Raw genomic sequence first — 71,087 nt, forward strand, 5'->3', positions numbered from 1 at the left:
TGTGTGTTTATCCCTGCACCAGTACCAAATAACCTCGATGACTCTAGCCTGAAATCAAATTGACCGATTGTTCTGACTTCTTATTTCTCCAAGATTTTAAAAATTATTCCAGTATCTCTCCCTGTTCATATAAATTTTAGAATAATCTTGCCTGTATTTGTTTTTTTAAATCCAGATGGATTTTAACAGGAGTTTCATAACATGTGTATATAAATTAATTTGGAGAGACTTGTCATGTTTACTGCTTTGAAACTTCCAGTTTGCAAACTCATGATGTCTCTTCATCTGTCTTAATTTCTTTCATCAGTGTTTTGTAGTTTTCAGCTTAAAAATTCCGCACATGTTTTCTGTACAAAAAAGACCACTCAGGGTCTTTTTTCAAGTCATTACAAATGGTATTATACTTTTAATTTTGAGGTCCACATGTCCATCGCTAATATGTAGAAATAAAATTGATTAGATACATTTATCTTATTTCCTATGGTGTTGCTGAACTCAATAGGTCTAGAGTTTTGGGGGGTATGTTCTTTGAGATTTTCTATATAGATAATCATATTGCCTGGCATTTTCACTTCCTTTCTGGTCCAAGACTGTCTTTACATCTGCTTTCTTTATTGCACTGGCTCTGGCCTTTAGCTCTGTGCTGAAGGTGAGGGATGAGTGGATGTGCTTGCCTTGTTCCCAGTCTTAGGGAAACATACACAGTCTTTTGTTAGTAAGCCTACTGCTAGCTATGGAGGAACTTCCTCACTATGCCTGTGTTTCTCAAAGTCTTCACTATAGTTGACTGTTGAATTTTGGCAAAAGTTTATTCTACATAGATTAATATGATGTAATTTTTCTTCTTTTATCCTGTTAATAGGGTGAATTTCATCAACTGATTTTCAATTTGAAGTAATTTGCATCCTTGAAAAAAATTCATTTGTGCTTGCTATATTACTCTGTTAATATAGATGAATTTTACTTGCTAGTATTTTTAAGAAACTTTATGTCTATATTCATTAAATATGTTTCTCTGCAGTTTTCTGTTATGATCTTTGTCTGATTTTAATTTCAGGGTAACACTAACTTCATAAAATGAGTGATAAATTCTTTTCTCCTTTTTTTTTTCTGGAAGAAATAGTGCATAATTCATGCTAATACTTCAAAAGATTGGTAGAATTATCTAGTAATACTGAGTCCAGGAATTTTTTTTTTTATTATTAAAAATTCAATTTCTTCATAGATATCGTGACTTCAGCTTTCTCTGGCCCCTGCCCTGAGGAGAGATGAGGAGCGACCCCTGGAGCCCACAGTGAGGTTTGGGGGCAGACAGCAGGTGCTTCCAGAGCGCTGTGCCCCGCACAGAAGTAGGTTCCTACATCTGAGAGCTGGGCAGCCGCGAGGTGCAGGGAGCCGTGCTTTCTGGTCTCTCCAAGCCGACCTGTCAGTCTCTGCTCCGTCTTCACTTCTCCATCCTTAGCTAATATCATCAAGAGGACAGGGCTTCCCCCAGGGCTCTGCTTATACCACTGTAACCTGTAAAAAGTGCTTGAGAAATTGCAGTACGTGGTGAAGTTCTCTCCTTCTTGTAGAGGCAAGAATTGAGGAATTTGACTTATCTGTTGTCCGTTCACTTCTGTTGAGAAAACAGTGAGAAGTATCAGAGAAAGTCTAATCAGATGTCTGTTCTCTCAGCTTCAACGGTCTCTCTTATTCTTCTTGATTATTTTTCTCCTTTCCATGTCTCCATGCCCAACTCCCTCCATCTTTCTACTTTTTAGTTTCTGAGTTTTTCTCAACATTCTGCTCTCTATCAGAAAATCTCATTCCTATAGTTTCCTGCAGATAATATTCCACTGTGCAGAATTTCCTGGAAGCAATCAGGAAAACCCCAAACTCACATGGTATTACCATCCATAAAATCAACACTGGTGCTATGAGCAGCATTTCCCTCTTCTCCCTCGTCAGGAAGAGTTGCTAAATCTGCCTGCTCCTAAAGGGTTTCCCTTGTACAAGCTTTTCCAGCCCCACACACGTTTCTGTGATCTACTCTACCTTTTGCAAAGAAGAAAAGAAAGGAGTGACTGCCATTTGAGACAGCCAGTCAGACTTACCCCTATTTTACGCACACATCTTAAAAAGCAGGGCGGGTTTGCGGATGCTGCCCCCCTGGGGCTAGATCTAAAATTGCTGACTTTATAACCAATTCTTCACAGAATGCTTTCTAGTTTAAGTGGTATGTATGTTTGTCAAAGCTTGAAAAGAAAGAGTTTACTCAAGCTGATATTGTTTGGGGAGGAACAATTTGCCTTTTAAAATGGGATTTTTTAAATTTAAAACTGGGGCATCAGAGGAAACAATGGAAACAGTGAGAGACTATTTTAGGGGGCTCCAAAATCACTGCAGATGGTGACTGCAGCCATGAAATTAAAAGACCTTTGCTCCTTGGAAGCAAAGCTATGACCAACCTAGACAGCATATTAAAAAGCAGAGACACTACTTAGCCAACAAAGGTCCATCTAGTCAAAGCTATGGTTTTTCCAGTAGTCATGTATGGATATGAGAGTTGAACTGTAAAGAAAGCTGAGTGCCAAAGAATTGATGCTTTTGAACTGTGGTGTTGGAGAAGACTCTTGAGCATCCCTTGGACTGCAAGGAGATCCAACCAGTCCATCCTAAAGGAAATCAGTCCTGAATAGTCATTGGAAGGCCTGATGCTGAAGCTGAAACTCCAATACTTTGGCCACCTGATGGGAAGAGCTAACTCATTGGAAAAGACCTTGATGCTGGGAAAGATTGAAGGTGGGAAGAGAAGGGGATGACAGAGGATGAGATGGTTGGATGGCATCACCAACTCGATGGACATGAGTTTGAGTAAGGTGTTGGTGATGGACAGGGAAGACTGGCGTGCTGCAGTCCATGGGGTCACAAAGAGTCGGACATGACTGAGCAACTGAACTGAACTGAACTGAACTGAGGGCATTAGGAGGAAATAAAATGTATCATTTCGCATTTCCAGTTTCATCAGAATCATACATGTGTTTCTCTGCATGTATTAATAGAATGTATTAGATCATAGACAGTTGAAGAGGTATACAAAAAACTCATAATTTATTGTTAGACAACCTAAGATCATTAAAGGGAAGATAATAAGTACCTATTTTTCTGTTGTCATACAGATTATTCTGGTTGTGAATTATACAACTTGGAGCTCATATTTATTGTCCCACTGTGTTATTGTACCACATACCAGTGATTTTTAAAAATCAGTATAATTTGACAGGAAGCCTTATCTATCAGATATGACTTTCTCTAAGACTTCCTTAAGCAAAACTCTCAGATAGAATACATTTGTATGGCTCCACAGAATTTGTCACTTATCACAGCACTTCCCAGCCCATAGTATCATCTGTTAAATGAGGGGACTGGCCTCATGATCTAGAGGGTGTGTACTGGATCACCTGCAAGAACTGAGCTGTCCTATACAGCAGCTACTAGCCACATGAGGCTACTTAAATTTAAATTAATTGAACTTAAATAATATTAAAATTGTAGTTCCTCAATCATACTGCCATATAACAAGGGCTAAGTACCCACACCTGACCAGAGGCTATCGAATAGTGCAGATATAGGGCGTTTCCACCATCTCATAAAGTTCCATTGAATGGTGATTCTCTACAATGTAGGGTCTATGAAAACAAGGAACTTTGCCTGTTTGGTGTCACATTTAAAGGCCTAGATATTTGGTATGCACTTAATAAGTGTTTGTATATTAACATCACCATGTTCCCAGAAACTACTTGAATACCTGATAAATAGTAGATATTCAAGTATTGTAGTATAACAAATAAATGGATGTGTCTGCATGTGTGAGAGCTTGAACTCAAAATATTCCAAAGATCAGTTTAAAAACACCCTTCCATGACTGTAATCTGGAGTTGCTTGTAGCTATTTAGAAATGTTGCTTTTGGAAAATTGTGGTAAAACTCCAGTCTGTCATAACAAGTTATCACAGATTTGATGGCTCTTAAAAAAAAAAAAAAAAAAAAAAGGGGGTTCCCTTACAATCTGGAAGGGCTTCGTTGGTAGCTCAGTTGGTAAAGAATCTGCCTGCAGTGCAGGAGGCCTGGGTTCAGTCTCTGGGTTGGGAAGATTCCCTGGATAAGGAAATGGCAACCCACTCAGTATTCTTGCCTGGAAAATCCCATGGACAGAGGAACCTGGTGGGCTACAGTCCATGGGGCTGCAAGAGTTTTAGCGACTAAACCAATCTGGAGGCCAGAAGTCTGAGACAAGGTGTCAACAGAAACATACTCCTTCCGAATGTTCTAGAAGGGAGTTCTTCATTGCCTCTTCTAGCTTTAGATGACTCCAAGTGTTCCTTCACTTGTGACTGTATACCTCCAACCTCCTCCTCCATCAAGAAGACCCTTGTGAGGGCTTTCTCACCAGTGTGTTTCTTAAAAGAAAAATTGTCACTGGATTTAGGCCCTACCTGAATAGTCCAGGATGACCTTATCTTTCTATCCTTAACTTTGTTTACTTTAACAAAGTCTCTTTGTCCAAATAAGTCACATTCACAGTTTCTGGGATTAGCATGTGGGCATATCATTTGGGAGCCCTCTCTCCATCCCACTATAGGGTTTTTAATGTCTCTGAAGAACTGTCATGAAAATATATGAATGACAGAAATCTCAACATTTCTTTCAGAGTCAAAAGTGAATCTGAATCTGAATTACTGTATAATATGGAAAGAGAGAGAGAAGCAAGTTTAGGATGGCTGGAAAATGAAAATACCATGAGATAACAAAGTTTTTTGAAATGCACACTGTTGGGACAACTTTTTCTTCTCAGGCATGTGGGATTTGGACACCAAAATGAAGACAAATCTAGCAATGCTATGTTAATGAAGGCTTCTGCCCCATCCTAAAAGAGCAAGGGGTCTGGAGAGCACTTGGGGTTGCTTTTAAAGTTCCCTGACCTTCATGCAGATCAGGAGCCCTGCTGCAGTTCACACAGAAGGATGCAAACCAAGACAGAATGGTCACCCACTGGAGAAGGTTGCCCTTTCCCAACTCACACCATTGTATTTACTGTATGTTATCTCTGGATCTTGGGGTGAGAAATAGAAATTTGCTAAATGAAGAGAAAGAGACCTAGCTTTGCTTTGGTCTACGGGCAAAAAGGGATCTCAACATGCTTAGTAGGAAATGACTCTGCAGAATACATGTATAAGATAGCCCTTATTCTCTAATATTCTTGTCAAAGCAATTTTAAAAGAGGACCAGATGGAAGAATATTTATAATAAACTGTTACAATTATTATCCTATGAGATTTTAGATAAGATACAAATAATGCTGCTGCCTGAACTGACCATGAATAATGAATACACATGTTCATTTTCACAATTACATGAAAAATTCATTCTAGCCAAAGAGGACAGAATCTGCAAAGGCTTTGATTTAGGAAAGAGTTTAATATGTCTATAAATGGTTAGAATTTTAAAGTGGTTGATGTACGTTAGGGAGTATGTGGTGGAAAAGGGGGAATGACAAAACTAGAAGTAATTTAGGGGAAACCTGTACATTGACTTTATTTCTTAATATAGAATTTTATCTTTATATCTTCTAATGGTTCCTCATTACACAAAGATGAACAGGAAGTGATAAGATTATATATAGATTTTATAATAACTCATGGTCATGTACAGTTCAGTTCAGTTTAGTCGCTCAGTCATGTCCAACTCTTTGCGACCCCATGAACCGCAGAAAGCCAGGCCTCTCTGTCCATCACCAACTCCCGGAATCCACCCAAACCCAAGTCCATCGAGTCGGTGATGCCATCCAACCATCTCATCCTCTGTCATCCCCTTCTCCTCCTGCCCGCAATCTTTCCCAGCATCAGGGTCTTTTCAAATGAGTCAGCTCTTCCCATCAGGTGGCCAAAGTATTGGAGCTTCAGATTCAGCATCAGTCCTTCCAATGAACACCCAGGTTTGATCTCCTTTAGGATGGACGGGTTGGATCTCCTTGCAGTCCAAGGGACTCTCAAGAGTCTTCTCCAACACCACAGTTCAAAAGCATCAATTCTTTGGTATCAGCTTTCTTCACAGTCCAACTCTCACATCCATACATGACCACTGGAAAAACCATGACCTTGACTAGACGAACCTTTGTTGGCAAATTAATGTCTCTGCTTTTTAATATGCTGTCTAGGTTGGTCATAACTTTCCTTCCAAGGAGTAAGCATCTTTTAATTTCATGGCTGCAATCACCATCTGCAGTGATTTTGGAGCCCCAAAAATTAAAGTCTGACACTGTTTCCACTGTTTCCCTATCTATTTCCCATGAAGTGATGGGACCGGATGCCATGATCTTAGTTTTCTGAACATTGAACTTTAAGCCAACTTTTTCACTCTCTACTTTCACTTTCATCAAGAGGCTCTTTAGTTCTTCTTCACTTTCTGCCATAAGCGTGGTGTCATCTGCATATCTGAGGTTATTGATATTTCTCCCAACAATCTTGATTCCAGCTTGTGCTTCTTCCAGCCCAGCATTTCTCATGATGTACTCTGCACAGAAGTTAAATAAGCAAGGTGACAATATACAGCCTTGATATACTCCTTTTCCTATTTGGAACCAGTCTGTTGTTCTATGTCCAGTTCTAACTGTTGCTTACTGAGCTGCATACAGGTTTCTCAAGAGGAAGATCAGGTGGTCTTGTATTCCCATCTCTTTCAGAATTCCCCACAGATTATTGTGATCCACACAGTCAAAGGCTTTGGCATAGTCAAAAAAGCAGAAATGGATGTTTTTCTGGAAATCTCTTGCTTTTTGATGATCCAGCAGATGTTGGCAATTTGATCTCTGGTTCCTCTGCCTTTTCTAAAACCAGCTTGAATATCTGGAAGTTCGTGGTTCATGTATTGCTGAAACCTGGCTTGGAGAATTTTAAGCATTACTTTACTAGCATGTGAGATGAGTGCAATTGTGCAGTAGTTTAAGCATTCTTTGGCATTGCCTTTCTTTGGGATTGGAATGAAAACTGACCTTTTCCATTCCTGTGGCCACTGCTGAGTTTTCCAAATTTGCTGACATATTGAGTGCAGCACTTTCCCAGCATCATCTTTCAGGATTTGAAATAGCTCAACTGGAATTCCATCACCTCCACTAGCTTTGTTCATAGTGATGCTTTCTAAGACCCACTTGACTTCATGTTCTGATGTCTGGCTCTAGATGAGTAATCACACCATCAGGGTGGTGAAGATCTTTTTTGTACAGTTCTTATGTGTATTCTTACCACTTCTTAATATCTTCTGCTTCTATTAGGTCCTTACCATTTCTGTCCTTTATTGTGCCCATCTTTGCATGAAATGTTCCCTTGGTATCTCTAGTTTTCTTGAAGAGATCTCTAGTCTTTCCCATTCTATTGTTTTCCTCTATTTCTTTGCATTGATTGCTGAGGAAGGCTTTCTTATCTCTCCTTGTTATTCTTTGGAACTCTGCATTCAAATGGGTATATCTTTCCTTTTCTCCTCTGCTTTTTGCTTCTCTTCTTTTCACAGCTATTTGTAATGCCTCCTCAGACAGCCATTTTGCTTTTTTGCATTTCTTTTTCTTGGGGATGGTCTTGATTCCTGTCTCCTGTACAATGTCACGAACCTATATCCATAGTTCATCAGGCACTCTGTCTATCAGATCTAGTCCCTTAAATCTATTTCTTACTTCCACTGTATAGTCATAAGGGGTTCGATTTAGGTCGTACCTGAATGGTCTAGTAGTTTTCTCTACTTTCTTCAATTTCAGTCTGAATTTGGCAATAAGGAGTTCATGATCCGAGCTAATCAGCTCCTGATCTTGTTTTTGCTGTCTGTATAGAGCTTCTCCATCTTTGGCTGCAAATAATAAAGTCAATCGGATTTTGGTGTCGACCAGCTGGTGATATCCGTGTGTAGAGTCTTCTCTTGTGTTGTTGCAAGTGGGTTTTTGCTATGACCAGTATGTTCTCTTGGCAAAACTCTATTAGCCTTTGCCCTGCTTAATTCTGTACTCCAAGGCCAAATTTGCCTGTTACTCCAGGTCATGTATAAGTTAGATTCAAGGAGTTGAGAGTAAAGCCAGGAAGAAACCTAAGAGGTCCCTGCAGTTATACAAGAAAGATGTACCAAATGGCTGAATTAGAAGAGTAGCAAAGAGTTTAGAAATGAGAAAATGGATGTGGGTGCTATACAATAGATAAGCTGACATGACCATGGTGTTTATTGAGGGTGTATGTGCTTCATTACATTTTGGTACCCATCTGCCATAGACAGTATGTTTATTCTAACAGGGCTATTTAAAAGGGCATGACTGTATCTCTATTAATTATCAAAATTAAACAGACTGTTTAAATTTCAGATCCATTTGAGGATCTACATGCAGAACAAACTAGGTATATTTCCAACAGCCATGGCATTACTTCAGCTAATAAAATAGAATTCTGAAGCATAAAAATTATTAAGTCACTTTCCCAAGATCACTCAACTGATGAGTGGCAGATCTGGAAATACAGCCTAAGTTGTTGTGTTCTGCTAACACAGCACATAAGTATCTAATCTATCATGTTCTTATTGTTAACGGGAAGTTTGTTCATTAGAGTGCTATGTTAAGAGATTGGGTTTATTACTAATATTATAATATTAAATAAATATGCAAAGTCATGTTTGCTATGATTGTTTGTTTTTTTCCCATTATTGAGTCCTGCTCCCACTTCTCATCATATTTCTATTCTACAAGAAAGACAGAGCAGTACACAAAATTCACTTTCCAGAGGAAAAACCTCCCACCTTGTGCAACAATTACAAACTTTCTGTCCAAGGTAGCTTATTACTCTCCAGGTTCAATGTATAAAGTCTATCAAGTTCACATCTGGCAGGCAAAAAATTAAAAAGCAGCCAGTTCTCCTGAATCCCCTCACTCCTGATTTCTGCATTGCGAAGTTTACTAACTGCTTCAGCAATGGCAGCTCCTATGGTGACTGGGCTTCCGCACAGTTTGACCCACTATCATTGCGGGGAGCAAGGAGGCTGGTGTAGGCCCCACAAAATGTTTGAGTGGGACACCAGGTGGCAGTGCTTCAGCTTTCATGCTTGCTGCATCCACTGTGCTGGAACCAGATTCTCTAGGAGGGAAAATAGAAACATTTAGATAAAGCTTTCACCAAGGGGTGACATTCTGGTAAAGATGTAAGGGAAGTTCAGAGATAGACCATGTAGGTGTTTTGGGTAATAGCATTGCAGTAGAGAGGGCAAAGTCAAGGGACACAGGTCTTGATATAGAAACATGTTTAGAGTGTTTAAGTAATAATATCTCTTCTTTCTCTGAGCCACTTATTCTTCCTAGGACACTATTGCATAAGAAACTTGCTAAAGCATTCAGCTGAATATTCATTGGAAGGACTGATTCTGAAGCTGAAGCTCCAGTACTTTGGCCACCTGATGCAAAGAGACAACTCATTGAAAAAGACTCTGATGCTGGGAAAGATTGAAGGCAGGAGGAGAAGAGGACAACAGAAGACGAGATGGTTGGATGGCATCACCGACTCAATGGACATGAGTTTGAGTAAGCTCTGGGAAACAGTGCAAGACAGTGAAGCCTGGCATTCTGCAGTCCATGGGGTCGCAGTGTCGGGCACGACTGAGCGACTGGACAAGAACAAAGCATTCAGCACTGTTAACTGGTTAGTGGATGATTTGCTCATATACTGATCCTGGGCCACTTGTATCTATGGTTTGGCTTCTTCTTTCCTGGTTCCCTTTAACTTCCAGTTTTAACCAGTAATGTCACCACCATTAAGACATCCAGCCACCCTGGGGTCAAGTGATTCTCCATAGTCCAAGTCTTTCTCTTTAGGAGCCCTCTAAGATGTTACATGCTGCCTGGCAATAAAAATTAGAGATGCTTATCACATTTAGAAAAGTTACGTTCCATTTCTCACATATTAAAAACTTGGGAACAATAAAATCAGAGTTTTGATATTTAAATTAGATAATGAACCTGAAATGCATCCTACATTGCCTGAAATAGAGTAAGCACAATAAATATCAACTTTCTTTTTTCTACTAAAACCTACCTTTCCTTCAATGTCCAGCTCTGTAACCTTCTACTACTATTTTTCTCCTCCATATCAGGTCAGTGATGGGAGTTTCTAGAAAGATACTTAATCACTTATTTTCCTGGAGACTCATTACTCTTCTCGATACTTTTAGGGTTATATCTACTAGCTACACTGATGCACTGATACTCTCAGGGTGCAGAAAAGACATGAAAGGAACACCCAGAGGAGGTAGGTATTATTTTTATTTCCATAATGAATAATAAAATCAAGGTCATTTTTGTATGTTTACTGGCTATTGGATATCAGATCAGAGCAGTCGCTCAGTCGTGTCCGACTCTTTGCGACCCCATGAATCGCAGCACGCCAGGCCTCCCTGTCCATCACCAACTCCCAGAGTTCACTCAGACTCACATCCATCGAGTCAGCGATGCCATCCAGCCATCTCATCCTCTGTTGTCCCCTTCTCCTCCTGCCCCCAATCCCTCCCAGCATCAGAGTCTTTTCCAATGAGTCAACTCTTCGCATGAGGTGGCCAAAGTACTGGAGTTTCAGCTTTAGCATCATTCCTTCCAAAGAAATCCCAAGGCTGATCTCCTTCAGAATGGACTGGTTGGATCTCCTTGCAGTCCAAGGGACTCTCAAGAGTCTTCTCCAACACCACAGTTCAAAAGAATCAATTCTTCGGCACTCAGCCTTCTTCACAGTCCAACTCTCACATCCATACATGACTACTGGAAAAACCATAGCCTTGACTAGATAAACCTTTGTTGGCAAAGTAATGTCTCTGCTTTTGAATATGCTATCTAGGTTGGTCATAATTTTCCTTCCAAGGAGTAAGCGTCTTTTAATTTCATGGCTGCAGTCACCATCTGTAGTGATTTTGGAGCCCAGAAAAATAAAGTCTGAAACTGTTTCCACTGTTTCCCCATCTATTTCCCGTGAAGTGATGGGACCGGATGCCATGATCTTCGTTTTCTGAATGTTGAGCTTTAAGCCAACTTTTTCACTCTCCTCTTTCACTCTCATCAAGAGGCTTTTGAGTTCCTCTTCACTTTCTGCCACAAGGGTGGTGTCATCTGCATATCTGAGGTTATTGATATTTCTCCCAGCAATCTTGATTCCAGCTTGTGCTTCTTCCAGTCCAGCGTTTCTCATGATATACTCTGCATATAAGTTAAATAAACAGGGTGACAATATACAGCCTTGAAGTACTCCTTTTCCTATTTGGAACCAGTCTGTTGTTCCATGTCCAGTTCTAACTGTTGCTTCCTGACGGCCAGGAGGAGATATCCCATGCCCCAAGCCCGAGGCCAGGGGCGGCAGGCCAGAGGAGATACCCCATGCCCCTATGCCCGAGGCCACGGGTGATGGGTGGGAGGCTATTGGATATAATATTTCTAAATTGGATCTCTAAGATTTTTCCATTCTGTTTAACTATTTTCTTTTCTTTTTGATTTATAAGCTTTTCAAATATCCTGCACTTGAGTTCTTTTTTAGAAATATCCATTGCAAATATGATCTACCAGTCTGGAATTGACTTTCTACCCTCTTGGCAGTTTTTTTTTTTTTTTTTTTTAATAAAGACTGTTTAAAAATACACTTTCATGTTCATAAGAAGCTAGCTTGAAACTTTTGTTTGTTTTCTTTAAGAACTGAAGAACTGCTTTCTTTTGGTGACTGCGATTGCTTCTGATAAGAAAACAGGTATCATTGAAATGATGTTTACCAAAATACAATATATCAATCTTCCTTGAGTATTGGCAAGATTATTTCCACCTAAATAGACCCTGAGATTTTTCTTCGATGTCTTGCAAACTTCTGCCAAAACCATGATGGCCCTCTTGCAGAATTCCTTATTCATCTTTATGGCATTTCACATAACATTGCTCCTGAATAAGGTGCTTGTTGTAGAGCAATTCAATACAGCAGTGAGTGGAGGTGCTTCCTATATATAAGGAAATAGGTTATGGAATGGTTAACGGAAGTAGTTATAAATACCAGCTACAATTATGTGGTCATTTGCAGTAACAAAAAAATGTTATTAATGTTTTTCATTTTGATATGAATATATTCATGTATACATTCAGTTCAGTTCAGTTCAGTCGCTCAGTCGTGTCTGACTCCTTGCAACCCCATGAATCGCAGCACACCAGGCCTCCCTGTCCATCACCAACTCCCGGAGTTCACTCAGACTCATGTCCATCAAGTCAGTGATGCCATCCAGCCATCTCATCCTCTGTCATCCCCTTCTCCTCCTGCCCCCAATCCCTCCCATCATCAGAGTGTTTTTCCAATGAGTCAACTCTTCGCATGAGATGGCCAAAGTACTGGAGTTTCAGCTTTAGCATCATTCCTTCCAAAGAAATTCCAGGGCTGATCTCCTTCAGAATGGACTGGTTGGATCTCCTTGCAGTCCAAGGGACTCTCAAGAGTCTTCTGCAACATCACAGTTCAAAAGCATCAATTCTTCGGCGCTCAGCTTTCTTCACAGTCCAACTCTCACATCCATACATGACTACTGGAAAAACTATAGCCTTGACTAGATGAACCTTTGTTGGCAAAGTAATGTCTCTGCTTTTGAATATGCTATCTAAGTTGGTCATAACTTTCCTTCCAAGGAGTAAGTATCTTTTAATTTCATGGCTGCAGTCACTATCTGCAGTGATTTTGTATCCCCCAAAAATAAAGTCTGACACTGTTTCCACTGTTTCCCCATCTATTTCTCATGAAGTGATGGGACCGGATGCCATGATCTTCGTTTTCTGAATGTTAAGCTTTAAGCCAACTTTTTCACTCTCCTCTTTCACCTTCATCAAGAGGCTTTTTAGTTGCTCTTCACTTTCTGCCATAAGAGTGGTGTCATCTGCATATCTGAGGTTATTGATATGTATACATTAATTATTTTTAAATCCCCTGTCTCATTTGCTTGCCTGTAGTAACATAAAATGTGCTGCTGCTGCTGCTGCTAAATCACTTCAGTCGTGTCTGACTCTGTGCGACCCCATAGATGGCAGCCCACCAGGCTCCCCTGTCCCTGGGATTCCCCAGGCAAGAACACTGAGTGGGTTGCCATGTCCTTCTCCAATGCATGAAAATGAAAAGTGAAAGTGAAGTCGCTCAGTTGAAAGTCGATCAGTCTTATTGATGACCCCATGGACTGCAGACTGCTAGGTACCTCATTCCATGGGATTTTCCAGGCAAGAGTACTGGAGTAGGGTGCCATTGCCTTCTCCAATAAAATGTGCTAATTTAAGTTAATCTTATATCTCATTGTATCTCAGTTATTAATATTCAGGATTCAATGCAAGAGTGTGATTCAGCTAGAAGAGGAAAGAACATCACTCAAAAAATGGATAAATGAACTTGGTATAATCTTTGCAGGAGGGAGTTAACTTATATTGGTTGAATGAGGAATTATTGCATCATATCAGCAGGAAGAATAGTTTTCCTGTTGACTTTATGACAAAGTTGTGTTGTTAAAAGAGGTACTGATGGATGCCTAGTTAACAAATCAATTAAATAGTTAAGCTATTGCTGTAACTTTGTACTGCCCCAACCTAACTATCTAGAAATCAATTTGGAAGGTACTTGTCATGAGGTAGCCATATTTTTATATTCTGCTGGTTGGTGCAGGGCTCCAGGCACTGTGGCAACTCACACATGTTGCTGCTGATCAACTACATCATCTTATTGATGACACACAACTCTTCCACTTCCCACCAGATCTCCAGATCTTCTGTTTGTCCTGGGCCAAGTATGCATGTAACAGCAGGTGACACTCTTCTCAAGGTCACTCGTTCTTGTGAGATACTAAAGGAGGTAAGATAAAAGTTTTAGTGTGTTATGCAGGTTCTATTATCTTCATGGTTCTAGTATGTCCTTATGAGTCACAGTTCGTCCATGCTTTTGTCTGCACCCAACTTTCCTCAAATGTTACTCTTGCTGGCTACCAGAGAATTCAGTCTCAACACCAGATACAAAGATAACAGCTTTGTATAGACTCCTCCAGCTCTAGCAATTGCCTGAATTCTAATCTCAATAACTGATCTCCTATACAACACCATTAGTGGTTCTGCTTTTCTGATTGTAACTTCAGTGACACAAAGTCTAAGAGGAAAGGACTAAGGAAATGATTTTCATGATGATTCCAGATAACTATAACTAGACGCATGTTTGTCATGTGAGGGTCTTTAGGTGAAGCTGCCAGTTTGATGTATTATGGGGCAAGTATTCAACTTTAGACAACGCATGTTCCATATGATTGTTTGAAAGTCAAAAATTCAAGACCGAGAATGTATTAGTAGAAAGTTACTCTGGACACCTGTTTCCAAATGGCATGGAAGGAGTTTTTGTTTATAATTAAATCCTCTGATCCAGACCACAGATGAAGCAACCACAGGACTACCATTTCTTGTCTGAGGTCTGCAGGTGTGCATTTCAGCTGGGGTCTTGTAGCAGGGGGGCTCTCTCTTATTACACTCTGGGGTTTTTGTACAGCTTTTCCTATTACTTCAAGCACTGTGAGTTCCCAGACTGCACAAAAGTACTTTGCAGAGTCTTCCACCTGTAAGGCTGAAATGGTGAGGCTGATGGAGTTCTGTGCTTTCTGAAGGTTTACAGAGTAGCGGCCATTCCTTGCATTCCGGCCAAAAGATTCCTGACGAATAAGGAAAGTCATCTCTCCACTGGGAAGCTGCTTGTACCAAAAAAAGTAGTGCGTGTACCCACTCTGACTTAATTCATACCGACATTTTAGAATGACAGATTGCCCTATTTGACTGGTTATGTATGGCTGGTCTTGAATAACTTTCTGGGCCACACCAGATCCTGTGGAAAAAAACAGAAAACCGAGCTGAAGTAGTGAACAAAATAATGTAGGAATTAGGCTAATTTGGCACCCAAAGAAAACCCAAATTGAAATCATAATAAATATGCTTTTCCCCAACCCTCCTTTCCTCCCCAAGTCCCTGTGAAGCTCCACGTGTCTGTGTGCAGGCCTTTCACCCCAACACTCGCACCCAGGCTTGGAAGCATCCCTACCAAAGAAGGTGATGGCCAGGAACACCCAGAGCAGACTGGAGAGCGGCATGAGGCATGGACTCCTCTGCACAAATGTGCTCAGTTCTGCCTCAAGCTGAGAGTTCAATGTCTTTGAATGCCTGACAGCACATATACATAGTACCCAGTACCTGTGTGACTCCCCCCAACAGGAAGTAGGAGTTGTCATGTTTATAAACCACATGGTCTGTGCACAGATGAGAAAAAGTCTGACTCACCACAAAGCTTTATTTTGTCTACTTGTCTTTCTCTGGTCATGAATTACATGGTCACTAATGACCTATGCATATCTGAAAGGGACCTGAAAAAAGCAATCCTCATGAAAGGTTTGAGTTGAGGAGAACTGAAGAATAAACAAGTTGACATACATTGGTAATTATTCAGCAGAATAATTTTACCAGCCCATTTAAAACATAATTTAGTATATGCCATGAACCCTTATAATCTATTTACAGTCATCATTTAGCCTATGCCTCCTTTCCTCCATCCAGAGTCTAATGACTCTTTTAAGAAGCTCATATACCTTCAGCTTTCTTAATGAAAGGCAGTCTTATCCAAATAGTTAATATATCTCTTGTTTACTGGCGTCTAGGACTCTAGTTAGGTTTTCCTGTACATACATTACTTTAAGATCAACAATAACATATCAGTCCCTCTGACTTTCAGAATCTATTCCATTATCTATGTTTTTATGAAATTATAACAGGAATAAAATATTTTTTGTACAGCTTTTCCCATTATTTCAAGTACTGTGAGTTCCCAGACTGCACAAAAGTACTTTGCAGAGTCTTCCAGCTGTAAGGCTGACATTGAGTCTTACTTATTAGACTCTGAGAAGGATCAGGGTATTCAGACCTGCTGCCTCCCAAACTAGAATCATACTTCTTAGATCATGTGTCCTAGAGTTGTCTTCACGTCACGTTTTCCATGTCATTGGCCCAAAGAGTTCAGTCTCACTTGTTAGTGGCTCATTATTTTTCTCTTTGTGAAATAAAGTCAGTAGAAGCAGGCCAGATCTTTCTGTGACACAATGCTATAATGCACTCATGCCAAACTTGGTATCTACAGGCTGCAGACACTTAGTACCTGTCAATACCACAGAAGCTGGTGACTGAAGTTCTGTATACTGTTACAAGATCATGTAGAATGTAACTGTCAATCTTCCATCTGGTTTCTTTGTTTTAATGGAAGAATTAACATAAAATAGTCAAAAGCAAATAGACAAGTAGAAAGGAAAGTACAGACAAGTTCTCTAAAACAGTGCCAGTCCTTTAATTTTAGGACAAGATAACTAGTGATACAGGAACAAAAGTGTATATTTAGTTGAGATGTCTACTCCTCTGTCTCATTTCACCTTGGAGTGCTGACAGGCAGCTGATGCCCTGGTTAGCAATTATTTATAAGAGACCATGGATGCCCACAGCAGCCTAGGCAGTAGCATAATAAAGTGAAATATATATATTAACAGCATATTACAGATATAAATATAAAGAAATTGATATTGATAAATTTTTATCAAAACACAGAACTTGCTCTGATTTTACAGGTGCTTTTTTTGATGCATAACTCTATGAAATTTTATCACATGTGTGGGTTCTTGTAACTGTCACAGAAATCACAATACAGAACTTCCATCACTCTAAAAATTGTCTCTTTGCACACGTTCTCACCCCTGCAATACCTGATCACCCCTGGCAACTACTGATCTCCTTTTCATTTCTATATTTTTCCTTTTAAGAATGTCATGTAAGCAGAATTATACCTTATGTATGGAATCATTATGGATCATAACCATAGTATCCAATGTGTTATACATCAAGCAGCCTTCTGAGATAGACTTTTTTCCACTCAGCATAACACTCTTGAGATCAGTCTAGCTTATTGCATGTCTCAGTAGTCTGTTCCTTTTAATTACTACAGACTTTTCTCAAATAAGGATGGTTTGACTTGTGCTTATTGACTTTATGGTGGTGAGAAAGCCATATGCATTTGGTTGAGAGCATACTTTGAATTTTGATATTTTCCTGGGCTAGCACCATGCAGCATGATATTCTCAGGTGATGCTGGGAGTGAGCTGAGCTTCTAGTCAGCCCCAGAATCAGGAGATAAACAACCTTTCTGTACCCATACAACCTTTCTGTTTTTCACTCTCAGCTCAGCAGTCAACAAATTACTTGAGATTTTTCTATACTTTACTATAAAATAAACTTTGTGTTAGATGATTTTTCCCAACGGTAAATTACTGTAACTGTTGAGCATAATAAAGCTAAAATAAAATGTTCGGAGGGTTAGATGTAGTAAATGCTTTTTTTTCCTTAATACAATATTTTCAACTTGCAAAGGTTTATTAGAATGTAACTCCATCATAAGTTGAGGAAGATCTATAAATAATATGTCTGTTTATTCATCAGTTTACCCATTGAAGATGTTTCCAGTTTGGGGCCATCACCAATAGAGCTACCATGAACATTCATCTACAGATTTTTGTATGAACATAAGTTTCTTATTTCTCAAGCATTAATACCACAAGTGTGATTGCTGAGTTGTAAGGAAAGTGGATATTTAAGTTTATATGAAACTGATGTCCCGTCTTCTAGAATGACTGTACCATTTACCCACCAGCAATGCATGAGTGATCCAATTTCTCTGCATCATTGCCAGAACTTGGTATTGTCAGTACTTTTAGTTTTAGCCTTTATGACAGTTGTGGAGTGCTATCTCATTGTGTCTCTAATTTACATTTCCCTAACTGCTATTGATGTTGTTCTGAATACCACTCTTTTGATGGAAATATAGTCTGCAAACATTTCCTGCCATTCAGTGGTTTGTCTTTTTCATTCTCTTAATAGTAACTTTCACAGAGCAATCGTTTTTCATTTTAATGAAATCTAAGTTTTTTTATGGATTGTGCTTTTGGTGTCCTGTCAAAAATTTTTTTGCCTAAACCTACTTTATAAAGATTTTCTCTTATGGTTTCTTCTAAAATATTTATAGTTTTACATTTGAATGTATGATCCGTTTTGAGACTGAATTCAATGTTTTATATAAGGTGAGAGATTTAGGTCAGGTTCCAATTATTTTCGTATAAATATCCAATTGTTTCAGTATCATTTCCTGATAAAACTGTCCTCTGTTCAATGTCTTTTCACCTTTGTCAAAAAAAATCAATTTTCCCCACTTGTATGGGTTGACTTCTATATTCTTAGTGACATGAACTTGCCAATGGTTTTCTAATTATCCTTTTAGCATCTGTAGCATGGTTTACTTTTTCATTCCTTATATTCATAATTTATGCTTTTGCTTTTTTATCCCTTGATACTTCTACCTAGAAACAGATCAATTTTATTAATCAGCTTTCTCCCTGTGTGAATCTACTTCTATAGTGTTACCCAGTGGCATAAATTTATTAATAATATTGCTTTATTACCATTTTCACACTGCAGAATCTGCATATGATTTTCTCATGTGTATAATTCGTGTTTTCTTTTATTATATTGATTATTCCCTTGATGATTTGAGCTAGGAATAGATCAATGTTATTAATCATATTAAGAAAATTAACTATATTTAATGATTATTTCTATTGTTTGCTTTAGAGTTCACCAATCTGAATTTTTAATTTTATCCTTTTAGGTTATATTGGGTTTTATTTGTTCTTTTTCTATCTTCTTTTGTTGAAAGGTTAGATAATTTTTTTTTCAACCTTTTTTCTTTGGTAATCAGTCCAGTTCAGTTCAATACAGTCACTCAGTCGTGTCCAACTCCTTGTGAACCCATGAACCGCAGCACACCAGGCCTCCCTGTCCATCACCAACTCCCAGAGTCCACCCAAATCCATGTCCATCGAGTCGGTGATGCCATCCAACCGTCTCATCCTCTGTTATCCCTTTCTCCTCCCGCCCTCAATCCTTCCCAGCATCAGGGTCTTCCCAAATGGGTTAGCTCTTCGCATCAGGTGGCCAAAGTATTGGAGCTACAGCTTCAACATCAGTCCTTCCAATGAACACCCACGACTGATCTCCTTTAAGATAGACTGGTTGGACCTCCTTGCAGTCCAAGGGACTCTCAAGAGTCTTCTCCAACACCACAGTTCAAAAGCATCAATTCTTCAGTGCTTAGCTTTCTTTGTAGTCCAACTCTCACATCCATACTTGATCACTGGAAAAACCATAGCCTTGACTAGACAGATCTTTGTTGACAAAGTAATGTTTCTGTTTTTGAATATGTCATCTAGGTTGGTCATAACTTTCCTTCCAAGGAATAAGCATCTTTTAATTTCATAGCTACAATCACCATCTGCAGTGATTTTTGGAGCTCAGAAAAATAAAGTCAGCACTGTTTCCACTGTTTCCCCATCTATTTGCTATGAAATGATGGGACCGGATGCCATGATCTTAGTTTTCTGAATATTGAGCATTAAGCCAACTTTTTCACTCTCCTCTTTCACTTTCATCAAGAGGCTCTTTAGTTCTTCTTCACTTTTTGCCATAAGGGTGGTGTCATCTGCATATCTGAGGTTATTGATATTTCTCCTGGCAATCTTGATTCCAGCTTGTGCTTCTTCCAGCCCAGCATTTCTCATGATGTTCTCTGCATATAAGTTAAATAAGCAGGGTGACAATATACAGCCTTGAAGTACTCCTTTTCCTATTTGGAACCAGTCTGTTGTTCCATGTCCAGTTCTAACTGTTGCTTCCTGACCTGCATATAGGTTTCTCAAGAGGCAGGTCAGGTGGTCTGGTATTCCCATCTCTTTCAGAATTTTCCACAGTTTATTATGATCCACACAGTCAAAAGCTATGGCATAGTCAATAAAGCAGAAATAGATGTTTTTCTGGAACTCTCTTGCTTTTTCGATGATCCAGCGGATGTTGGCAATTTGATTTCTGGTTCCTCTGTCTTTTCTAAAACCAGGTTGAACATCCAGAAGTTCACATTTCATGTATTTGCTAAAGCCTGGCTTGGAGAATTTTAAGCTTTACTTTACTAGTATGCAATTGTGTGGTAGTTTGAGCATTCTTTGGAATTGCCTTTCTTTAGGATTGGAATAAAAACTGACCTTTTCCAGTTCTGTGGCCACTGCTGAGTTTTCCAGATTTGCTGACATATTGAGTGCAGCACTTTACAAAGTACTTAAAAAAGATAAATTTCCTCCTATGTATTATTTTAGCTGTGCCTCATACATATGTATATATTTGTGTTCTCTTTATATTTTCTTTCAAATACTTTTTAATAGTCATTGTAATTGCTTCTTAAGCATACATATGAGTTGTTTTAAATTTAGTGCCAAAATTCCAAATGTTTGGGAGTTTTTAGAGATATCTTTTCACAATTGATTTTCTTTATCAACTCCATTTTGGTGAAAGAATAAATTATGTATAATTTCAATTTTCTTATATTAAGACTTTTTATGCACAAACAAACTGGGTGTGTCTGTGTGTATATTTCATCTGCACTTCAGAATGTGTCTGGAGCCTCGGCTGCAGGTTTGGGTACAGGCTGCAGGTGTCTGGGGAGCACTGTGCACTTGCTGCACAGAAGTAGGTGGCTGAGTCTCCAGGCTGGGAAGCTGTGATGTGCAATGAGAGCTGTTTGCCACTCTTACTGAGGAAAACTGTGAGTCTCCCGTCTTTCATTTCACTCACAACTGAACGTATGGCTATCAAGAATACAGGGCCTTTACCAGGATATTGCCGGTACCATGGGAAGTAGTCAAATGCACTCTTCTCATAACTACAGTTCAGAATGGAAATCTCTCCTTCCTGGACTGTCAAAGGTTGAGGGCTCTGTTTCACCTGCTCTTGGTCACTTTTTTCCTTCTGTTGTCCACTCACCCCTGCTTAAAGAGATAAAAAGGCATTAGGTCCACAAACTGGTATTTCCTTTTTAAAGTTTTTATCTGCATGAATTTGTCCATACTCCAATTTTCTCATTCCCCCAAATTATGAGATATCCTAGGGTTTCTCCATCATAACTCACAGTCTACTTGAAGACACAGAATTAAGAATGATGCTTCCAATATCTTGTCCATTGTTCCTGGCACCAAAGTTCAATGACAGCTCAGGTTCTTCTTCTGGTCTCCTCAGCCAGCTAGAACTCTGACTTAAGATTCACATGAACTTTAATTCCTTCAAGAGGCCCCACCTTCTCACAAGTGCTTTCAACTAAAGCTATTTTTTTCAAGGCAAGCACTTCTCAATTTTCTCTATCTTAGACTTGCTCAAAATTACTTTCATTGAAAAGCAGAAATCCCCTCCTTACACACAGAATATGATTAGTTTAGAATTTCTCTCCTCTATTCCTCATCTTCTTTTCCTTCACATTTCCAAGAAGGGTAAAAATCATGTAGCAGGACAACTTGATATCTTAACAGGGATTGCATTATTTTAAAATGGAGAAGAGAGGGACTCCCATGAAATCAGAAGATGAGCATTTCTCTTTTTTTTAATTACAAATACAAATTAAAGTCTATTGAAGATATCAGTTCAGTCACTCAGTCATGTCCAACTCATTGCGACCCCATGGACTGCAGCACACCAGGCCTCCCTGTCCATCACCAGCTTCTGGAATTCACTCAAACTCATGTCCATTGAGTCGGTGATACCATCCAACCACCTCATCCTCTGTTGTCTCCTCCTTCTGCCTTCGATCTTTCCCAGCATCAGGGTCTTTTCAAATGAGTCAGTTCTTTGCATCAGGTGGCCAAAGTATTGGAGTTTCAGCTTCAACATCAGTCCTTCCAGCGAATATTCAGGACTGATTTCCTTTAGAATGGACTGGTTGGATCTCCTTGAAGTCCAAGGGACTCTCAAGAGTCTTCACCAACACCACAGTTCAAAAGCATCAATTCTCGGGCGCTCAGCTTTCTTTATGGTCCAACTCTCACATCCATACATAACTACTGGGAAAACCATAGCCTTGACAAGACGGACCTTTGGTGGCAAAGTAATGTCTCTGATTTTTAAAATTCTGTCTAGGTTGGTCATAACTTTTCTTCCAAGGAGTGAGCATCTTTTAATTTCATGGCTGCAGTCACCATCTGCAGTGATTTTGGAGCCCCCAAAAATAAAGTCTGCCACTGTTTCCACTGTTTCCCCATCTATTTGGAAAGTTAAAATAAATAAGGAGTACATGTTTTTGAAGCCCAGAATTTTGTCTCTGTATTTGATGTCATCTCAAATTCAATCAAAGAAAGCATCATTACTGTCCAACAGGAGAAATAATAAAAGTTCTCATTCCTCAGTCTAATCTCATCTACCCCATCATTCTAAGGGGAACTTTTATTGTTTGTTGGACTTCTGATATGTTTTCTTTTTCATTTATTCATTCATGAATTCATCTCAATATATATTTAATGAGTGCTGCTAAGTGACTCGGAGAAGGCAATGGCACCCCACTCCAGTACCCTTGCCAGGAAAATCCCATGGGTGGAGGAACCTGGAGGCTGCTGTCCATGGGGTCGCGAAGAGTTGGACAACTGAGCGACTTCACTTTCCCTTTTCACTTTCATGCATTGGAGAAGGAAATGACAACCCACTCCACTGGTCTTGCCTGGAGAATCCCAGGGATGAGGGAGCCTGGTGGGCTGCCGTCTATGGGGTTGCACAGAGTCGGACATGACTGAAGTGACTTAGCAGCAGCAGCATCTAAGTGACTACTTAATATTCAATACTTGGATCTCAAGAAGGAAAGAGACAGTTCCCATCTTCAGTCAACTGAGGCCCAATACTCAAGTACAATCAGATAAAAGCTACTAAGGAGAAATGTGTATCTCTAAGATATGACAAAGAAAAAAAATAATAAACTCTGCTTCTCAACTCACTCAGATAACAGTTTTAATGGAGGCGATACTTGAACTGGAACTTAGACCACTACTACATTTCCCATAAAGATGGAGGACATGAACTCTAGGCACAGATTAACTAAGTGTGGTATATACTTATATTAGAGAAGCTAAATGTGGCCATATCCTTGAGGACAACATGTATCATTAAGAGAAGTGTTGATTTTCAAACCCATATTTTCAAAGTATTAGACTACAATATACATAGATACTACCTAGGTAGAGGGATGAATAGATAGAAACATACATACATTCATACATGATTGATAGATGTAAACGGAACCATAATAGGAGATAATAATTTAGTAGATTTTTAAGGGATCCTTTATGGCTACTTGAAGAATATGTGTTTGTGAGACAAGCATTACAGTAATCTCCCAAGCAGCATTGCCCCTTTGTGGCCATAGAAAGAAGTTACCCAGAAAAAATGTATATAGCTTCTTAGAAATTCATGTTCATCACCTATGAACATCAATCAGAGCACTGAAATAAGTAACCAAGTCTTCATCTTGAACCAGTGATTTCTTGAGACAGAAGGAGATTTTGCCTTGCTGAAATATTGACCCTCAGACTGAGTCAGTGTAAGGAGCTGTCTTTCTTCCCGTAATAGCAATATCAAATCAAGAAGAGCCCTTTATACTGAAGAGATCATGTCTTTAAATAGATTCTAAATTAATACTGCTTAATGCTGCTTGCTGCTACTGCCAAGTCACTTCAGTCATGTCCGACTCTGTGCGACCCCAGAGACGGCAGCCCACCAGGCTCCACTGTCCCTTGGATTCTCCAGGAAAGAACACTGGAGTGGGTTGCCATTTCCTTCTCCAATGCAGGAAAGTGAAAAGGGAAAGTGAAGTCGCTCAGTCCTGCCCAACTCTTAGCAACCCCATGGACTGCAGCCTACCAGGCTCCTCTGTCCATGGGATTTTCCAGGCAGGGGTACTGGAGTGGGTTGCCATTGCCTTCTCCTAATGCTGCTTAATACACACTTAATACTGCTGTCTTTTAATTTTTTATTTGCACACTGATGACATGAGTTTAGCTTGTTTTTGTTTTTGTATTATTTATTGACTCTATTATTGAGACAGCAACTGTACAGAAATATTTGACCCCAACAGAATGAAACAATAAGCAAGTGAAACTAGAACTATTCTAAAAAGACCCTTTGTAATCATACATCATGATCATCTAGGATTTATTCCAGGCATGCAAAGATGATTCAGTATCCTCAGATCAATTGATGTGATACACCACCACAACAGAATGAAAGATAAAAACCACATAATTACTTCAGGAGATGCAGAAAAAGCATTTGACAAAATTCAATATTGATTCATGATAAAAGCTCTCAGTAAACTTGATATGGGGAAAATGTACTTCAAAATAATGAAGGTTATTTATGACAAACCAACAGCTAACATCACAATCAATTGTTTTAAAAAATGAAAGCTTTTTCTCTAAGACCTTAAACAAGACAAGTCTGCAAATCTCACCACTTCTATTTAAATAGTACTGGAAGTCCTAGCCATAGCAATCAGATATGAAAAAGAAAGAAAAGGCATCCAAAGTTGAAGAAAGAAACTGCCACTATTTGCAAATGACATGATGTTGTGTATAGAAAATTGTAAGGTACCATCAAAAAGCTATTAGGATAAATAAATGAAAGTAAAGCTCAGTAAAGTTGCAGAGTATGAAATTAATATATAGAAATCTTTTGCATTTCTATATACTAATAATGAATTATAAGAAAAAGAATTTAAGAAAACATCCAATTTACAATTGAATCTAAGAAAATAAAATAAACAGTGCTGCGATGAACATTGGGGTACTCGTGTCTCTTTCCCTTCTGGTTTTTTCAGTGTGTATGCCCAGCAGTGGGATTGCTGGATCATAAGGCATGTCTATTTCCAGTTTTTTAAGGAATCTCCACACTGTTCTCCATAGTGGCTGTACTAGTTTGCATTCCCACCAACAGTGCAAGAGGGTTCCCTTTTCTCCACACCCTCTCCAGCAAAAGAGACACTGATGTATAGAACAGTCTTATGGACTCTGTGGGAGAGGGAGAGGGTGGGAAGATTTGGGAGAATGGCATTGATACATGTAAAATATCATGTATGAAATGAGTTGCCAGTCCAGGTTCGACGCACGATACTGGATGCTTGGGGCTGGTGCACTGGGACGACCCAGAGGGATGGAATGGGGAGGGAGGATGGAGGAGGGTTCAGGATGGGGAACACGTGTATACCTGTGGCGGATTCATTTTGATATTTGGCAAAACTAATACAGTTATGTAAAGTTTAAAAATAAAATTAAATTAAAAAAAAAGAAAATAAAATAATTAGCAACAATTTCAACAAAGAAATTGAAAGACCTGTACTTTGAGAACTGTAAGAATTGATAAAAATGATTTAAGACAATACAAATAAATAGAAAGATATCTCTTGTTGATGGACTGGAAGAGAGTTAATATTGCCAAAATATCCATACACCCAAAGCAATCTACAGATTCAATTCAATCCTCTTCAGATTACCCATGGCATTTTTCATAGAACTAGAAAAAATAATCCTAAAATTTGTATGGAACCACAGAAGACCTCAACAGCCAAAGCAATTTTGAGAAAAAAGAGAAAAGTTGAAAATACTACACTCTCTGATATGAAGATATGCTACACAGTCATAGTAATCCAAAATTGTATGGTACTGGTACAAAAACAGACATAGATAAATGGGACAAAATAAAACCAAAATAAACCCATGCACCTATGATCGATCAATCTATGACAAAAGAGGCAATAATATACAATGGGGGCAAAGACAGATTCTTCAATAAGTAAGTTTTGAGCAAACTGAACAGCTACATGTAAAAGAATGAAACTAAAATTTTTTCTCACAACATGAATAAAAATAACTCAAAATGTTTTAAAAACTAAAATGTAAGAGCTGAAATCATAAAATTCCTAAAAGAAAATATAGACAGTATGCTTTGTGACATTCATCTTTATAATATTTTTTCTAATCAAACTAAACTCTTGCACAGAGAAGAAAACCATTAACACAAAGAAAAGGAAATCTGAAAGGGAAAAGATATTTGCAAACAACATGTTAACAAGGATTTAATATCCAAAATATATAAAGAACTTGTACATTTAATATCAAATACATAATCTTATTTTAAATTAGGCAGAAGACCTGTATAGGCATTTTACCAAAAAAGGTATACAGATGGCCAACAAGCACATGAAAAGATGCTCAATATCTTTAGTCATCAGTAAAGTGCAAATCAGAACAACAAATGAGCAAATCACCTTACTAGCTGCTGCTGCTACTGCTGCTAAGTCGCTTCAGTCGTGTCCGACTCTGTGCGACCCCATAGACAGCAGCCCACCAGGCTTCCCCGTCCCTGGGATTCTCCAGGCAAGAACACTAGGGCTGTCATCAAAAAGGCAAGAAATAACAAGGGTTGGTGAGGATGTGGAGAACAGGGAATCTTTGTGCACTGCTGGTAGTAATATAAGTTGGTGAAGCCTCTGTGGAAAGCAGTATGGAGATTCTCCCTCTCTGCCCTCCCCAGATTAAAATGGAATGATGCCTGCGACCTGGAGTCTTATCCTTCCTCAGGTGCTCAGAAAGGAGGCAGCACCTCTGGGGGGAGAGATAGCCACTGGGATCCTATGTGGTTTTGGTGGCTGTGGTGGGAAAGATAACAGCAAACTGACTGACAACTTTTTTACAAAAATTAAAACTAGAACTACTACATGATCCAGAACTTCCACTCCTGGGCATTTATCCAAAGAGAACAGAAGAGCTAGTTCAAAAATAGACAGGAACCCCCATGCTCACAGAAACATTATTTACAATAGTCAAGATCTTGAAGACATCTCAGTGTTCATTTGTATCACAGATGAACGGATAAAGAAGATCTAGATGATAGATAGATCAATATAGATATAAATAGTGAAATATCACCATAAAAAAGTAAAATCTTGCCATTTGGAACAACATGGATAGACCCAGGGGGTATTATACTTATTGAAATAAGTCAGAGTGAGACAAATAAACTGTATGTTTTAATACATATATGTGGAATCTGAAACAAACAAACAAATATAACAAAACAGAAACAGACTCACAGACATAATGAAACAACTAGTGGTCACTGGATGGGAAAGGAGTGTAGGTGTGAACCAGGTGAAAGGAATCAAGAGGCATACACTCTCAGTTATAAAATAAGCAAATTGTAAGTTTGTACTGTACACCAAAGGAAATATGATCAAATTTTATAATAATTTTGTATGGTATGTCATTTATCAAAAATATCAAATGACTATGCTGTACATCTGAAACTAATATAGTATTGTAAGTCAACTATGTTTCAATTTTAAAAGTTTTAATTAGATTAAAATGTGGCAAAGTAGACTTTGGGTGTGGGATTAGTTGAAGGATCTTGATATGAATTATTCTGGATTATCTGGGTAGGTCCTATACATAACCATGCATCCTTTGCTGACATGGAAAAAATAAAAGACTATCAGATATTTCTCTAGAAAGATGAGTTTATTTGGGATCAGCAAAGAATTGTAATTTGGGGTTAGCAACCATGGCAAGCCTCATGCAAGTCCCCACAGGACAAGAGAAAAGAAAAGGAAGTTGGGAGGGCTACTGTAAACAGACGTTTACATTTATTTACACTGGGGTGTCCCTGGTGGTCCAGGGCTTAAGAATCTGCCTTCCAATGCAGGGGATGTGGTTCAATCCCTGGTAGGGACCTAAGATCCCACAGGCCACCAGGCAACTAAGCCCATGTGCCATAACTAGAGAGCCCATGCATTCTAGAGACAATGCTCCACAACAAGAGAAGCCCCTGTGCATACACACACACACACACACACACACACACACATAAAGTGAACAGAGTCCATGGTTTTTCACTGGCCCAGTGTTTGCCTGGAAAAGAAGAGGCGTCTTTCTTCTGCCCTTTAATCCTGTTATCTTCACAGAGTATGAGAGCTCCCCCTGTCCCCCAATTCTATTTAAATGAGTTTCTGTTTATTTACTAATTTCCTACACCTTGGAAGCAGAAGAGTATTTGACTCCAGAAAAGAAAGGAGCTGAGGTGGTAGAAGTAAGAGGTTGCAGTGATTCAAGGAAGGGCTATGACCCAAGGAATCCAAGTGACCCCAGAAGCTAGAAAAACGCAAGGAAATGGATTCTTCCTTAAAGCCTCTAGAAGGAACCCACCAGCCAAGATCATGACTGTAACCAGAAAAATTGATTTCATACTTCTTCAACCCAGAGTTATAAGAGAATTCATTTGTTTTAACTTATCAAGTTCATATTAAACATTGAGAAAACATTTTTTGTTTGCTTTCCACAGTAGTAGGATGGCATGCAAATATCTGCAGTTGTCTGTTGGAACACTTGATGGTGAGGCAGACTTGAACACTCTGGAGAAGGCAACTAAGCTGGATAATATCTTTATTGGAGTGATTTCATTTAATTCCTTTCACTTTTTAACATTTCTGAGTTCAGCAAGCATGCTCTGTCACTCAGTCATGTCCAACTCTTTGAGACCCCATGGACTGTTAGCCTGCCAGGCTCTTCTGTCCATGAGATTTCCCAGTATTTCCCAAGAATACTGGAATGGGTTAACATTTCCTCCTCCAGAGGATCTTCCTCACCCAGGGATCAAACCCATGTCTCCTGCATCTCCTGCATCGATAAGCAGATTCTTTACCACTGAGCCACCTGGGAAGCTGTGGTTAAATATTTATTTTAATTCTATCCTCTTATCAACTACTCTGCTGGTTCCCAGTTAGAAGTTTCTAGTGCAGAAGGAGACACAGATTGAGAAGGGAAGATAAAGACCAAAGTCCATAATCTGTAGGGCCAAAAAGCATCTGTGGTTAAAACTGTACTGATGTAGGTGAGTAACATTAAGCACTGCAGATGCCCTGTGGTGGCCTCACGGTGTGACTGTGGCTGGAGGAGGGGCTGAGCCCGCGGAAGGTTTGTGTAGAGGCTGCAGGTGCCTGGGGAGCACTGTGCTGCACAGCACAGAAGTAAGTGCCTGAGTCTGTGGTCTGCAAAGAGGAAATGTGCAGTGAGCTGCGGCGTTCTGCAGGGACTGTCGTGGCATTTAATATTCCATCTCGCTTTGTCCCTGAAGTAACGCAAAACAGGTGGATGAGGTGGCCCCCGGGGTTCTGAAGATACCACTGCACATTGTCTGTGAAGTTGGAGAAATTACACTGCAGAGTAGAGCTGGCTCCCTCCTGGAGACTCAGGGCTGGGGGACTTTGTGCCACATCCATCCCTCTCACACCTGATGAGGAGAGAAACAGCCACAGGTGAGGGTCACAGAGCTCCTGCAAAACCCAGAATGTACACCCACAACCCCATAAATGATAAGATAGAAAGTCTGCAGGACTTGTCAGCTCCTCTCCCTCCTTCAACAAAAGAAAAGCTGCTCATTCCTTCAGTTTCCCCTGTGGGGCAGCCCCAACTCACAGCAAACCTGGGCAAAGAAAAGCCCCAGTACAGTGTCCACTAGCCTTTTCATGACTCTTTGCCTTGTTGCTGGAAAATATTCACAAGATACATAGCAAACCCTGGGTGGTGAGTGTCATGACTTGTCTGGATGTTTCAGCTCCTGCAACCAATCAGCTCAGCCAACAAAACCTGCTCAGCTCACACTCTGCAACAAGAAGCCCCAGCCTTTGGTCTCAACTGAACTAAAAACATGTTAAAGAGGGGTGAGAGTGGAGGAAAAAGGTAACATTCAATGTTTTATACATAATTTTGAACTTGTAAAATGGACGTTCATATTTTCTCCTGATATATATTAATAAATAAATATTAGGCAATAAAAGTGGAAAAAGTCAGAAAAAGCTGGTATCTATACTTCAAAATTTTCCATCTAACCTTTTGTTTATGACTCCCTGTTTGATCCAGGGGACTTTCCTGAGAGCTATGGATGAAGATAAAGACATAGATAAAGATAATAACAATTAATACAAATATAGATATTTTGCATTGTGGTCATAAATGTCTAGTGCTTGAATCAGGAATAAGGCAGAGAACAGTATGAAAAGGCAAAATGATAGGATACTGAAAGAGGAACTCCCCAGGTCAGTAGGTGCCCAATATGCTACTGGAGATCAGTGGAGAAATAACTCCAGAAAGAATGAAGGGATGGAGCCAAAGCAAAAACAATACCCAGCTGTGGATGTGACTGATAATAGAAGCAAGGTCCAATGCCGTAAAGAGCAATATTGCATAGGAACCTAGAATGTCAGGTCTATGAATCAAGGCAAATTGGAAGTGGTCAAACAAGAGATGGCTAGAGTGAATGTCGACATTCTAGGAATCAGCGAACTAAAATGGACTGGAATGGGTGAATTTAACTCAGATAACCATTATATCTACTACTGCAGGCAGGAATCCCTCAGAAGAAATGGAGTAGCCATCATGGTCAACAAAAGAGTCCAAAATGCAGTACTTGGATGCAATCTCAAAAACGACAGAATGATCTGTTTGTTTCCAAGGCAAACCATTTAGTATCACAGTAATCCAAGTCTATGCCCCAACCAGTAATGCTGAAGAAGTGGAAGTTGAATGGTTCTATGAAGACATACAAGATCTTTTAGAACTAAATCCCAAAAAAGATGTCCTTTTCATTATAGGGGACTGGAATGCAAAAGTAGGAAGTCAAAAAATACCTGGAGTAACAGGCAAATTTGGCCTTGGATACGGAATAAAGCAGGGCAAAGACTAATAGAGTTTTGCCAAGAAAATGCACTGGTCATAGCAAACACCCTCTTCCAACAACACAAGACTCTACACATGGACATCACCAGATGGTCAACACTGAAATCAGATTGATTATGCTTTTGCAGCCAAAGATGGAGAAGCTCTATACAGTCAACAAAAACAAGACCAGGAGCTGACTGTGGCTCAGACCATGAACTCCTTATTTCCAAATTCAGACTTAAATTGAAGAAAGTAGGGAAAACCACTAGACCATTCAGGTATGACCTAAATCAAATCCCTTATGATTATACAGTGGAAGTGAGAAATAGATTTAAGGGCCTAGATCTGACAGACAGAGTGCCTGATGAACTATGGAATGAGCTTCATGACACTGTACAGGAGACAGGGATCAAGACCATCCCCATGGAAAAGAAATGCAAAAAAGCAAAATGGCTGTCTGGGGAGGCCTTACAAATAGCTGTGAAAAGAAGAGAAGCAAAAAGCAAAGGAGAAAAGGTAAGATATAAGCATCTGAATGCAGAGCTCCAAAGAATAGCAAGAAGAGATAAGAAAGCCTTCTTCAGTGATCAATGCAAAGAAATAGAGGAGAACAACAGAATGGGAAAGACTAAAGATCTCTTCAAGAAAATTAGAGATACCAAGGGAACATTTCATGCAAAGATGGGCTCAATAAAGGACAGAAATGGTATGGACCTAACAGAAGCACAAGATATTATGAAGAGGTGGTAAGAATACACAGAAGAACTGTACAAAAAAGATCTTCACGACCCAGATAATCACGATGGTGTGATCACTGACTTAGAGCCAGACATCCCGGAATGTGAAGTCAAGTGGGCCTTAGGAAGCATCACTATGAACAAAGCTAGTGGAGGTGATGGAATTCCAGTTGAGCTATTTCAAATCCTGAAAGATGATGCTGTGAAAGTGCTGCACTCAATATGCCAGCACATTTGGAAAACTCAGCAGTGGCCACAGGACTGGAAAACGTCAGTTTTCATTCCAATCCCAAAGGAAAGCAATGCCAAAGCATGCTCAAACTACCACACAATTTCACTCATCTCACATGCTAGTAAAGTAATACTCAAAATTCTCCAAGCCAGGCTTCAGCAATACATGAACTGTGAACTTCCTGATGTTCAAGCTGGTTTTAGAAAAGGCAGAGGAACCAGAGATCAAATTGCCAACGTCCACTGGATCATGGAAAAAACAAGAGAGTTCCAGAAAAACATCCATTTCTGCTTTATTGACTATGCCAAAGCCTTTGACTGTGTGGATCACAATAAACTGTGGAAAATTCTGAAAGAGATGGGAATACCAGACCACTTGATTTGCCTCTTGAGAACTCTGTATGCAGGACAGGAAGCAACAGTTAGAACTGGACATGGAACAACAGACTGGTTCCAAATAGGAAAAGGAGTACATCAAGGTTATATATTGTCACCCTGCTTATTTAACTTATATGCAGAGAACATCATGAGAAACGCAAGAAACACAAGCTGGAATCAAGATTGCCGGGAGAAATATCAATAACCTCAGATATGCAGATGACATCACCCTCATGGCAGAAAGTGAAGAGGAACTAAAAAGCCTCTTGCTGAAACTGAAAGTGGAGAGTGAAAAAGTTGGCTTAAAGCTCAACATTCAGAAAATGAAGATCATGGCATCTGGTCCCATCACTTCATGGGAAATAGATGGGGAAACAGTGGAAACAGTGTCAGACTTTATTTTTGGGGGCTCCAAAATCACTGCAGATGGTGACTGAAGCCATAAAATTAAAAGACGCTTACTCCTTGGAAGGAAAATTATGACCAACCTAGATAGCATATTGAAAAGCAGAGACATTACTTTGCCAACAATGGTCCGTCTAGTCAAGGCTATGGTTTCTCCAGTGGTCATGTATGGATGTGAGAGTTGGACTCTGAAGAAGGCAGAGTGCTGAAGAATTGATGCTTTTGAACTGTGGTGTTGGAGGAGACTCTTGAGAGTCCCTTGGACTGCAAGGAGATCCAACCAGTCCATTCTGAAGGAGATCAGCACTGGGACTTCTTTGGAGGGAATGATGCTAAAGCTGAAACTCCAGTACTCTGGCCACCTCATGCTAAGTGTTGACTCATTGGAAAAGACTCTGATGCTGGGAGGGATTGGGGGCAGGAGGAGAAGGGGACGACAGAGGATGAGATGGCTGGATGGCATCACTGACTCGATGGATGTGAGTCTGAGTGAACTCCGGGAGTTGGTGATGGACAGGGAGGCCTGGCGTGCTGTGATTCATGGAGTCGCAAAGAGTCGGACACGATTAAACTGAACTGAACTGATTAACTGAAAAGAATATTCATCAAAAAGCATGCTTCTTATATACCGATAATAATTTAGTTTTCTTTACATAAAATTATTCTCCTCTATTATTACTAGTCCCCATTTGAAAGAGCTTTTCAGGGGATGGAGTGGTAAAGAAGATACTTGCCAATGCAGGGGACGAAAGAGATGGGGGTTTGATCCCTGGGTCGGGAAGATCCCCTGGAGAAGGAAATGGCAACCAGCTCCAGTATTCTTGCTTGGAAAATCCCATGGCCAGGGGAACCTGGTGGGCTACAGTCCACAGGATGGCAAAGAGTAAGACCCGACTGAGCACTCAAAAACTCAAGATGAGTTTTGGAGGCAGGAGGTAGATGGGCCCCTGCGCTAGACAGCTGGTTTGTGTCAAGCAGAGTAAAATTCAAGCTTTGTTTTCCCTACCACTCCAAGCACTAAGGGAAGAACCAATTCTACCTGTTGGAACTGTTCCTTTGACTTGCTTTTCATTGCTTTTGTTATTATAATCATGCATAATAGGCTGCCTCAGAGAATCAGCCCCTTGGCCTGACTTCCAAGTGCTTTTTGTTCATGACCTGTCTACCTGTGGATGGTAGGAAAGAAGAAATTGATACATCCCCTGCTTGAGGCTTGCCATTCTAGGAGATGTTTACAAGATTAATTTTGTCTTTTTAATTTGTTTCCTTGCCTTCCCCTTCTCTGTTCTGTAAAAGAACCTGGCATCCAGACCCAGACAAGATGATTATTTTGAGACATTAGTCTGCCATCTTCTTGGTCAGCCAGCTTTCCGAATAAAGTCCTTGCCCCAACACCTTGTCTCTCAGATTCGTTAACCTGTCATGCTAATTAGCCTGTCAAAGGGAGCTCAGCCTCAGTAACTAAGACAATTAACAGCAGGAGCTGAGCTGTGCTAGAGTAAAAAAGTGACCACTTCTGAGGTCAAGAAGTCAAGGAAAACTGCACAGGCACAGAAAGACTCCTTGGAGCTCAAAAAGGAGGTGGAACCACCTCATAACAGATGATGCCAAGCACCCCACAAAGCTCTGTGCTAGAATCCATCTTGGTAAAAAGATGCACATGCGTCATTCAGGAGTATCCTAAAACAGGTCTCATGTGGGAAAAGGAGAGAGATATCTGGCCAAAGATAAACACAGACCCAGAAGAACTGCCCCATAAAGATGATTTAACCACCTCTTCACTGCACTCCTCATCTTCCTCCTCATTAAGGAGGATGCCCTTGTGTCTCCTGCATTGGCAGGCAGATTCTTTACCACTGCACCATCTGGGAAGCCTATTACTGGGGACTAATGAATAAAGGAAGCCTTTTTTTTGTTTCACACTACATTGTCTTTGGAAAGGTCACCCATATACATCCTTAAGTGCCAGCAGTAATTAGCTGCACCAGTCCCAAATGCTTTAGTCAAAGAGTTGAAGTCCTTTAAGGAAAGAAGCCTCTTAGGATACTAGCAAAATAGTCTGGAGATAATGCAGTTAGAAATAAGCCATTGTCCTGGGTTTTGTTTGTTTGTTTGTTTGTTTGCTTGAGAGATGAGACTAATATTGTAAAGCAAATTCTCTGACTTGTGTTATATCAAGTCACATGGCCAACCTCAAGCTATTATATCTCAGCCCATCACTATTCCAAATGACACTGGAGTAAGTAACTTTCTCCAGCTTGCTGAAAATTCTACTGCCTCATTTTCCCTAGAATTCTGATTTTAGAGGACAAAAATGCCAAATTTCAGAAAACAGGAGTCTTTCCTTTGCAAAATGATAAAGCAAAAAGAACAGAAAAGACAAGAAAAAAATGAAGAAAAGAAAAATCTAAGATGCCCATGGGAACCAAACACATCCAAGATTCTGTATTGTCTGTACTATTTGCCTTCACAGAACATGCCAACTTCCTAAATATAGCAAAGACTGAGCTACAGAGTCCCAGGAGGTTTGTGTTCAGCCCCTCCTGCAGTCCCAGGCACTGTGTCACTCAGAGCACAGAAGTACTTGGCTGAGTCTTTCCAATGAGCTGGTATTTTCCTCAGGTGGAAGGACTTCTCACTCCTCCTAAATTCAGCCTCAAAACCTTTGATGCCTGAAACAAGATTGTCTCCAGACACGTACTTCAGGAGAAGCTGGAATCCTTGGTTGGGGTACTGCACGTACCAGAAGAGGGATGGTGAAACAGAAAATGAGTAGTTGCACTTCAGCTCCAGACGTGCTCCTTCAGAGACAGTGATGTGGTCATCAGGCTGGGTCACTGACTGGGCTCCAGCTCCTGCTGAAACATCAATGCTGAATCAGTGAACTCAGCTAAACAAAAAGTCACTATTCAACAGGGAGCAATATTCCATGTGTGGACAAAGGAGTAAAATGGAGTAGTACTCACTCAGAAACAGGAGCATCTCAAGCATCAAAGTGAACACCAAGGTCATGGTGGAGCAGTGAAGAGGCAGTGAGCTCCTTTCTAACAGGTTCCCCACAAATAAGCCTGAAGACTGGCTGACTTGAACCCAGGTTTCTCTGAATAAGAATGACAAAGGATTTATATTTCTTCTGATGGAGGTTGTAGGGAGGTTGTTAGGAAGAGAAGCTGTCTTAACAAAATGCCTACCTCTGGTGTCTGAGATGCTTTACATCTCACTGTGTAAAAAATGGTCAGAATCTGTCTTTAAACCATAGGGGTTTTGTGAGGTTCTTCTGATCTTTTACCGAAAAGCAATTTCCAGTTTAAGCAGCAGTGCCCTCCAGAGGCCAAATAGAGAACTATGGAGAAGTTCACTGTTTTCATTAACATGCCCCACCTTTTTACTGCCCTTCTGTGGTTGAATTACAAAGCATTATGATTATGTACAAAAGAGGATTTATATGTTGTCAGCCTTGAACTGTATTAAATTTGGCTTTTTTAAAAAACACAGAATTGTGATTTTAAAATTCCCTGTGTTACTGAATAGCACAGGGAACTATATTCAATATCCAGGGGTAAACCATAATGGAAAAGAAAATAAAAAAGAAAATCTATATATGTATAACTGAGTCACTTTGCTCTAAAGAAGAAATTAGCATAACATTGTCAATCAGCTATCCTTCAACTTTCAAGTGTTGGATACAAAATAGTTTTTAGAATGAAACATAAAATCACAATGTTACAATTTTTTTTGTTTCCAGATTTAACTATGAGCCAAAAGGAAATAATCCAATATATTTCAACTGCAGAAAGAGAAGAGCCATTAATCCAGAAGCCTTCACTAATAAAGACAAAATTGAGACATTCTCAAATGAAGGAAAACTAAGAAAGTGGTCACCAGAAGATCTATCCTAATAATGTCTAAAGGAAGCTCTATAAATAGAAATAAAATTATAAAGGAAGGAGTCTTGAAACAACAAGAAGGAATAAAGAATAAAATAAGCAAAAATATGGATAAATATAATAGACTTCAGTTATATTTGGTGAAAATATATTATAGCATACTATACATGTTATATAATAATATAATATAATTATACATCTGGAAATAATTATAACACTGTCTAATGAGGCTCTAAACACACATGGAGGAAATACTAAAGAAAATTATTTTATGAATGGGGAGAATAAATAGGTGTAAAGAGAGGCAATATTTATACACTTCATTCCAATAGGTAAAATAATATTACCAATAGACTGTGTTATATATAATGCAATAACTGGAACAACCATATAAAAACAGCTATACAATAAGACACTTCTGAACACTATAGGAGCTTCCCTTGTGACTCAGACCATAAAAGAATCTTCCTACAATGCAGGAGACCGGGTTCAGTCCCTGGGTTGACAAGATGCCCTGGAGAAGGGAATGGCTGCCCACTCCAGTATTCTTGCTTGGAGAATTCTATAGTAGGCTACAATCCATGAGGTCGCAAAGTATAAATTGAAGTATAATCCTAGAAAATGTTGAATAACTCACAGAAGGTTAGAGGGAAAAACAGCAGACAAAAAAAAAAAAAAAAAGCACAAATAAAAAATCAAATAAAATGGAAGGCTAAGCCCTAAAATATCAAGACATTAAAGGCAAGTGATCTACATACAAAAACTAAGACACAGAAGTTGATCTGAACACACCAGTGTCAAAACAGTTCAGACAAAAAGTGGATTAAGAAACATGACCCAACTATAACTGTCTGAAAGAAATTCATTTCAAATAACACATAGTCATCTTGAAAGTGAAAGGATGGAAAAAGATGTATTATGCAAACATTAATCAAAGGAAATATAATGGCTATACTAATATCAGGTAAAGTAGACAGACTCCTGAACAAAGAATATTACCAGAGACAGAGAAATATTATCTACTGATGAAGAGGATAATGTACCGAGAAGACATAGCAATCCTAAATGTATCAGTTCAGTTCAGTTCAGTCGCTCAGTCGTGTCTGACTCTTTGCAACCCCATGAATCGCAGCACGCCAGGCCTCCCTGTCCATCACCAGCTCCAGGAGTTCACTCAGACTCACAGCCATCGAGTCAGTGATGCCATCCAGCCATCTCATCTTCTGTCGTCCCCTTCTCCTCCTGCCCCCAATCCCTCCCAGCATCAGAGTCTTTTCCAATGAGTCAGCTCTTTGCATGAGGTGGCCAAAGTACTGGAGTTTCAGCTTTAGCATCATTCCTTCCAAAGAAATCCCAGGGCTGATCTTCAGAATGGACTGGTTGGATATCCTTGCAATCCAAGGGACTCTCAAGAGTCTTCTCCAACACCACAGTTCAAAAGAATCAATTCTTCGGCACTCAGCCTTCTTCACAGTCCAACTCTCACATCTATACATGACCATTGGAAAAACCATAGCCTTGACTAGATGGACCATTGTTGGCAAAGTAATGTCTCTGCTTTTCAATATGCTATCTAGGTTGGTCATAACTTTCCTTCCAAGGAGCAAGTATCTTTTTATTTCATGGCTGCAGTCACCATCTGCAGTGATTTTGGAGCCCAAAAAATAAAGTCTGACACTGTTTCCACTGTTCCCCCATCTATTTCACATGAAGTGATGGGCCTGGATGCCATGATCTTCGTTTCCTGAATGTTGAGCTTTAAGCCAACTTTTTCACTCTCTACTTTCACTTTCATCAAGAGGTTTTTGAGTTCCTCTTCACTTTCTGCCATAAGGGTGATGCCATCTGCATATCTGAGGTTATTGATATTTCTTCCAGCAATCTTGATTCCAGCTTGTGTTTCTTCCAGCCCAGCCTTTCTCATGATGTACTCTGCATAGAAGTTAAATAAGAAGGGTGACAATATACAGCCTTGACATACTCCTTTTCCTATTTGGAACCAGTCTGTTGTTCCAAGTCTAGTTCTAACTGTTGCTTCCTGATCTGCATATAGGTTTCTCAAGAGGCAGGTCAGGTGGTCTGGTATTCCCATCTCTTTCAGAATTTTCCACAGTTTATTGTGATCTACACAGTCAAAGGCTTTGGCATAGTCAATAAAGCAGAAATGGATGTTTTTCTGGAACTCTCTTGTTTTTTCCATGATCCAGTGGATGTTGGCAATTTGATCTCTGGTTCCTCTGCCTTTTCTAAAACCAGCTTGAACGTCAGGAAGTTCACGGTTCACGTATTGCTGAAGCCTGGCTTGGAGAATTTTGAGCATTACTTTACTAGCATGTGAGATGAGTGCAATTGTGCAGTAGTTTGAGCATTCTTTGGCATTGCCTTTCTTTGGGATTGGAATGAAAACTGACCTTTTCCAGTCCTGTGGCCACTGCTGAGTTTTCCAAATTTGCTGGCATATTGAATGCAGCACTTTCACAGCATCATCTTTCAGGATTTGAAATAGCTCAACTGGAATTCCATCACCTCCACTAGCTTTGTTTGTAGTGATGCTTTCTAAGGCCCACTTGACTTCACATTCTAGGATGTCTGGCTCTAGGTCAGTGATTACACCATTGTGATTATCTGGGTCGTGAAGATCTTTTTTGTACAGTTCTTCTGTGTATTCTTGACACCTCTTCATAATATCTTATGCTTCTGTTAGGTCCATATACCAACTAACAGAGCTGAAAAATAAGTGGAACAAAAATCAGAACTAAAAAGAAAAGAGACAAATCTAGAAACATAGTTAAATACGTCAATATTCCTCTCTCAATAACTGGTAGAATAACTTGCCAGAAAATCAGCAGATGTATAGAAGAACTCAATAACACCATTAACCAGTAGGATTTAATAGTCAGCTATACAACACTCCACCCAAGTGTTGGAGTGTTTCAAGTGTCCATGGAATATATACCAGGTAAGTCCAAATCTTGGGATCTAAAAAAACTCAACAAATCTAATGTAAAAAGCTGAAATATAAAGCATATGTTCTCCAACCACAGTGAAATAATAGTATAAATAAATAACAGAAAGTACAGGAAAATTCCCAAACATTTGGCAACCGAACAACACGCTTCTTAATAATCTATGGGTCATAGAGAATGTCTCAAGGGAAATCATTGAATTTCTCATGAATTGAGTAAAAATGAAAATACAACATACCAAAATTGGGGGGACACAGCCAAAGAAGTATTGAGAGTGAAATTTTAGCACTACATGCAAATATTAAAACAGAATAAAATCTCAGATAGATTATCTAAGCTTCTACTTGAAGAACCTAAACAAGGAAAAGATAAATTAATCCAAAACAAGCATAAGAAAATAATAAAGATAAAAGGAGAAATCAATGAAATTTAAAAGAGATAAACAATAGAGAAAATCAATGAAACAAAGAGTTAGTTCTCTAAGAGAATCAGTAAAACTGACAAACTTCTAGCAAAACAGACGGGTGGAGGGGGGTGGGAAGAACAGGGACAATGTCAACAGGCTAATAGCAGTATGGCATCCTATGTGTCTGGTTAAGGATGAACATTTGCCTTTCTCCAATTGGCCCTGGGCTTCCCTCATAGCTCAGTTGGTAAAGAATCCACCTGCAATGCAGGAGACCCCGGTTCAATTCCTGGGTAGGGAAGATCCACTGGAGAAGGAATAGGCTACCCAGTATTCTTGGGCTTCCCTTGTGGCTCAGCTGGTAAAGAATCTCCCTGCAATGCGGGAGACCTGGGTTTGATCCCTGGGTTGGAAAGATCCCCTGAAGAATTGAAAGGCTACCTACTCCAGTATTCTAGCCTGGAGAATTCCATGGACTGTATAGTCCATGGAGTCACAAAGAGTTGGACACGACTGAGAGACTTTCAGTAACTAACTAACACTAACAGTTGGTCCTGAGTTGAATGAACTTCCGAAGTATTATGCTAAGTAAAATAAACAATGCAAAAATGTCATGGATTGTATGATTCCATTTGCATGAAATACATAAAATAAGTAAATCCACGGTCAGGAAGCAGGTTGGTGGCTTCCAGGGACATATGCATGAGGAGCATGGGGAGTGACTGTTTCACGGGTGTGTGGTTTCCTTTTGGGGTGATGACAAGGTTTCAAATCTAGATAGAGGTAGTGATTGTGCCATGTTGTGAATATACTAGATGCACACTTAGTTGTTCATTTAAAAGAGTGAACTGTGTGAATGTTACTTAATCTCAACAAAACTACAGTTTTTTAACTTTTCATTTTACATTAGAGAAAAGCTGATTAACAATGCTGTATTAGTTTCAGGTGTACATCAAAGTGATTCCACTACACACATACATATGTCTATTCTTTTTCAAATTCTTTCCCATTTAGATTGTAAAACTATTATTTAAATTGAAGCTGATGAAAATCTAATGATCAAAGAATTCACAATATAATTTTAGATCATTTTATCAGATTTTTAAAAAATTAATTTATTTTAATTGGTGGATAGTTACTTTACAATATTGTGACGGTTTTTGCCATACATCAACATGAACCGGCCACAGGTATACCTGTGTCCCCACCATCCTGAACACCCCTCCCACCTCCCCTGCCACCCTATCCCTCCAGGTTGTCCCAGAGGATGGGCTTTGGGTGCCCTGCTTCATGCATGGAACTTGCACTGGTCATCTATTTTACCTATGGTAATGCACATGTTTCACTGCTATTCTCTCAAATCATCCTACCCTTGTTAATTGCCTCTATCTGGAAGGAAAGTCAATGTAGAAAACCCCTTAATGGAAAAAGTTTCCTCAGCGCCAAGACAGGACGTGGTTGGAACCCCATCTGCAGTTTGAGTACTGGGAACAGGTTCCCTCTGTGCACTGTGCCTCACAGCACAAAGGTAGGTGGTCGAGTCACTGTGCTGAGAAGCTGCAATGTATAAAGCACTGTGTCTTGATGATTTATCCAACGAGACTGTAATTCTTCCACTGGCTTGCTCTTTCTGATTCGCCTGAACTGACAGTAGAGATGTGAGCCCTTTCCCGGGATCCTGCCGGAACCACTGAAGGAAGAACAGAGCGCTGTCAGTGTAACTGCAGTTGAGAACCACGCTGTCTGCCTCTCTCACGTTCAGAGCTTCAGGACTCTGACTCACGTCCTGTTTACTGCTCACCCCTGTTCAGAAAGAGAAAACAGAGACAGGCTGGTTAGTGGCGGATTATTCTTTGGAAACTAATTTTAAGTTTACTTTTTCGCTCTCCACAGGAACTCCCAGAAACCATGCAGGTACAACTCCCAGACTTTCTCTCTTCCCTGGGGAGGAATATCCGGGAGTTGCCCATTTCCAAATCCCTCTAACTCACAGTCTAGTTGTAACCAAAGGATGAGCAGGCGCAGGGATTTGTCCATTCCTTCTGTTATGAGAACTGAATTCTTGTGTCTGTAAAATGTTCAAGGACTCACAGGATAAAAGATCTACTTTGCTGCCTCTTGTGTTCAAAACTTTCTACAGGAAACACAGCGTCAGCCCAGCCAATCAGAGCAAGTCACACAGGCATGGAGGAGGCCGGCGCCAGAAGCCCATCTGCCAAGAGTGGGAGGTTGCAATGGAAACACCATCATCTCAGGACCAAGCCCAGCCTTGCCAGAGAAATGCTTATCTCTTTCCCTCCTCCTAAGGAAAACAATTCTTAACATATCATATTTGTAGAATGTGGCTAAGTATGTACCTAGAGGGGCTTCTCTGATGGCTCAAACAGTAAAGAATCTGCCTGCAATGCAGGAGACGGAAGTTCGATCCCTGGGTGGGGAAGATCCCCTGGAGATAGGAATGACAACCCACTCCAGTATTCTTGCCTGGAAAATTCCATGGACAAAGGAGCCTGGTGGGCTACAGTGCATGGGGTTGCAAAGACTCAGACACTAATGGGTAACCAATACACACAGGTACCTAGAGAGAAATGTAAGAGTAGGTACGGGGAGGGAGGAGGGAGGAGGGAGGAGGGAAGAGGGAGGAGGGAGGAGGGAGGAGGGAGGAGGGAGGAGGGAGGAGGGAGAGGGGTTCGGGATGGGGAACAAGTGTATACCTGTGGCGGATTCATGTTGATGTATGGCAAAACCAACACAATATTGTAAAGTAATTAACCTCCAATTAAAATAAATAAATTTATATTTTAAAAAAGAAAAAAAATTACACAGTAAAAAAAAATTGCAATTTGAAGTAGAAAAAAAAAGAAAAGAAGAAATCGTAGGTTTTACTGAACAGCTGCAGCTGAACTCTTCAGATTCCTGTAACTGCTCCCTCCTCTTGCCACTTCAGTTCTTAAGAATTGTTTTCTTTAATTCACACTTTCTTGAAAATCCCTTTCTATCCTTTCTCAGCCATCAAGTTGCAAACAGAGTTAAGAATCATAATATTCACATCCAATGCATGTGATAAATCAGGAAATGGGCACTTTCACATCCTATAACTGAAGCACAATAAACTGTGGAAAATTCTGAAAGAGATGGAATACCAGACCACCTGACCTGCCTCTTGAGAAACCTGTATGCAGGTCAGGAAGCAACAGTTAGAACTGGACATGGAACAACAGACTGGTTCCAAATAGGAAAAGGAGTACATCAAGGCTGCATATTGTCACCCTGCTTATTTAACTTATGTACAGAGTATATCATGAGAAACACTGGGCTAGATGAAGCACAAGCTGGAATCAAGATTGCAGGGAGAAATCTCAATAACCTCAGATATGCAGATGACACCATCCTTATGGCAGAAAGTGGAGAAGAGCTAAAGAGTCTCTTGATGAAAGTGAAGGAAGAGAGTGAAAAAGTTGGCTTAAAGCTCAACATTCAGAAAACTAAGATCATGGCATCTGGTCCCATCATTTCATGCGAAATAGATGGGGGAACAGTGGAAGCAGTGTCAGACTTTATTTTGGGGGGCTCCAAAATCACTGCAGATGGTGACTGCAGCCATGAAATTAAAAGACGCTTACTCCTTGGAAGGAAAGTTATGACCAACCTAGACAGCATATTAAAAAGCAGAGACATTACTTTGCCAACAAAGGTCCATCTAGTCAAGGCTATGGTTTTTCATTTAGTCATGTATGGATGTGAGTGTTGGACTATAAAGAAAGCTGAATGCAGAAGAATTGATGCTTTTGAACTGTGGTGTTGGTGAAGACCCTTGAGAGTCCCTTGGACTGTGAGGAGATCCAACCAGTCCATTCTAAGGGAGATCAGTCCTGGGTGTTCATTGGAGGGACTGGTGTTGAAACTGAAATTCCAATACTTTGGCCACCTGATGCAAAGTGCTGACTCATTTGAAAAGACCCTGATGCTGGGAAAGATCGAGGGCAGGAAGAGAAGGGGACAACAGAGGATGAGATGGTTGGATGGCATCAGCAACACAATGGACATGCGTTTGGGTGGACTCCAGGAATTGGTAATGGACAGGGAGCCCTGGCATACTGCGGTTCATGGGGTTACAAAGAGTTGGACATGACTGAGCAACTGAACTGAACTGAACTGAAGTATAAGCTAAATAAGATTCATAGGTGCTATTTACATATCATTGGCCAGAAATTTCACTTGTCTGAGAATTTTTTAAGAAATAGCCTAATAAATACATTATGAAATTGCATATTGTATGCAACAAGGATATTTAAATATCCTTCAATACAAATATTCAATATGTTATGATAGATCTGTCTTATACTGTACAGTTGTCAAAAGAGTAAGTAGACTTATTTCTGACTTGCCAAGATTTTCTGGACTTTTTCAAACTGGTTATTTACATTTTAAATTAATTCTTGTTGGAGCATAGCTGATTTACAATGTTATGTTACTTTCTGCTGTATAGCAGAAATACTTTCAAACTGTTTAACTCTGGAGTTTTTATTTTTTTTAATTCTCATTTTATGTTGCCTGCAGCATTTATCTCAGAAATCCCTTTATCTTTAAACATGTTTAAGGCTCAGTTTCCTTACCTGAGGATAGATTAATATTACTTTGTGGGTTTTAGATTACAGAAGGAGTATCTAAAGTGCTGAGCAATGGACTTGGCATATGGTAGTGGTTCAATAAATGATAATAAGACTCTGATGTTGAAGATGAGAATGACAAAAAGACAGGTAGAAATAAGAATCTCATGATAATTTTCTGATCTATTCCACTGAAGACATTGGGCAGACTATAAAGTTATAAACCCAAAACATTAAAACTGAACAAAACCAGATGGTATGGATGAGAATACCTGTGTCTCTCTCCTTGAATCAGGAAGCTTCCACTTCTTATTCCCTTCTTTGTAAACCTCCCCTCTTCTACCCACAAAGGAGGAGTGAGGAGGGCTGATTCTGTCATTCAGAGTCCATTTATGAGTAGGAGATTGAAAAAAAAGTGAAAATGCTAATCGCTCATTCATGTCAACTCTTTGCAACCCCATGGCCAGCATCCTGCCAGGTTCCTCTGTCCACGGAATTCTCCAAACAAGCATACTAGAGTGAGTAGCCAATCCCTTCTCCAGGGGATCTTCTTGACCCAGGGATTGAACCCGTGTCTCCTGTACTGCAGGATTCTTTACCATCTGAGCCACCAGAGAAGCCCAGGAGATCAGTTCTCAGTCTAACTTAAAACATAGGACTCCAGAGTCCACTTATTCTGCTTATAGCTCCTGCATTTTGAAGTCATTGCCTACCTGTGATAATGCATTTCTATACAGGGCTAATTTAGTGCCCTGGGAATGGCTGCCTCTTCTTTCTATTTCAGCCCAGATGCCTGAAAAGTAAATCAACTCTTGGCCAATTTGAGGTGTGTCCTATCTTTCCACCTCATCCTTATAGGAATTCTGAGCTTGCTATTCTGGATTCAGAAAAAAGTTAGAAACTCTACTTAGGCATGAACATCAAACCCACCTTTCCTAGATGTAATCAGAGGAGCAGTGATGTTAGGTCCTGGAGGAAATTAGGTCCAGGGGTCAGCTAAAAGTCCTTCTTCACTTTCTGTTTGTATTAAGCCTATATATACAGCATCTTCAGGAATCTTCCCAGTGGTGAGCAGGGCAGGATTTGGCCATTCTTAGGTCCCTGACAATATCCCCATAGGATACTAAATCCCCATTTCAAATGGAAATATTTTAGTTGAATAATAATGAATATATGACATATCAAAACATGTAAGATGCAGCAAAAGCAGTACAGAAAACCCCTGACTTATGGTTTTCCAACTTTACAATGGTACAAAAATAATATGGATTCAGTAGAAACTGCACTTCTAATTTTGAACTTTGATCTTTTCATGGGCTAGTATGATGCTGTCTTTTAATGCTGAACATCAGCAGCAACTTGCAGCTCCCAGTCAGTGACTCGATCGCAAAGGTAAACAACCAATACACAACCATTCTGAACCTAGACAGCCACTCAGCTTTTCATCTTCAGCACAGTGCCAAATAAATTATACATGGTAGTCAGCATCAAATTATAAGATAGGCTTTCTATTAGATAATTTTGCCCAACTGTTGGCTAATATAAGTGTTCTGAACATGGGCTGAGTTATGATGTTCAGAGTTCAGGTGTATTAAATGAACTTTTGACTAAAGATATTATCAGCTTATGATCAGTTTTTAGCACATAACACCATTGTAAGTCAAGAAATACTTGTAATTAGAGACAAATTTATGAATTTAAATTATATTTGTCAGGAAAGAAGAAATGTTGAGAATTAATAGGCAAAGTTGCAACTCAAAGAACTAGAAAAAGTAGCAAGTTAAAATAAAAGAAAGTAAAGGTAGCAAATAATAAAACATAAGCAGAAAATAACACAGTTTATCAACCATCATAAGAGAAAAATAAATATATAAAGAACCCTTTATCTGTTAAACTAACTGAATCCATAATTTAAGGATTATTAAGTTTCTCCCATAAGGCTATGCTTACATGGCCTCACTATAGTGAACTTTCTGAAAATTATTTCTAAATAAATTCTAAATTAAAAACCCTGCACACATTTGTCTATAGGTAGAAAAGAAGCCATAAATTGCAAGTTACCTAATGACTCATTACAATCTTGACACCAAAATCTGACATTAACATGGAAAAGAAAAAGTTGAATACTAGTATCATTCAGGAAAATGGGGGGAAAGTGCTCAATAAAATAATAGCAAATCAATGTTTCATTTTGTAAAAAGGACAAAACAACATTCCAAAGAGCACTTAACTCTAGAAATGAAAGTTGGTTTCACATTTAAAAATCAATGTAAATAAATAAAGAATATTTATCAAAAACTCTATAATTAATAGTCACAGTGAAATAGTGAATGCTTTACCTCTGAGTTTGAGAATAAGAATTCCAGTCAACATTTTATAGGTGATCTTAGCCAGTTAAGTAGGACTTGCTACATCATTTGTGGGGTGCAGTTAAAATGAAAATGCAGAAAGCCAAGTGGGCTGGGGAGTCATCTCGTAGGACCACTGCCCAGACCCCAGACCTACTGAAGAGCTTTCAGTCAGTGAACACACAGAGGTGCTGGGTGAGTGGTCCCTGGAGAGGACACGGGAGCTCTACAGTTCCGCTCACAAACCTGACCCTACACGCCTCTGCCATCTGGATACTCACCTGTATCCTTTATCATAGCCTTTGATAATAAACAGGTGAAAATAAGTGGAATATTTCTCCTCGTTCTGTGAGTCACTCTAGTGAATTAATTGAGCCCAGGGTTTTGTTTTGTTTTGTCTTATCTTGTTTTGGGAATCTTCTATCTACAGTCTTTTGTTCAGAAGCACAGTTGATCCCTTGGGCTTGTGACTGTCATGCTTTTTTCAAGTAGAAAGTGTCAGAACTGACTAGAATGACAGGATACTCGGGTGGGATTGCAGAGAATTGCTTGGTGTGGGAAAAGCACATTTGTTGACCAGAAATGTTTTGTGTGAGTAGTAAAGGACTCATAGGAAAGAAGGACATAATAGGGCAGAACTGGGTTTTTCCCTACACAAGAAGGAAAAAAATCTGTTTGTTTTTTTTCCCTCACACACAGCTTTTTTCACAATAGCACAAAATTGTTATCAATCCAAACAACCCAAATATCTACTTCTGGGAGGATGGATAATTAAATTGTTAGATATTCATATAGAGGAACTCTACACATCAATTAAAAAAAAAAACAAATAAGACATAAGCAAAGTGACACCAATGAATTATTTTGAATGAAAAAAACCAGATATAATATATACTATGCATGTAGATATTAACAAGTGTAAAATTTCATTGAGTTCTAAGCTTCAGTTTTGTACACTCTATTATATGTGTTGTACCTCAGTTACAGAGAGAGAGAAGAGAAAGCCAAGGACCATTTTGAATGTTGAGATAAATGTCAGTGTCATCACCTGAGAATAAAAAGTGGTTCCTCTGGGGAGGCAAAAATAGACTATGTGGAAGAGTGAGAAAAAAAGACAGTGCTATTTGATTTTGTAAATAATTGAGAGTGTTATTTTGATTAAAAAAAGAAATTTTATTTTTAAAAAGGATGAGAAAGTGAGAATCTCAGATGAGACGAGGTTGAAAAATAATCATTGGCTTTATCACCACCAAAGCCACTGGTTTAAGTGACAGCTTCTCTCGGAGTAATGCTTACAGAAGTCAGGGTCAAGGAGGGGAGGACTGGACTTGAAGAAATGGAGACAGTAAGTCTATACAGTCAACTAATTTGATTGTTAAGGAGACTAGAAATGTAGTAATAGGGCTGGTGGAGATATGACCTTCGAGAATGTATTAAAATGGGAAAGATTCTCTTACAGACATGTGGCCAGATTATTATAAGAGAATGCCAAAACATTTATTTCAGGGAAGAAGGTACATTCCTGTGGCATCTTTTCAAGGGGCCCAAGACTGGAAACCAAGACTCCATACCACTACTATCCCTTTCGAATCTACACGAGGGAAGCTCTGGGCTGTTTAAAAGAGCAGACTGATCCATGGACACACAGGGGGGACTGTCTAGGATCCTGGACAGAATGCCCAGTAATCTCTGCTATCTGGCTGCGTCACAAGAGTTCGTTCTCCACAGGACCATTTGGGAAGAGGCTCTGGGTGCTCAGGAGGAAGGAAAACAGCAAAGACACCCTTATTCTAGAGCTCCAGCTTCAGGGTTTGGGTACAGTCTGCAGGTGCCTGGGGAGCATTGTGTTTCCACAGTGCAGAGGTAAGTGGCTGAGTCTTTGGGTTTGGGGGCTTCGATGTGTAGAGAACTTCCCTTCTTTAACAAGATGGCTCTCAGTCTTTCTTTCTGCTTCTCATCCCCAACTGAGTGAAGAAGGAAGAGGAGTTCCGGGCCCTTCCCAGGATCTTGTCTGTACCACTGTAGCCCTTTAAAACTGCTGGCAGTGTAGCTGCAGTTGAGAATGAGACCATTCCCCTCCTGGATTCTCAGGGTCTGAGGACTCTGCTCCACTTAGTCTTCACCACTCAACCCTGTTCAGGAAAACAAAATCAGAAACAATACAAAGCTTTCAGTTCAGCAGTACTTAAAAATTCCAACACAAGCCTGGGATGAGCAGTGTCTAAACTCCTCTCTCTCTCCTCCCCATCTTTGGGAAAATGTGCCCGTAGGGTCTCATCTCTTAACCTGCAACTTATATCCAAGCTGAGGCCACAAGACTATGAATGCACATTCCAGCATGTTCTCCATCCTGCCATCTCACTCTTGATGCAATCTTAATGATTCCAAATCTTCTCCCCTAAGGAGCTGCTCCTGTGTCTTAGTTCTCTAATGCACAGGAGAGCCTTTCTGTTCCGGGCTCAGCCAATCACGAGCAAATCCTCTAGTAGCTGTCATGCTTTTGACTTTTAAGGCACTGGAAAAATGAAAGGAATGGAATCACTGCCACCTGGTGGTCACAAACACAAACATCTCACAGGACCAACTATGCCACCCACAAAGACAAATATTGAGGGAAGGACATCTTTTATGTTGGTGGCCACAGTACATAAGAGGTCTAATGCAGTAATCAGAAAAGCCTTCTCTGCCTGCAATTTTAATCATGTCATTGTTCCTTGAATGTACTTTAAAGCTAAACTGCTACCAAGGGTTATAGGAGTTGAGCCCAAGCATCAGTGTAATGGGGCTTACCAGGTGGCACTACTGGTAAAGAACCCATCTGCCAGTGCAAGAGATGCAAGAGACATGGGTTCAGTCCCTGGGTCGGGAAGGTCCCCTGGAGGAGGGCATGGCAGTCCACTTCCATATTCTTGCCTGGAGAATCCCATGGACAGAGGAGCTTGGCAGGCTACAGTCAATGGGGTTACACAGAGTCGGACAAGACTGAAGGGACTCAGTAGCAGTGGCATTGGTGTAATGGATTGTGTTTCCCTCTACGGTACACAAGAATCTCAGCAGGTGAGACCTTAAAAAGACTAGAGTGCTGAGAGAAGCAGAGGGATAGAATAGTTGTGCATCTGACTGGAAACCTCTTTGACAGATAATTGGGAATATAAGTTAAGAAATCCATTTCTTCAAATAATTTTATGCCTGGCTTCAGGGACCAAGCATAACTAAAACTCAGGGTCAAGAACTCGATAGATCTTAGGAGGACAGAACAGGCGACCATGGCAGAGGGAAAGAAGAGGTCCCCAATGTAAACATCAGACAGGTCAGAAAGTCACAGGGCAGAGTGGGTAGCAGAAGATAAGTACAGCAAAACTAGCATTGCTTAATGTGCCTGGTTCTATGACACCCCGTTAGATTTTGTCACTGAACATGTGTCTATGCTGTGGAGTTGACCACCATTTATAGGAGCTTCTTAAGACTTGTCTGAATGGCACGCTCTGCCCCAACCCCATTAGCTTCAATGCGGAAAAAGAGCATCAGCTCTCAGCTGCACTGTTTTGATGTCACCTTATCCTTTACCCACTCAGTGACAAGAAAGAATAAGCAGCACAGAAGTTCTTACACTAACAGTGTTTGGAGTTTGTTGTTCTTGGACTTTTTATTTGAAAATTTGGTAATTTCTCAGTAATTTAAAAGTCACTGAACTAACATATCCATTTTAGCATCCTTTGATTTAATTCATTTTAACCACACTTAGCAAGCTCTCTTACAATCATATTTAGAAGGCAGCTTTTCTTTGTTTCTGAATGTGTATCTCAGAAAGAAGATGAGAAGGATAACTGCAAGATAAATGCAGGAGCTCTTTGTAGAATAGACACTAAATGAATCCAGGAGCTGGATGAGGGATGTGTAATGAAGCTCAAGAGATGATTTACAGTTGCAAACTTTATGAAAATTGCATGTCATTTTTAAAATACTTTTAATTTGAAATCACTATAGATTCATGGAAGTTTCCAAAAATGTACAAGGAGACTCTGTGTACTCTTTACCCGGTCTCCTCCATGGTATCTACACCAAGACGTTAACATTAGTAAAATCCACAGGTTTCAATTTTTAGATTTCCCCAGTTTTGCATGTAGTCGTGTGTGTGTGTGTGTGTGTGTGTAGCTCTATTCAATTTTACACATGTACAGATTCATGTATTCATGTATATCACATGTATAGGTTCATCACCACAATCAAGATGCACAACTGTTTCATCATAACAAGGTTTCCCTAGGCCATGCACACCTTTGTAGCCACACTGACCCCCTTCCCTAATCATTCACCCCAGACAATCACTAATCTGTTCTTCATCCATACAATTTTGTTGTTTAGTAATGTGGTAGAGTGGCCTCCCTGGTGGCTCAATGGTAAAAGAATCTGCCTGCCAAGGCGGGAAATGCAGGCTTACTCCTTGGGTCAGGAAGAGCCTCTGGAGAAGGAAATGGCAACCCACTCCAGTGTTCTTGCCTAGGAAATCTCTTGGAGAGAGGAGCCTGGCGGGAGTCCATGGGATTGCAAAGAGTCAGGCATGACTTATCGACTAACCACCACCAGTGCCCTAGAAATGGAACTATATAGAAGTAACCAATGAGATTTTTTTTCACTTAGTATAAGTAGTAAAATCATGAGATCTATCCAAGTTACTGTATGTGTCCAACTTGTTGGTCTTCTTATTTCTGAATAGTATTCCATGGTATAGATGCGCCACAGTTTGCTTAGCCGGTAACCCCTGAGGGACACTGGGTTTTTTCCACATTTCAGCTGCTGTGAATAAAGCTGTTATGAATATTCAGGCGCAAGTTTTTATGTGAATAAAATCTTTTATTTATTTAGAATAAGTGTTCAAATGTGTGATTGCATGTTTAGTTTCATGAGAAACTGCCAAGCTATTTTCCAGAATGCCCGTATCATTTTATATCTTCATCAGCAATTTGTGAATGATTGAGTTTTTCCCACATGTTTGCCAGAATTTAGTGTTATCACTATTTTTCATTTTAGCCCCACTGAGATTTGTGTAGTGATATTTCACTGTGGCTTTAATATGCATTTCTCTGATGGCTAATATTGTTGGACATCTTTCAGGTGCTGATTTGCAATCTGCATATCCCCTCTTTGGTGATACACCTGTTCGAATCCGTTGCCTGTTTTCTTCCCTCATAGCTCGGTTGGTAAAGAATACACCTGCAATGCGGGAGACCTAGGTTCGATCCCTGGGTTGGGAAGATCTACTGGAGAAGGGAAAGGCTACCCACTCCAGTATTCTGGCCTGGAGAATTCCATGGACTGTGTAGTCCAAGGGGTCGCAAAGAGTCAGACACGACTGAGCGACTTTCACTTTCACCCCCAGTTCTGTAACTTATCTTTTCATATTTTAACAGGGTCTTTTACGGAGGAAAGGTTTTTAATTTTGATTCAGTTTGGTGTGTGCATGTGTGTGTGAGTGTATCATGCTTTCAGTGTCAAATCTAAGATTTACTTAGCTGCAAGCCTGAAGTTTTTATCTTATGTTATTTTTTAAGAGTTGCACAGCTTTATATGTTAAATTTAAGCCCATGATCCATTTTGAGTTAACTTTTATAATGTATATATTGTTTAATATTTTTAAAGGGGCTGTGTCATCATCTTTGTTTCAGCCTTTACCTATTTGCTGTTATCAAGTAACTAGTTCAAAGCAACATAACCAAAATGTGGACTGAAGACTTCTCATAGGAGAGTGGAAAAAAATTTGTTCTTTGAGCCTGTGACTTTCCCTTTTTATACTTACTGTGATTTCTCTACCTAAAGAGTAAAGTTAAAACTGTAGTAAAAAGCCAAGCACTTCTGGATTCATAGCCTCTGAAATCCTCTCTCATGTATTATAGGGCAATGCTTTCTAGTATAGATTCAGAAAATGGTTACATCTATCTTATGATTGAAGATAACTGTAATCTCTTCTAAGATTCACATTTCTTTAACTTTAAAGTTCTCTGAGAAAAATGCCTCTCAGTCTTTAAGTCATCAAACTGAGCTAAAGTCAGAATCTCCTTTATTGTCTATAACTTCTTTCCTATAATTGAGCATGTGTTTCTTGAAGAAGATCTTTAATCTTTAAAAATTGTTCAAAGAATGAAAATTCCCTCTTTCTGTTATTACTTTTTGAGAAAATTACAGGCTTCCATGGACCTTGTTTTCACAGACAGCATTCCAAGGTCAAACAGCTCATTCTCCAAGGATGTAGTGATTCTTCTTTCTACTGTACCAGGGGCAGAGTCTTTTAAATACCATTTTTTAATACAAATATTGCAATTGAGGATAACACTTTCTAAAAATTTTCTTACGGGTCATGAATCCAGGAGTTTAAAATTGTTCTTGATCAAAATAAGTCAGCCCTTGAAAACAGAAACTAGAAAAACAGACAAGGCATTTTTCTTGTCTTAGGCTAGGACTCCCAGTTGTAGGAGTATTTATCCCTAAACTAGGTCTTTAGATTTGAAAGAAAAAATATACAAAGTGGCAGCAAAAGTCATGGCAATGGTAAAGGTAAATAGAAACAGATAGTTTGACACCATCCAGTTGTACTCATGGGCAATATCTAGTGTATGGAGAACACCTGTAATACAAGGTCATTTCCTTTGAACCCTAGAAACTAGGATGGAAAGGGAAAGTATTGGGACTCAAAGGGAACTAAGGTAGCTATGACTTTCTTTCAGTCTGGACCACTGCTCCCTCCTTGCCCACTATCATCCTTAGCTTAATAGGATTCATATCTTTAGCCACAGTAATATTTGAGGCTAAAATTCACAGATTAAAAAGTCTAGAGATGAAAGCAGAAAAGAGATAATACAGGGGTACATTAACATTGGCTGAAACCTAGGAGAATCACTGATAAGAGGGACTTCCAAGTTTACAAGAGAACAAGTCTATATACCTTACTATAGACTCACTCAGGTGATTAAGATGGCTCTGTCTATGCCAACAGGAGGGAGACCATTTAATTCAATTGCAAGCCTGAAAATAGTACCATATGAAGAAAATCTGTTCAAACAGAAAGGGAACTTATGACACATATAAACAGAATTATTCTTAAGGTGATGAGAAATGAACTACAAGAAATAATAGATCTGCAATTACCTAACAGCATCCAAAGGGTAGAAGCTCTACATCTGTTGATTTTATGAATTAATTATTCTTCAGTCAACCAATATTTAATGTGTAACCACTATGTGCTATGTACTGTGTAATGGACAATGCATTCATGTTTCCTGACCCTATGGAGCTCACGGTTATAGTCATAACAGAGACATTACTTTGCCAACAAAGGTCCATATAGTCAAAGCTATGATTTATCCAGTAGTCATGTATGGATGTGAGAGTTGGACCATAAAGAAGGCTGAGTGCCGAAGGACTGATGCTTTTGAAGTGTGGTGTTAGAGAAGACTCTTGAGAGTACCTTGGACTGCAAGGAGATCAAACCAGTCCATCCTGAAGGAAATCAGTCCTGAATATTCATTGGAAGGATTGATGCTGAAGCTGAAGCTCCAATACTTTGGCCACCTGATGTGAAGAACTAACTCATTGGAAAAGACCCTGATGCTGGGAAAGATTGAAGGAGAAGGGGATGACAGAGGATGATGGTTGGATGGCATCACTGAGTCAATGGACATGAGTTTGAGCAAGCTCTGGGAGATAGTGAAGGACAGGGAAGCCTGGTGTTCTGCAATCCATTGGGTTGCAAAGAGTTGGACATGACTGAGCTACTGAAAAATACAATACATAGTTATAGATATAGATGTAGATACATAAAAGCATATTAATTGCAACATCCCTTTTGTTTTGGGCTTTGAAGACAGCCTGCAATCCATGAGAACACATGGAGAGAGACCACAATACAAGCTTGAAGACACTTGCAAAACATTTATAAGCCCACTTTTTAACTTTCCTTAGCCTATTCTGCACAATAATGATATATGAGAAAACTGATAATTCACTAAAGAGTTAGAATAAATAGGGACTTCACAGGTGGTGCAGTGGCTAAGAGGCTGAACTCCCAATGCTAGGGACCTGGGTTTGACCCCAAACAGAGAATTAGATCCCATGTGCTGCAACTAAGAGCTGGCACAGCCAAATAAATTTTTAAAATATTAAAAATAAAAGAGAAAAAAGTGAAGCTGTGGTGGTACGTGTTTTTTCAATCTTCCTCAAGTTCGAGGAGATTCAAAGGATTGACTCAGAGAGTTTGAAATATTCCCCTGGAGTGTGGAGGATTTTGAAGCTCACGTTAGGTTGCAATGATAACTTCTCTCACTTTACTGTGGTAAAGAATCTGACTGCCAATGCAGGCGATGCGAGTTCAATCCCTGGGTTGGGAAAATTCCCTGGAGAAAGAAATTGCGACCCACTCCAGTATTCTTGCCTGGGAAATCCCATGGACAGAGGAGCCTGGAGGGCTACAGTCCATGGGATTGCAGAGTCAATTCTAGGATACATTTTTCTTCTTTCATGTGTTTGATTTATTCCTTGAAACTGCTTACATCTATTTTCTTCATTAAAAGTTGATCTCTAGATAACTTTACTTCCTTCTTTTCAACACGTTTTACAAAATTCAACACTTAACTAGTTAATTACTTGATGACTTGGCTATGTAAGTCTATTGTCTCTCTCTCTCATCTCTCTCCTTCACACACATGCACGTCACACACACACACACACACACACACACACACTCTTATACTTTCTTTTCTGGAAAGTTGCTCTTTATTGGGATCATTGTTATTTGTACAATAGGGATAGAAAATCCTTACACAAGGAAGAGTGTCTTCCTTTTTGGAATTCCAGATGAAAGCAAACCCACTAGGTTAATTCCCACCTAATATCACCCAATAGTGCAGAGACAGAACTCTTTAGGATGTTATGTGACAGCTACTCTGCACATCCGTGGTGCGGACATCCAAAACTGAAGTTAATTGGAGTTAATTGGGACTAAAGTATAAAGCAAAGCCTTCGTATAAAAGAATTTTGTGAAACAAGGAAAATATGACTGTTTAGTAATTGCAGAGTGAAAATGCTCTATTCTCCAGGGTCACAGAAATGAGCAGGGAGCCACATCAGAAAGATTTAATGGTAAACTCCTATTAAACTCCTGGGAGTCACCAAGAAAACCACCAAATACCTTTGTGTTTATTCCAGTATTGTTTACTACAATGAGTAAAACAATCTAAAAAGCTAGTAAAATGGAATTAGCCCAAAAGTATGATAAAATCACACATTGGAATATCACCATTAGAATGTGTGATGTTGACCTCTAAATAATGTTGTGAAATAATTATTTCACAATATACTGTCAGGTAAAAATTCAGACTAGAAATATCCTAGAAGGTATGAATCTCTAATAGAGTTTTTTTGACTAGTAAAATTGGTGAGTTATTTTGTTTTTAGCATTCCTTCTTTGCATATTCTATTTTCTACATTAAACATACATAACTTTGTAATCACACACAGGGAATGTGACCAGGTGATGAGGTTAGTTCTGAGCAAACTGTAGGGTTTCATTTCTCCTTGGGGTGAAGATCTGTGGTAACAGTTACTCTGTGTACATCATTCCAAGTCATTCATGGCACAGGTGAGGCAGGGCACAGGGAGGGTCCAAGAAGTGTCCTTTCAGAGATATTTCAGATCCACAATGATGGCCAGACTTAGCAATGCATAAGTATTTGTGCAGTGAACCTAAGACTCTGACAACTCAGATGCAGATTTAATCAAATACTATTGAATTTTTAAAGCCAGATTTCATACTTTAATAAAATCACTATTTAAAAGTTTAAAAAAAAATTTGGCAAACGATCTTCTACAATATAAAGAATTGAAGATAAAAGTATTTTTGATGAATGACACTTTGAAATATGCACTCTGAGCTAAAGATAGCATTTTCCTTACAGTGAGGTTTTCACTTTTAACCCCCCTACCTTTTCCTGACCTTACTGAGAATCTCACTAAGGTGTTCATAGCTGGGGACTCCACATGTTGATATCTGAGGTTTCTGTGGGGCTCCCTCAGGCAGCGGCATCACTGTGGTCTCTCAGAGCACAGAAATACACGGCTGAGTCCTCGAGCTGTGAGTCTGAGATGGTGAGGCTGATGGAACTCGTTGCTCTCTGGAAGGTCAAGAAATACCGATCTTTTGTTGTATTCAGCTCATTGTAAGAGTCCTGATGAATAAGGAAAATAATTTCCCCACTTGGTGGTTGCTTGTACCAGAATAAATAATAAGTATAGCTATTAGCTTCATATGCACAGTTCAAGGTTACATCCTCCTTCTCCAGCACAGAAATTTCTGACTGATTTTGAGTTACTTTCTGGGCCATGATGGATCCTAGAGAGAAGAAAAAAAAATTATATATATATATATATATATAGGCTGATTCTCCTGGTGGAACTCAGAGGGCTTCAAGGAACAAACAGAGGATTAACAGTTCTTTCTAATTCCTCTGCCAGTTAACCAACTCTCCTAAACCCCAACAGACAATAATAACCTGCGCTACCTCTACACATGGGAGCTGAGCAGAGCTGAGGCTGTTTGTGGTCATCCTTACCAGCCTTACCAAGGCAGACAGAGGCTATGACAGCTCTGAGCAGGCCAGGGAGCCCCATGCTGGACGTTCTTCCTCTGAGTGAAAGGCTCTGTGTTCTCTCTCAAATTCGGGTCAAGATGCCTGACCTGTGCCTGCCAGGGCACATGCACAGTGACTGAGCTGTGAGATGCTTCTGCATCAGAACAGGAAATGTAACTGGCTGAGATCAGTTTGCCTGTGTCATGCCATGGCTTGTGGATGTGGTTGGTGATTGTAACCTGCCTATTTAGACTTGAAAGTCACTTGGTCATATCTGACTCTTTGTGACTCCATGGACTATAGCCCACCAGGCTCTTCTGTCCATGGGATTCTCCAGGCAAGAATATTGGAGTGGGTTGCCATGCTGTAATTAAATTAACAGTTACATCAGGGCTGCATGCACATTCAGTCAATGCATCTAGGATAGACATACGTTTTGTGACAAAAACAATTTATTATGATTACGGTGAGCTCTGAGAACAAAGAGTCATCCATTTTTGTATAGCTCCTTTTTGGAGGGAGGGATCTGCAGCCCAAATCTACAGTGAAATAAGCTCGAAAGCTTTTCTTTCATACAGGAAGATAAAACTTTTTACTCTCAATCACCATAGCTTTTCTTCCTACAATCCAAGGCATGGGTTTCTGGGGAAATTTACACTGGATAAAGGTCCTGGTCTGTTTAATGCAATCATAGCAAGTTTTTGGGTGGGCAAAATTTGTCCAACTTTATGTGTCTAACAGTAATCAATAATGTGTGCTAAAATAATCTTGCTTTTAAATATCCACCCTATAGTCAAAATGAGGACAAGCTCACCAGACCATGCATTCTTATTTCCTTATATCAGAAATGTAGCCCTAGAGGCTGCGTGCACGACTCCTGAGCCCATGCGCTGCCACTACTGAAGCCCGTGTGCCTGGAGCCTGTGCTCTGCAACGAGTAGCCACCACACTGAGAAGCCCATGCACTGCAGTGAAGAGTGACCTCCACTCACTGAAACTGGAGAGAGCCTAAGTTCAGGAACAAAGACCCAGCTGAAGCAAAATTAAAATAAACAAATAAATAATAAAAGAAACATAGCCACTCAAAAGTCACAAACGCTTTTTCATCCCACGGCTGCAGAAGCTCCAGTTCAAAGGCTTTCACTGAAAACAGCCCCTCAATAGTGTTACGTCTCAGCCACATGCAGACTGGTATGTGATTTGCTTGGTACCTCTGTATTGGTTCATGATTATGATTCAGGTGATGCAGCTTTTAATCATCTATTTCTTTTCTCTAAATGAATTATTAATTCTGTGGCATCTAATATCCATCTTACATTATGAGAAAAATAGATTTTTTTTTTAAAAGTCAGTCTAGAGAAGAGAGCCATCTTTCTGGCTGAACAGGGGTGCTTCTGGGGATTGAAGCTTGGGTCTTCTTTAAGACTGACATCCACTGTATTATCCCTGCAGAGCAATTCCCAACCTCCTGGGTTTCTAGGATTAGACCTGAGCTTGATTGGTTTTCCTGAAAAACTCTAAATGTAAACTAAACTCTGATCAAGGAGAGAATATACCTCTTCCTGACTTCAGCCTCCTGCTCCCCTTGGGTTTGTGCTCAGCTCCCCCGCAGCCCTCTCTCACTGTGTCACTCAGAGCACAGTAGTACACGGCCGAGTCTGATGCTTGCACTGCCCGTTTCTGCAGGTGGAAGGAGCTGTCACTCCTAACAAGAGTGGCCTGAAAACCTTCATGCTCTACCTTCTTGTCTGCTGTTAAGCCCTTCAGGAGGAGTTGAGGAGCTTTGTTGAGACGCTGGACATACCAGAAAAGATAGAAATCTGAATACTTGGTCTGGTAAGTGCAGTTCAGGGTCATAAAAGCCCCCTCTGAGACAATCACTGGGCCTTCTGTCTGGTTCACTGAGTCACCATTGGTCCCTCCTACAAGAGAATCACTTTGTTATAGTAGAAATGTATAGGAGGAGTTTTCAGCCAGAGAAGAAAAATAAAACTTACCTGTTATCATAGGAAAATGAAAAATCATTTTAGGATAAAATGCTACTTACCAAGTATTAAGCAGATGACGAGAACTGAGTGAGTGGCAGAAAACATTCTGGCAACAGTCCTCTTTTCCTAGAAACATCAAATCTAACAAAGTTAGTCTCTGGCTGGATGTTACAGAAGCTCCTCACTCAGAAACTGGGAACCCCTTTCTGCACAGCAGCAGTCATCTGTCTTGTGGCTACAGAGTAGGCAAGTCAAACCAGCTCCTGAATACAATGAGGAACCGCATCTGAAGGAAGCCCCGCCCTCTGGTGGTGATCTTAAAGATTACACCACAGTCATATCTGACCTCAGTTCAGTTCAGTCGCTCAGTCGTGTCCAATTCTCTGCGACCCCATGGACAGCAGCAGGCCAGGCTTCCTTGTCCAACACCAGCTCCCGGAGCTTGCTCAAAGCCATGTCCATTGAATCGTGATGCCATCCAACCATCTCATCTTCTGTCGTCCCCTTCTCCTCCTGCCTTCAATCTTTCCCAGCATCAGGGTCTTTTCCAATAAGTCGGCTTTTCGCATCAGGTGTCCAAAGTATTGCAGCTTCAACTTCAGCATCAGTCCTTCCAGTGAATATTCAGAACTGATTTCTTTTAGGACTGACTGGTTTGATCTCCTTGCAGTCCAAGGGGCTCTCAAGAGCCAAGGGGCTCTCTTTTGAAGACCACAGTTCAAAAGCATCAATTTTTCGGCGTTTGGCTTTCTTTTTGGTCCAACTCTCACGTCCATACATGACTACAGGAAAAACCATAGGTTTGACTATATGGACCTTTGTCAGCAAAGTAATGTCTCTGCTTTTTAATATTCTGTCTAGGTTGGTCATAGTTTTTCTTCCAAGGAGCAAGTGTCTTTTAATTTCAGGTCTGCAGTCACCATTCGCAGTGATTTTGAAGCCCCAGAAAATAAAGTCTGTCACTGTTTCCATTGTTTCCCCATCTATTTGCCATGAAGTGATGGGACGGGATGCCATGATCTTAGTTTTTGAATACTTAGTTTAAAGCCAGCTTTTTCACTGTCCTCATCCTGACCTGCTCCTGACCTAGTCCTCCTGCTGATAGTTTGTGGGGTACACACAGGAGACTTGGGCAGGACTCTAAGAGGAGAGCCCTAAACACAAACATGCTTTGGGAAACGTTCCATTATTACATCCATTATTTTCTGTGTGGTATGGTATCCCTAGATTTGCAAATAATGCCAGTTAACACTTTTTAGGAGGAATAGTCAGAGGGTTTCTTCTTTACATATGTCTCCATGATTCCCGTGGGTAAGGAAAGGCCCCCTCTGCATGGAAAGCACTCCCTCCTCTCCCTAGACCTTCACCTGAATTCGCTCTATTCATCCCCAAGACACAGCCCACATGCTTCTGGAATGTTGGAATGTTGCATAATGTTGGAAACATTATCTCAGTCAGGTCTCAAATAACGTGCAGCTGAGTGAGCAGTAACTACCCCTGTGCCATGTGCTCTGCTCAGCTGCTCAGTCGTGTCTGACTCTTGTGGCCCTAGAGACTATAGCCTGCCAGGCTCCTCTGTCCATGGGCTTTCCAGGCAAGAATACTAGAGTGGCTTGCCATGCCCTCCTCCAGGGGATCTTCCCAACACGGGGATTGAGCCAGAATCTCCTGCATGTCCCACATTGCAGGTGGACTTTTACACATCTGAGCCACCAGATCATTTAAGGCAGATCTCATCTAATGTGTGGTTGAATGAGCAGGTTATTACCCCTACCCATCATAAAATGTCATATTTGTAAAATGAAAAAATAAATTGCTGTTACTTCTTTTTACTGATAAAGATAGAGTTGACCTTCCAACTAGAAAACTGGAAAAAATATATGAAACAAGTTGTGGATCTTGGACATCAGGTGGCACAGAGATAAGGAAAACAGGTGAGATGAACCAGGACATGGCCCAGCTCTCTTCATGGAGGGAGCTTCTAGGCACCAGTGCATGAGGGATTTAGCAAAAGTGGCCCAACTGTCTCACTGTGAGATGGAATAATATTTGAGGGATCCTGAGGAACCTAGAAATTTGTGGACCAGTGGACCAGAGAGGAGGGATGTGGGCAAAAGAGAGAGAGGGAGAGAGATGAGGGCAAAGAGGTGGGGGAAGGAGTCACTGTGAATCTTGGACTGAGTACTGTTCTCTAAAAAAAGAACACTCCATGAGTTTGGTAAACCTCCCTGAAGGGGCCTCCTTTGGGGCCCTGGACCCTACTTGGATGACAAGCCACCTTCCACCTCTAGCCTCATGAGACCTTACTTAGGTAACCTGGTTCTTGAAACGTCTTTTTACCTCTTGTTACATTCTTGCTTTAATTCAACTAAGTATCTTTTTTAGAATGTCAGGTTTAGATGGTTAGTATGTTAGCCTGGCACTCTCCATTCCTAAGGCATGTGTGTGGTATTGATCTGTCTTCTCTTTGTTTCTTTGTTTCCTTAGGGATTCAGGAATCTCTATGGAAAGAACTGTTGGCTCAGTGTCCGTCAGCCTGTTTGCATAGTTTCTTGTGCAATTATTTGTGCCAGTGAAGTGAACCCAGCAGAAGATTTAATGGGGTCATTTCATAGCTTGTTCTTTTCTCCAGTATAGGGTTTATTTTATGCAAAGTCTGACTATATTATGGTGAGAATTGCTGCCATTGTTCTTTGCTGACATAAACCATTTTAAGGCATGGGAACGTGTGGCTGCAGACAGCTGTGAGGTTGCCTTACATGGGCTCTCAGGGCAGCGTTGTCAATCCAGTAACAAAATCCAGTAACAATGGCTGTGACTAAGTCAGTTAAACTCAAGAAAAGTCTTCTTCAAATGTGACTTTTTCACCTACAGAGATTTTTTTACCAGTTAAAATGAATTTTTTTAGTTCTTACCAAAGCTGGGATCATTTTTAATGCACATTTATTTGTTGAGCTGTTCTTTTTGTTTGTTTTTTTGTCTGTGCCGGGTCTTAGTTTAGGCTTGTGGGATCTAGTTCCCTGACCAGGGATCGAACCTGGGCCTCCTGCAATGTGAGTGCAGAGTCCTACTCACTGAACCAACCTTCCACCTAAAATTAGAATCTTGGGTTGAAGTTATCATGCTGGCAGGACTCTCTGGCTCAGCAGATCACCTAGATTCTCTTAAAGTCTTGTGCATTTTCAGGAATCCCTAGCTTCCAGCATTCATTCTGGAAATTTACAGGGTTGTCGCAATGTGGAAACCAAAATCAGATACAATTCCTATCTCAAATTCCTTTCAGTTGATTGAGAAGCAGGTAAACAAAAGAAAAAAAAAAATCCTATGCCCTGTCTGTATTCCCACTAGCCTGGACCCCAATACGTGAAATGAGGAATCAGACTGGAAGTAGAGAGCTGATGCAGTTACCACCATGGGAATAAAACCTGCTAGAATACTTTTTTTTTTTTCCCACCATTAAGATTTATTTTTGTTCTTTCATCTGCCTTTCCATTTCTGTGGCCTCTTTATTAAGATGTGAACCCCCAGTGCTCAGGTGGCCAGCACCCAGTGTGCAGGACTCTAGGATGTCAGGGAGGAAGGCAGTGCTTACCTTCAGGTGGGTGTCCAGATTCACCCTAAGTGATGATGGTGACTACATCTGTCAAGACCATAAAACTACTATAACTATTAAACTCTGCATTTAAGTAGTTGTGTCTATAAATTGGGTTTCCCCAGTAGCTCAGCAGTAAAGAATCTGCCTGCCAATTGAGGAGATGAGGGTTCAATCCCTGGGTCAGGAAGATCCCCTGGAGGAGAAAACAGCAACCCACTCCAGTATTCTGCCTGGAAAATTCCATGGACAGAGGAGCCTGGCAGGCTACAGTCCACAGGATTGCAAAGAGTCAGATGCCACTCAGCTACTGAGCACCAGACACAATACACATATGCCTATAAATTATGAAATGGCAATGATTAGTATCCTGGCCACATCTCACAGACTGCCCAGCAGTAAACATACATATCTTCCCACCTGCTGTGCCCACCACTGTCCTTCCAGAAAGTCTGCTCTCAGAAGTTGCAGACAGGAGTTCAACCTGAAAAGATGCGGGGACTCTCTGTGCAACGGGCGCGATTGTAGCAGAGATGCAGAGAGTGACCAAAGTGGCTCCACATTCCTGCTCATGAGCAGAGGAGAGTGGAGATGTTCCTGCTTGGTGAGTGGGTGGTAATTTCTCCTAGTCTCTTGAGCAGGTGAAAAGCCCACTCCACTGCCAAGATAGCTTATTGTAAGAGTACATAAATACTTCTCCCACGTGTCTGAAATACGATGAATTAATTTTCCCTGCTTTTGCTGTTGTTCAGTCCCTAGATCATGTCTGAATCTTTACGACACCAGGAACTGCAGCACATCAGGCTTCCCTGTCCTTCACTATCTCCCAGAGTTTGCTCAAACTCATATCCATTGAGTCAGTGATGCCATCCAACCATCTTATCCTCTGTCACCTTCTTCTGCCCTTGCCCTCAATCTTTCCCATCATCAGTGTCTTCTGCAGTGAATCGGTTCTTTGCAATCAGGTGGCCAAAGAATTGGAGCTTCAGTTTCAGTAGTCTAGCAGGTTTTATTCCACTGGTGGTGACTGCATCAGAATTCCAGATTCAAGATTGCCGCTTAGCCTTCTTTATGGTCCAACTCTCACATCCAACTCTCACATACATGATTACTGGGCAAACCATAGCTCTGACTACAGGGACCTTTGTCGGTAAAGTAATGTCTCTGCTTTTTAATACACTGTCTAGGTTTGTCAAGTCTTTTCTTCCAAGGATCAAGCATCTTTTAATTTCATGGCTGCAATCACCATCTGCAGTGACTTTGGAACCCAAGAAAATAAAATCTATCATTGTTTCCACTTTTTCCCCATCTATTTGCCATAAAGTGATGGGACCAGATGCCACAATCTGTTTTTTGAATGTTGAGTTTTAATCCAGCTTTTTCATTCTCCCCTTTCACCCTCATCAAAAGGCTCTTCAGTTTCTCTTCGCTTTCTGCCATTAGAGTGGTACCATCTGCATATCTGAGATTGTTAATATTTCTCCTGGCAAACTTGATTCCAGCTTGTGAATCATCCAGCCCAGTATTTCACATGGTGCAGGGAGATCCAACCAGTCCATTCTGAAGGAGATCAGCCCTGGGATTTCTTTGGAAGGAATGGTGCTAAAGCTGAAATTCCAGTACTTTGGCCACCTCATGTGAAGAGTAGACTCATTGGAAAAGACTCTGATGCTGGGAGGGATTGGGGGCAGGAGGAGAAGGGGACAACAGAAGATGAGATGGCTGATGGCATCACTGATTCGATGGACGTGAGTCTGAGTGAACTCCGGGAGTTGGTGATGGACAGGGAGGCCTGGCATGCTGCGATTCATGGGGTCACAAAGAGTTGGACACGACTGAGCGACTGAACTGAACTGAACTCTGTATATAAGTTATATAAGCAGGGTGACAATATACAGCCTTGAAGTACTCTTTTTCCAAATTTGAACCAGTCCATTGTTCCATGTCCAGTACTAACTCTTGCTTCTTGTCCTGCATACAGGTTTCTTTGGTATTCCCATCTCTTTAAGAATTCTCCACTGTTTGTTGTGATCCATGCAGTCAAAGGCTCTAGCATAGTCAATGAAACAAAAGTAGATTTTTTTTTTAATTCCCTTGCTTTTTTCTGTGATCCAGCCGGTGTTGGTAATTTGATCTCTGGTTCCTCTGCCTTTTCTAAACTCGGCTTGTACATCTGAAGTTCTTGGTTCACATACTGCTGAAGCATAGCTTGAAGGATTTTGAGCATAATCTTGCTAGCATGTGAAATGAGTGCAATTGTATGGTAATTTGAACATTCTTTGGCATTCATTTCTCTGAGATGAGGTTACTAGCAAAGAAAATATCCTGTACCCAGTTTGAATACAAACAATCCACACAACACCTGCGATATTTACAGAGTGGGCTGCTCTGATCCACAGGGCCCTTGACAGAGGAATATCTTCTCAGAAGGTCTCCTCCTGGAACTTACTTAAGCAGCAGCATTTCTGGAGCAACCAGAATGGATGGAAAAGTCAAGGAAAGAGAGAATAAAGCTCCAGTCCCTGAAGATGGAGTGTCTGCAGGTGAAACTCAGAAGGATACACAATCTTGGCCTGAATTTTAAAAACCAGAGACTAGCTTCTAGGTCACACAGTCATTCATCAACAATGTGCCCTGGAATTTTCATTAACACATTGTGAAATATTTCAGCATATATAATCTGAATTGTCATTGAAGAGTTAATGTCACTTTAAGGGATTCTATCTGGGGGGATGTTGATGGGCTGAAAACAGGCATTTCTGGAGAAAAGCTCTTAGGTTCCTTTTTGCACTGTCCTGCTCCAGATTCTTCTCTGTAGGGCAACCCAAGAATTCCTTGGTCCTTGGCTCTGAGGAACAGACCTGGAAGTGCTTTGACAATACCTCTAGCATAGCCCACTGGAGAGAGAAACAACACCCCTTGCAGGGCTGCCCACAGCCAGAGCCCCATCTGCACTCTGGGTTTGTGCTCAGCTCCCCCGCAGCCCTGTGTCACTGTGTCATTCAGAGCACAGAAGTACACAGCCGAGTCTGATGCTTGCACTGCCCGTTTCTGCAGGTGGAAGGAGCTGTTAGTCCTAACAAGAGTGGCCTGAAAACCTTCACTCTTTGGCTTCTGGTCTGTCATTGAGCCCTTCAGGAGGAGTTGAGGAGCTTTGTTGAGATGCTGGACGTACCAGAAAAGATAGGGATCTGAATATGTGATCTGGTAAGCGCAGTTCAGGGTCATGGGAGCCCCCTCTGAGACAGTCACTGGGCCTTCTGTCTGGTTCACTGAGTCACCATTGGTCCCTCCTGGAAGAGAATCACTTTATTATGGTAGAAATGTACAGGAGGAGAGCTTTCAGTCAGAGAAGAAAAATAACACTTACCTATAGTTATAAGAAAGTGAAAAATAATTAACATTTAGAATAAAATATTACTTACTGAATATTAAGATGATCAGAAGAACTGAGTGAGTGGCAGAATGCATGTTCTCAAAAGAAAACGATCCTTGTTCCCTGGAATACACCAGTCAAACAAATCTAGATGTTTGTCAAACATCTAGATGTTACAGAAGCTCCTCGCTCTAGTCTCCATCTGGATGTTAGAGAAGCTCCTCACTCAGAAACTGAGAGCCCCTTTCTGTACTGCAGCAATATTCTGTCTTGTGGCTACAAAGCAGGCAAGCGAAACCAGCTCCTGAGTACAATGAGGAACCGCATCTGAAGGAAGCCCCGCCCTCTGGTGGTGATCGTGAAAATTGCACCACAGTGCGATCTGACCTATTCCTCCTGATAATAGCTTGGGGGGTACCTACAGGAGAATGGGACAGGACCCTAAGAAGAGAGTCCTAAACATAAGCGTGCTTAGGGAAATATTCGATTATTCCTTCCATAATTTTTTGCATGGTACAGGTATCTCTAGCTTCGCAAGAAACACCAGTTACAATTTCTAGATGGAATAGTCAGAGGTTTCTTCCTTGCATATGCCTCCAAGATTCCCATGGGACAGAGAAGGATCCCTCTGTATGGAAAGTGTTTCCTCCTCTCCTCAAGTCACTACTCTGAAGTAGTTATATTCATGTTGACTCTGTCAACATGCCATGGAGAAAAATTTTTGTAAGGCAGGTGTCAAATAATTTGTAGTTAAATTATAAGGTTATTATCCTGATTTATCTTGGAATGACATATTTGTAAAACACAATAAAAGTAAAATATGTGACTTCTTTTTCACTGATAACGGTAGAGTTGATCTCCAATTTGAAAACTATTTTTGGACCTTGAACATCAGGTAGCACAGAGATAAGGAAAACAGATGAGATGAGCACTAACATTGCCCAGCTTACTTCATGGAGGCAGCTTCCAGGCACCAGTGCATGAGGGATTTACCAAAAATAGTGCAGCTGTCTCACTGTGGGATTGAGACAGGATAGGAGAATGGAGATCCTGAAATACCTAAAAATTGTGGACCTCTGGACCAGAGAGGATGAATGTTGACAAAGAGAGAGAGAGAGGGAGAGAGAGAGAGAGAGAGAGAGAGAAGTACAAGGCAGGCAGGGGTTGGCGGGGGGGAGTAGGGGGGGGAGTGGGGGATGAGTTAGACCATCCTTGGATGACAGCAACCTTACGCCTTTAGCCTCATGAGGGACAGGTGACCTTACTTAGGTAACCTGGTTTTTGAAACATCTTTTTACCTCTTGTCACATAGTTGTTTTAACTCGACTAAGTATTTTTTAGAATGTCAAGTTTAGATGCTTAATATGTTAGCCGGGCACTCTTCATTCCAGAGGCATGTGTACATGGTGTTCATCTCTCTTCTGTTTGTTTGTTTTATTAGGGATTCAGGAATCTCTATGGAAAGAACTGTTTGCTCAGTGTCTGCCAGCCCACTGGTCTGGTTTCCTGTGCAAAATATTTGCACTAGTGAAGTGAACCCAGAAGAAGATTTAAGCGGTCACTTCATAGATGTTTTCTCTAGGGTTGGGTTTACCTTATGCAAAGTAAGACTGTATTAAGGTAAGAAGTCAAAACATTGTTCTTTGCTGACATAAACCATTCTAAGGCATGGCAACACTGCGGCTACAAACAGCTTGGAGGTTGCCTGACACAGGCTCTCAGGGCAGTGCTGTCAACCCAGGAGCAATGCTGTGACTTTTAGTTGAATTAAGTCCACTTTGCTTATTTTTGTTTTTATTTCCAATACTCTAGGAGGTGGGTCAAAGAGGATCATGCTGTGATGTATGTCAAAGAGTGTACGCCTATGTTTCCTCTAAGAGTTCTATGGATTCTGGCCTTCATTTAAGTCGTTAATCCATTTTGAGTTTATTTTGTGTTCGGTGTTGGGAAGGGTTCTAGTGTCATCTTTTTACCTGTAGCTTTCCAGTTATCTTCCAATTAAAAAATAAATGTTTCTAAATGGCAATGACCAAGTTAGTTGAACACAAGAGCAATCTTCTTCAAATGACACCTATTAATGGACATAAAATTTCTCAACAGTCAAACTGACCTGTTTTTCTAAAATTAGGGTATTTTTTTAATGCATGACTGTTTGCTGAGCTGTTCTGTTTTGTTTTTGTTTTTGGCTGTGCGGGTCTTAATTTTGGCTTGTGAGATTTAGTTCCCTGATCAAGGATCAAACTCAGGCCCCCAACATTGTGAGCACAGAGTCCTATCCCCTGGACCAAAGTTCCCCCTAAAATTAAGGTCTTGAGTCAAGTGATCATGCTGGCAGGAACTCCAGCTCAGCAGATCACCAAGGTTCTCTTAAACTTTTGTGCATGTTCAGGAATCCCTAGGATCCAGCATTAATTCTGGAAACTTACAGAGTTGCCTACAATGTGGAAACCAAAACCAGACATGATTCCTATCGCAAACTACTTTCAGTTGACTGAGGAGCAGGTTAAAAAGAAAAAAAATCCTCTGCCCTGTCTGTAGTCCTACTAGCCTAGACCTAGAGATGTGGAATGTGGGATCAGACCAGAAGCTGACACAGTTACATCCAGGGGAATCAAACCTGCTTGGATACTTTCCTTTCACTGTTCAGATTTCATTTTGTTTTTTCATCTCCCTCTCCCTTCCTATGCCCTGTTTATCGAAGTCCCAGTGCTCAGATGTCCAACATCCAGTGTGCCAGACTCTAGTTTGTTTGGAGGAAATCTGTGTTTACCTTCAGGTGGGTGTTCAGACATGCCTCCTGTTAAATAAGGATGGGGACTACATCCTCCAGGAATATTTAAACCATTATAAGTATTAAATTCTGCATTTTTATAGTTATGCCTATAAATTTTAAAATGACAATGATTCAGTGTTTATGCCACATCTCCTAGACTACCCAGAAATAAAACATATGTCTCTTTTCTCCTTCTGTGTTCCCCATTGTCCTTACAGAAAATCTGGTCCTGAATTTGTAGACAAGAGTTCAGCCTGCAGAGATGCAGAGGGTAAACTCTGTGCAATGGGTCCAATTGTAGCGGAGATGCAGAGCACTTACCCAAGTGGCTCCATATTCCTGCTCACGAGCAGAGGAGTGGGGAGATGTTCCTGCTTTGGGAGGGGTTTATACTTTTTCCTAGTTTCTTGGAGCACGTGAAAAACTCACTCCACTCCAATGGCAGTCTGCCTTCAAACTGGGTACAGGATGAGAATATCTGCTTTGCCAGTGATCTCATCATCTCAGGGAAAATTAATTAATCAATCATTTCAGACATATTGAAAAAGTGTTTATATACTCTTAAAACAATAACAGGAAAAAAATCTCTCCTTAACTTACACAGAGATTTTGTATCTCAAAAGTTATCCAATAGCAGTATATTTTTTCAGGTGAAAAATGCCATTTCTTCATTATCTTTTATCTTGACATGTGGAACTTTGCTGAAAGTTCATTAACTGTGTGCAAGGCTGAAACCAAATCAGTTTGAAGGAGGCAGTGAATATTGATCATGTCTTAGAGCATTTTCCCATTGATCTGTCAACAAATATGGGAAAATACATGTTCAGTTATATAGTCAGGGGAACTAAGGTGGCCCTGCCTGGCGCTGAGAAGGGCACTTTATGTTGAGCATAAGTCACCTGCTCTTCTCTGTCAGGACTGGGAGCTTGTCTGGACAGGCTGCTGAGAATGGGAACACTGACCACAGGGCTACCAAACCCTGTAGGCAGCATTTCTAGCAGTGCCAACATGGCCCTGGCTTTTCACTGAGCTTTGGTTCCTGAAAAATAAGGACAGGGAGAAGCTAAGATGTCAGAGGAATAGGACGGGGAGATCACTTTCTCCCCCACAAATTCATCAAAAGAACATTTAAATGCCGAGTAAATTCTACAAAACAACTTCTGAATGCCAGCAGAGGACATCAGGAACCCAGAAAAGCAGCCCATTGTGTTCGAAAGGAGGTAGGAAAAATATAAAAGACAAAAAAAGAGACAAAAGAAGGAGGGATGGAGCTCCGTCCCAGGAAGGGAGTCTTAAAAAGAGAGAAGTTTCCAAACACCAGGAAACACTCTCACTGCCGAGTCTGTGCTAAGCCTTGGAAGCACAGAGAGCAACATAACAGGGAGGAAAAATAAATAAACAATTAAAACCCACAGAATACAAGCCCAATGGTAACTCCCCCAGTGGAGAAGCAGCGCAGATGCCTGCACCCACCACTAGCAAGCAGGGGCTGGGCAGGAAGGCACGGGCTGCATCGCTTAGAGTAAGGACCTGGCCTGAATGCCCCGAGCGCTATCTGAGCAAACTAACTTGGGCTAGCAAACCAGACTGTGGGTTAACTACCATGCGAAAAGCCAGCCCTAACCTAAGACACCACCAGGCCCATGCACAGAACAAAGGACTGAACAGAGATAGCCGGCTGCAGACCATCCCCCTCCAGTGACAGGCAGCCAGAGCCAGAAGAGGGCAATCTCAGCCCCAGAGAGACATTATCTAAAAAACTGTAAGCAGGCTTCTTTGCTAACTAAGACTTCTTGGGGTTCTGGACAGTCAACATCCTCCTGAGAAGGTGCTCCGGTTGTACAACCAGAAAACTGAGCAGCGTGGAGGCGATAAGTCACAGCGACCACACTCACCAAACACCTCATCACCTGAACTGCTCAGACCTGGGAAGGGCACAAAACGCAGGCCCAACGGAGTCTGCGCCTCTGAGGACTACCCGAGTGCCTGAACCTGAGTTGCTTAGACCTGGGAGGTGCATGCAGCCCAGGGCTGGCCTTGGACGGT

General features: G+C 40.5%; 2 pseudogenes and 5 gene segments (V, D, J or C); all 7 read right to left on the minus strand.

Annotated features, from left to right (window-relative positions):
• Positions 1-20,544: 20,544 nt before the first annotated feature.
• LOC129621996 (T cell receptor alpha variable 23/delta variable 6-like) lies at positions 20,545-21,167 on the minus strand. The segment is given in 2 exon segments: positions 20,545-20,975; positions 21,116-21,167. Coding segments are annotated over 2 exon segments (483 nt in total).
• A 7,820-nt stretch (positions 21,168-28,987) lies between these two features.
• On the minus strand, positions 28,988-29,535 carry LOC129620460 (T cell receptor alpha variable 22-like; the record flags this gene model as incomplete). The annotated part of the segment is given in 2 exon segments: positions 28,988-29,298; positions 29,484-29,535. Coding segments are annotated over 2 exon segments (363 nt in total), but the record flags the coding sequence as incomplete, so codon positions are not given.
• Positions 29,536-34,984: 5,449 nt separating this feature from the next.
• LOC129621997 (T cell receptor alpha variable 8-3-like) lies at positions 34,985-35,488 on the minus strand (annotated as a pseudogene).
• A 5,622-nt stretch (positions 35,489-41,110) lies between these two features.
• On the minus strand, positions 41,111-41,772 carry LOC129621998 (T cell receptor alpha variable 21-like). The segment is given in 2 exon segments: positions 41,111-41,538; positions 41,727-41,772. Coding segments are annotated over 2 exon segments (474 nt in total).
• A 14,982-nt stretch (positions 41,773-56,754) lies between these two features.
• On the minus strand, positions 56,755-57,352 carry LOC129621999 (T cell receptor alpha variable 19-like). The segment is given in 2 exon segments: positions 56,755-57,074; positions 57,304-57,352. Coding segments are annotated over 2 exon segments (369 nt in total).
• A 1,499-nt stretch (positions 57,353-58,851) lies between these two features.
• Positions 58,852-59,405, minus strand: LOC129622000 (T cell receptor alpha variable 18-like). The segment is given in 2 exon segments: positions 58,852-59,234; positions 59,360-59,405. Coding segments are annotated over 2 exon segments (429 nt in total).
• Positions 59,406-65,612: 6,207 nt separating this feature from the next.
• LOC129622001 (T cell receptor alpha variable 18-like) lies at positions 65,613-66,363 on the minus strand (annotated as a pseudogene).
• Positions 66,364-71,087: the final 4,724 nt, after the last annotated feature.

The sequence above is a fragment of the Bubalus kerabau genome, chromosome 10 (genome assembly GCF_029407905.1).
Source record: "Bubalus kerabau isolate K-KA32 ecotype Philippines breed swamp buffalo chromosome 10, PCC_UOA_SB_1v2, whole genome shotgun sequence".
Lineage (NCBI taxonomy): Eukaryota > Metazoa > Chordata > Mammalia > Artiodactyla > Bovidae > Bubalus > Bubalus kerabau.